At 49.2% G+C, this 70,312-nt stretch overlaps 3 protein-coding genes and 2 pseudogenes across 5 annotated transcripts in view; 1 reads left to right on the plus strand and 4 right to left on the minus strand.

Annotated features, from left to right (window-relative positions):
• Positions 1-9,204: 9,204 nt before the first annotated feature.
• Positions 9,205-10,194, minus strand: LOC128066982 (myeloid-associated differentiation marker-like). The gene has a single exon (XM_052660110.1). It carries the CDS (start codon positions 10,192-10,194, stop codon positions 9,205-9,207), a length of 990 nt encoding a protein of 329 aa, XP_052516070.1.
• An 11,041-nt stretch (positions 10,195-21,235) lies between these two features.
• Positions 21,236-22,490, minus strand: LOC128066983 (myeloid-associated differentiation marker-like; annotated as a pseudogene).
• Positions 22,491-26,628: 4,138 nt separating this feature from the next.
• Positions 26,629-27,517, plus strand: LOC128066984 (myeloid-associated differentiation marker-like). The gene is made up of 2 exons (XM_052660112.1): positions 26,629-27,187; positions 27,330-27,517. Exons 1-2 carry the CDS (start codon positions 26,629-26,631, stop codon positions 27,515-27,517), a joined length of 747 nt encoding a protein of 248 aa, XP_052516072.1.
• Positions 27,518-38,454: 10,937 nt separating this feature from the next.
• Positions 38,455-47,213, minus strand: LOC128066985 (myeloid-associated differentiation marker-like; annotated as a pseudogene).
• Positions 47,214-62,799: 15,586 nt separating this feature from the next.
• LOC128066375 (myeloid-associated differentiation marker-like) overlaps positions 62,800-70,312 on the minus strand; it is a 7,864-nt gene continuing 351 nt past the window's right edge. Inside the window, exons 2-4 of one of the 3 annotated variants that reach the window (XM_052659397.1) lie at positions 69,728-69,806; positions 68,798-69,205; positions 62,800-65,195 (exon numbers count right to left, since the gene is read on the minus strand). In XM_052659397.1, coding sequence (XP_052515357.1) covers positions 64,062-65,048 — 987 coding nt within the window. In that variant the 5' untranslated portion in view covers positions 65,049-65,195; positions 68,798-69,205; positions 69,728-69,806 and the 3' untranslated portion in view covers positions 62,800-64,061. Of the gene's footprint in view, positions 65,196-66,319; positions 66,368-68,784; positions 69,206-69,727; positions 69,807-70,312 lie in introns of those variants that run through there. The other 2 variants (XM_052659398.1, XR_008201217.1) reach the window with 2 other exon arrangements.

A 70,312-nucleotide genomic window follows, 5' to 3' on the forward strand; every position in this document is an offset into this window, starting at 1 on the left:
GCTGACGCGGAGCCTTTCAGGGCATCCCAGGGAGAGGTGGGGATGGATGGATGATCACCCCCTTTTAAGGGCAGGAGCTGAAAGAGGAGGCCCCTGCAGGATGCCTGGGAAGCGACAGGAGTAGCACCCTGAGAATGCACCAGGACTGGGGTGGGGGTGGGGCAGAGTGGAGATGACGGGCAGGGGGAGGGGGATCCCAGGGTCCCAGGGGCCCTGAGGCAGCCCAGTAGGGGTCTTCTGACCCAGAAGAGATGCAGGCATGGAGCCAACCTTCCCATGGAAGAGGGGCCTGGACTGGAACTGAGACAGGAGAACAGGTGCCTGAAGGGGTTCCAGGGCTGTGACAGGAACACCTTAGGCTGCGTCCATATCTTGGCTACTGTAAACAGTGCTGCAGTGAATATTCAGTTCAGTCATTCAGTCGTATCTGACTCTTTGCGACCCCATGGACTTCAGCACGCCAGGCTTCCCTGTCCGTCACCAACTCCCAGAGCTTGCTCCAACTCATGTCCATCGTGTTGGTGGTGCCATCCAAGCCTCTCATCCTCTGTCGTCCCCTCCTCCTGCCTTAAATCTTTCCCAGCATCAGGGTCTTTTCCAGTGAGTCAGTTTTGCATATATGCCGAGGAGTGGGATTGCAGGGTCATTGTTATTGTTCAGTTGCTAAGTCGTGTGAAACTCTTCACGATCCCATGGACTGCAGCATGTTAGGCTATCCTGTCCTTCACCAGGGAGTGTCAAAGGTCAGCAGCTGCAGCAGCACAGGATTCAGCCTCCCCAGAGGCAGATGGCAGATGCCTTTGAATTGTTGTTGTTCAGTCGCTCAGTTATAGCCAACTCTTCCCAACCCCATGAACTGCAGCACGCCAGGCCTCCGTGTCCTTCACCACCTCCCAGAGCTTGCTCTAACTCATGTCCATTGAGTCAGTGATGCCATCCAACCCTCTCAACCTCTGTCTCCTCCTCCTCCTCTTGCCGTCCATCTTTCAGAGTCTTTTCCAATGAGTGCGTTCTTCACATCAGGTGGCCAATGTATTGGAGCTTCAGCCTCAGCATCAGTCCTTGCAATGAATATTCAGGGTTGATTTTCCTTAGGATTTACTGGTCACACTCCTCTGTCCAAGGGACTCTCAAGGGTCTTCTCCAGTACCACAATTGGAAAGCATCGATTCTTCGGCACTCAACCTTCTTATGGGCCAACTCTCACAGCCATACATGACTACTGGAAAAACCATAGCTTTAACTATATGGACCTCAGTAGAAAGCCATTGTTGAGATGTACCCAGGGGACTAGCAGTCACTTAGAGAGAAGCCTCTGGAATTTCCCTTCAGGTAGGAAAGTGGGAGCTATCCAATGAGAAACATTTAAAAAAAATGAGAGAAGGACCTTGAACTCAAACCCACAGGCCTAACAGCAGCCCCCTTTTCCACTGCCCCACAGAAGGGGCAGGCATGTGCTGGGTGTCGGGAGCTCACTGGAGTGGAGGGGCCCCGGGAGGTGGGTTGGACACTGAGAGCCGCAGCCACACATGGGGCTTCTAGCTCAGCGGATGTTTATGAAGCACCTGCTCGGGGCCAGGCTGGACCAGAGGCTGAGGACCCAGGTGAGCAATGCCGGGCAAGTCCTTAAGAAACTCTTGGTTGAAGGGAGGTAGGGCCATGACCAGACCATCAGCACATCTGCGGGCTGTGTCCACAGAGGGAGGGCAGGTGTCTGGAGCAGAGATGGAGGATGGGGAGCAGGCAGGACACCAGGTCTGAGTGGAGGGTGAAGGGTGTGTCTTAGCGGAAAAGGACATGAGATGGGAGCCGGGGAGGGGAGACCTGGAGCCCCAGCCCAAGGAGTTGGGGGTAGCTTGTCTGGGGAGCAGGAATGTGGAGGATGTGGGGATGGGGCTGAGTTTGGGCCCCTCTGTAGGGCTTGGGGCACCAGGGACCCAGGACAGAATGTCAGCTCCTAGACTCACTGAAGCACCCTGTTCTCAACATGCTGAGCAAGCAGCACTCTAGAAAACATCTGTGTCCACGTTTCCTGGGCCCTGGGCTCCTGTGGGAACTGCTCCAGCCCCTCTGGGTCTGAGGCCAAGCCTGCAGTGCCCCGCCCCCACCCAGCAGATGGGAGGCCCTGGAGGGCACACGTGGCCTCAGGACCTGGATTCTGTTCCTGGTCCTGCCTGTGCACCGGGCTCATGGGTGAAGCCCGGCCTACTCCAGACACCTGCCAAGTCCAGGGTGTCAGGGGCCTGGGCGACTCACCCCTCACCCACTTCAGCCCTGGATGTCAGGGTGTGAGCAGGGAAGGCCCGGGTCACCTGGCGCCTGGATTCAGCCCCCAGCCCCTCTCTGGGCGTGTGTGCGGTATAGTGTCCTGGGACACAGCTCGGTGGAAGACGCCAGGGTAGCCATGGAGCTCTACCGCATCTCCAGGAGATTTCCATTGCAGCCTGAGAATTTTAGTTGCAGCGTGTGGGATCTCGTTTCCTGACCAGGCATAGAACCTGGGCCCCTGCGTTGGGTGTGTGGTGTCTTATAGTCCCTGGACCACCAGGAAAGTCCTTACTTCTTATCTTTACATTTCATAGGAAGGAGTCAGTAAAAAATATTCCAAATAAGAAAAGAAACTAGCACCAATAGAAGCCTGCTATATTGAAATATAGCGGTGACGACTATAAAAGAGAGCTAAGTGAGCTGAAACTGCCTGCATTTGGGTAGCAATTGTTAAGGACAGGGCGATTTGGCCGGGGGAACAATGGTTTTCTATTACAAGCTTTGGTAGATTATTTACTTTAAAAAAACTGTTTGGGTGTTATTTTAGAAGAACTTAAAGTGCAGTGGGGCAGATGAGTAAATTGGATTGGAAAGAGAGACACAGAGCTTCACCTTTGTAAGGTGACAGGTACGCAAGTGATTGTTATATTATTTATATGCTTCTGAATATCTAAAATATTTTATAATTATTATTAAACAGCAACAGCAAAGCAATGCTGTTCGGAGAAGGTAACTGAACTGAAGGTCCAGGGTTGCGGAGTGTAGGAGACGGGGAAGAGCATAAAAATGCAGAGTCAATCATGGACAGAAGGAGGGACAGTGATGACCACGCCAGAAGAGGAGTTAGAAAAAGCAGAGGTACAGAGATATTTTAGATTATAGTTGGGAGAAGTTGAGAAATTAGAAACCCTGCTGCAGGAATACAGCTGTAGTTCTGGGTTTCAGCAGAAGATAGAAGAGTCATGGGAATATATTATAGGAAGCCCCCTACAGATGAAGCTTTATGCTGTGAACTCAAAGATACGAATGCCCGTTTACAGAAGTTAGTTCATTGTCTGGCGCACAGCGTCACGTGCTTGCATCCTCTCCGAGGGCTTGAGCTCTGTGTGCTTCACCGTATAGTGCTGCATCGGGTGCAGTGGTGGTGTCGGTGGTGGTTTAGTCGCTGAGTCGTGTCAGACTCTTGCGGTCCCAGGGACCGTAGCCTGCCAGACTCCTCTGTCCATGGGATTTCCCAGGCAAGAATCCTGAAGTGGGTTGCCATTTCCTTCTCCAGGGATTTACCCGACCCAGGGATGGAATCTGGTCTCCAGCATTGCAGGTGGATTCTTTGTTGCTGAGGCACCAGGGAAGCCCAAGGTACGGTAGCGCATTACCTTTATTTCAAGTCCAGGACGTCCGGAAGCAAGCGTACAGGCAGCACAGATGCAGCTGGTACTTGACTGTTGTGTCGATGCCAGCCTCTCTCATGCCAGCCTTGTACTGACCTTTCCAAGTTTTACAGTGCTTGTCAAGATACTGTACTGTAAGGTTAAAAACATTTATTTTCATGTTTGCTTTTTATGTATGATTATGTGGCAAGTATTATAAATCTGTTACCGTACAGTACTATATAGCTGATTGTGTTAGTTGGGTACCTAGGCTAACTTTGCTGGACTCATGAAAAAACTGGACTTACAAATGTGCTCTCAGAACAAAATTCATTTATATGTAGGGACTTACTGTAGTCTCCTCGGGCTGCTGAAACAAGTTACCATAACCTTGATGGCTTAAAATAGCAGAAAGTTATACTTTCACCGTTCAGGAGGCCAGATATCTGGACTCAAGATGTCAGCAGGGTCCCACTCCTCTGGAAGACCTGAGCAAGAACCCATTCCTTGCCGTCCAGCTGCTGGTAGCTGCTGGTCTTCCACAGTGTTCCAGGGCTCCTGGCAACATCTCTCCTATCTCTGCCTCCATCTTCACACCACCGTCTCCTCCGTGTGTGCTGGGCTATGACCTCCTTCTTTACTGGCCACACCTTGAGGCAGGCGGGATCTTAGCTCACCAATCAGAGACTGAACCTGTGCCTTCTAAAGTGGACGTGCAGAGTCTTAACCACTGGACCACCAGGGACAGTCCTACATCTCTATGATAAGAACACTTATTATCACATTCAGGGCTCACCCAGAAATCCAGGATTAGCTTCTTATCCTAAGATTTTTATCTTAATCAGAACTGCAATGTTCTTTCCCCCATATAAAGTAACTTTCATAAGGTTCAGGAATTTGACATAGAAATCTCTCTGGAGAATATATATTTTTTTCAGCCTACAAGAGGGACTGATGGGATTTAAGGAAACAGTATATTTTCTCATTATTCAACAGTAGATGGGGACATTCAGTAAGAAATCAACCAGAGCAGGAAAGAAATTGCTGAATAAATTTGGAAGTGAAACTGACTTGAATCAATAAGCATGAATTTCTTAGTGGACTTGTTCAACAAAGTTGATACGTTCCATTTTGTGTGAATAAACCCCTCATTTTCTGTGATTCCGTTATCACTTCAATTGGCCAGAAACCTGGAACATTTGTGTAGATTATGAAAATTTCCGATGTGGCAGGGAATAAAGCAATGTAGAGACGATTCTTTGGGTAAATGTAAATCGACTAAAGCCTGGGTTACAGATTTAAATTTTGACAAATAGAATTTAAGGTCACATACATCATATGGGATAAGGAAATATTTTATGAATTGATAAAATGAACATAGGTGAAGAAGACATGACAAGCACACACATATATGCATCTGACAACATAACCTCGGGATATAAGCAGCAGGGCAGCCCAGGAGAGCTTTCTACAGTGACGGAAGAGTTCAACACCTGCCCTGTCCAACACAGGGCGTCTTCAGTAGCTCAGTCGTGTCTGACTCTTTGCGACCCTTTGGACTGTAGCCGTCCAGGCCTCTGTCCATGGAATTTTTCAGGCAAGAACACTGGAGTGGGTTGCCATTTCCTCCTCCAGTCCCATATAGAAACTGCTAACAACATGTGGGAATAGGTACTGAAATGTGGCTGGTAGGACTAAGGGGATGAATTTTTAATTATGCTTAGTTTTAATTAACTAAAAATGAAGTAGCCAAACGTATCTACCGGCTGCTATTAACATGTTGGACTATGTGGATAAAACAAAAACTGGAAGAACTGTGAGGCGACATACAATAGCAGTGACAGCATCTGGAAATAGTAACGTGCTCCGCTCAGAACCGGGTTTATGAAGGAAACAAGAAGGGTGACTCTGAGGTGGTGGCCACGGGTCTCACCACAGTAATAACTTTTACCATCTTCTTTCTCATTTCCTGTTTTGACTTGAAAAGAGTTGAATGCTCACACTATTCAACAACATATTCTTTATTTACTAGCAGATTTCATCCACTCTCCTTATGATTCATGTTTTATCATGTTTTGAGCTTTAAAAAATATTTTCCCCTTAGGACCTTGGATCAATATTTGGATGTTCCATTGGGTTGAAGTTAACCTGTAGTAAATGTCCTTCTGCAAACTTATCATGTAGGTTCCCTTGATCCTTGGCTCGTCTCCACTATGACCCTATCTCTCCTTCCCCTCACAGACACTAGCTGCCCCAGGAGAAACCTGTATTTACAGTCTTTCCTTCTCTTTCTCCATCTCAAATGCACTGGCTTCTGTCCTGAGGCTCTCAAAGATTTTCAAATTGTCACATCCAATGAACACTTTTCAGTGCTGATCCCACATGAACTCTGCTTACCTCTGCACCATGTGACCATGTTGGCCACATCCTCCTGACACTCTCTTCTCTATTATTATTATTTAAATGACAGGAGCCTCTTGATCTTTTCCTCTTGATCCTGCCTACTTCTTGGCAGATTCTTCCTCTGCCTGCTGCTTAAGTATCAGTGTTTTCTCAGTTCTCCCCTCTCAGCCATCTCTGCTTCTCACACTGCCTAGTCTTTCTGGGAAATTGTACTCATGTTGGTAACTTGAATTATTCCCTTAGGAGATGACTAACTGCATGCGTGCGTGCTAAGTCGGTTAAGTCGTGTCTGACTCTGTGCAACCCTACAGACAGTAGCCCACCAGGCTCCTCTGTCCATCCGATTCTCCAGGCAAGGATACTGCAGTGGGTTGCCATGCCCTCCTCCAGGGGATCTTTCCTACCCAGGGATTGAACCTGCGTCTCTTACGTCTACCTGCATTGGCAGGCAGGTTCTTCACCACGAGCGTCACCTGGGAAGCCTCATGATTCACTAGCCTCTTCTTAAACACCTAACCTGTCCTGCTGGACTATCCTCAGGAACCTCACAGTCAGCCTGTCACACGATTCTGATCTCAGTGAGGCAGTAGTGAGAAGCGGTGTGAAGTGAGATCTTAATTCCCTGCCCAAGAATTGAACCTGAGTAGCCTGGCTTCCCAGTGGTAAAGAATCCACCAGCCAATGCAGGAGATGAAAGCGACATGGGTTCGATCCCCTGGAAGTTCCCCTGAAGTAGAAAATGGCACCCCACTCCAATATTCTTTCCTGGACAATCTCATGGACAGAGGAGCCTGGTGGCTACAGTCCATGGGGTTGCAAAGAGTTGGACATGTCTAAGCAACTGAACGCACACACACACAACCTGGATGAAAGCCAGGAATCCTAGCCACCAGACCAGCAAGGGCCAGAGGCTAAAAGCTATTTTCCTCTAACTCTTGCCCGGACTGAAAAATGCATTTCTTATGGAAGCAAAAATCTTAAATGCAGGTACAAAGTTTATTATCGGAGACACAGCAGAGCAAAAAGTGGAAGAGGACGCTGAGAAACTGTTAGTTTAGCTAAGACAGAAGCAATGCAGAGATGAACACTCGGAGAAAAAGGGTGTCGGTGTGCCCCCTAGTGAGGAGGAGCTCAGGAAATAGGCGGTTAAATCAGTTCTGTAGGGCAGTTCTTTGTCTTCCCTCTGGCCAGACATCCTGTTTTGACCCCTGGCTTATTTGTCTCAGAACCTTGCCCCTAGGTGTGCACACACCTCTCAACCAAGAGGGATCTTGCTACAAGGCTTCTGGGAGAAGGAAGACTCTTTATGGCCTGGCATTGTCCCCTGACTTTTGGCCCCCAAGGAGCCTTTCTGCACATGTGTAGGGTCTCTCTTGCCCCAAAGAGGGGGAAAATCTCTTGATCCTTTACTCGAACAAGGTTTAGCCCCTCTCTGTTCCTGCCGTGACTATTTCCTTCAGGTGTCCACGGAGACAAGGCTGCTTGAACTCTTTCTGTTACTCCCATTTCGGAAAGCAAACAGGAGGCTGATGGTAAATGCCAGCCTGGAGCCCACCTAACGCCGTCTCAGGAAATGCAAACAGGAGGCCAGTTGTAAGCTTCCAGCCTGAAGTTCAGCTTGTTCTCATCCTTAAGAAGTAAAAACCAGAGACCAATCATAAATGCCTATCTCTCTCCTGCCTCAGCAGGACAATACAGGGGAGAAGAGTGAGATGATCAGACTTCCAGCCGCAACACACGTGTGGGCGAACCTTTCTCTCCCCGAGCAGCCTCCGGTCAGGCAGAGCCCGTGCAGCACCGTCTGCATGGTGTGTGGCGAGCCTCTCCCACTTCCTCCTGTCACCTGTCACGGTGAGCCATTGCTGGCCGAAGGGAGTGGGTCTCATGACTGACAGCTGCCTGATGTCCTCTCTCTTGGAAGAAAGGACAGAAATAGAGGACAGAGAGGGGAGAGGTCAGAGAGGGGAGAGGGCAGAGAGAAAAGTGGAGAGATCTCAAAAGAGGGAGAGGGAAAGGGGAGGGGGAGAGAGTTGCCTGAATGAGGGGACTGAGGGCCGCCAGGGCCAGGGACAGACATACTAAACGCGGTGACGTTGAAACAGGAGGGTCAGATGGTCACTTGTCACTCATAAGGAAGCTGCTTTTGGTGGTCTACGAGGTACCAAATCTTCTCCCTGGAAGGGGACAAATGCCCCACGTTGGGCGCCACAGAATATATACCAAAAAGGGTTCTTGGCCCCCTCAATCAATGGAGACTGACTAGAGGCCAGACAAGAAATTCAGGCAAGACTTTACTGGGGCCCCTGTAGAAACAGGGGGAAGTAAGGACAAGTAACAGATTCTCTTACTTGCTCCATGAGGCAGAGGAGGTGGGGAAAGCGTGCTGCTTATACACAGTGAGGGTAGGAGGTATGTCCAGGGGTCAGGATGGAGGGGTGGCGGAGGTGGTTTGCTCACCCCTTGGGTGGTGGTGTGTGCGGGGGGGCATGCTCAATACCCTGCTTTTCTCCCAAGTCCTTCTTTTTGCTCCAGGCTCTTTACAAGTGGCAGTTGGGTTTTTCTTTTTTATTTTTTGGTCTCTTTGTATCTTTGTCTGGAGTTGGCCCCAACTACACAAGCACAAAATTATTTTTGGGGCCCATGCAATTTCCTTGCATTTTGTTGCTGGAGGAGACATGTGTCCATGTGCAAGCGTTGCAGCAAAGGGTCTCAGGTCCCAGTCTGTTTCATAATCAGGAGGGTGTGACTAATAAACAGGACCCAGCAGCCAAAAGGAAACAAGCAGAGAAGGTGGACAGAGGGGAGGGAGCCGGCTGCCATTTCCACGTCTGAATATCTAAGACCAACAAGTCCAGGGGCACTGGCAGGGCTGGGAGGGGAAGGAAAGAGAAAAGAGAATGAGATGAATGGGGAAGGATGTGGGAGGAGAGAGGGAGCCAGGAAGAGGATGTTAGGGGATGTCAGAAATTGGTGGGGAAACTGCAGTGAAGAGAACTAAGTGTCCCCGGGCTAGCCTGCGTAAAAGGGAAGGTGTGAGTCGCTCAGTTGTACCTGACTGTTTGCGAGCCCATGGACTGGAGCCTGCTAGACTCCTTTGTCCATTGGATTTCCTAGGTGAAAAGCTGGAGTGGTTGCCATTTCCTTCTCACAGGGATCTTCATGCCTAAGGGAGCGAACTCGAGTCTGCCGCATTGCAGGCAGATTCTCTACCGTCTGAGACACCTACAAAAGCTTCTCGGACTAGATACACCATGTCAGCCGTGTAAACCAGCAGGTTGATGCCAGTCAGGATGGCCACAGCCAGTCGTTGGTCCCAGATGCAGACAAAGATGTTGAGTTGATCAGTGCAGGTCATATCGCTGGACCTCTGGGGCTGCCCCCCCAGCTTCTCGTGGAACTGGTAGAGGGGCCAGAGGATCGCTGCCGTGACATAGAGGAAGACAGGGAGCACAGTCTGCACCCACAGCAAATGGAAGCGGAGGGGAAGCTTTTTGTTGTTGTCACAGTCACACCCGTTCATAAGGAAGTTCATGACCCCCAGGACGAAGCAGCTGGAGTACACGGCCACACACCACACCAGGGCCGGCTGGTGCAGGTATAGGTCAGTGTCGCAGACGAAGGCAAAGATGATGTTGGCTGCATAGTTCTCCAGCCTCCTGAGCACACCTGGGAAGGTCGGCCAAAAGCAGGACACTCTACTGGGTCGGCGACAGACCCAGGCCACTTCGATGGCGTAAAGCAGAGCAGCCACGCAGGAGAAGGCAGTGCTGGTGATGGCGCGGTTTCGGGCGGGGCCTGGATCAAAGAACTGGATGCAGGTGGAGCCGAAGATGACGGCAGCTGAGAGGCAGATGACGGCGAAGTAAGAGCCAAAGGCGTAGAGAACGCCATCCCAAAACAAGCGGAAGTGGTACTGGAACATATCATACAAGCGGAGGAGGCACTGGATGTTAGGCAACCGCGGTTTGGAGAGACTGCCCAACTCCAGTATGAAGCCGAGAAGGGTCAGGCTGAAGCAGATGGGCCAGATGAACAGGCACCAGTTGATTACACCCACCTTCAGAGTGTCCCTACTGGTCAGCCAGATGGGCACGAGGGTGGAGAGCAGCTGCCCCACGCGGAGGAAGAGGCTCCAGCCTGAGGACAAGCTCATAGCGCTCCTGATGGTCAGGCAGGTCACGGGCTGCGGTGTTGTATGTAACCTTGCTTGCTTTCCACCCAAAGTCTTGTGAATAGGTAAATGCGGCTCCGGGGTTGGATGTTCTGTTTCCTCTTTCACTGGGCCAGTTCAGCTCTCCCTCTGTCCTTGATTTTTCAGAAGGATACAACCACTGATCTTTGGAACAGATGCACTGATCTTAACAAAGTAAGGACCACACGCATGTTCTCAGTCCCCAGCAAGGCGCCTGGTATTTACTGTCAAGTCTCCAATACCCTCAGCAAGTAGCCCACATCCGTTTCCTGCCCTCATCCTTGTATAAATGGGGGCTGAGCCTTGCAGTGCTGGGGGTTGGTTCTCTTGCACAGTGATGGCTGGCTTCCTTAACGTAAAGCGACTTTTCTTCTACCCAGTGCTTGTCTCTCTGTATTGGCTTCTTCAGCGAAGAGCAGCCTGAGCCTGAGCTGGGGGACAGTGTTGGGCATCCAGGCAGGAGTCAGGTCCCTGGGGCTCCAGCCCTTCCAGCTCCCTCTGTGACGAGGAGAGGAGTGCAGCTGGGAAGGCCAGGGAGGATCTACAGGGTTGAGCCAGCAGCTGCTGAATTTGTTAGTTTCCAGAATTTCCTCTGTCCCTCCCCACTGCTTGCTCACAGCCTGCTTTCCACTTTCTGTTGAGAGACTGCAAACTGGCCTCTGAAGGAGCAGCTGAGCTCCTGACTGAGTGAGTGGAGGGTGTGCGCCCTGGGAGCCCCCCATTCCCTCCTGTTTGGGCAAATCATTTGCCCTTTGGAACTTTGTGGTCAGTCTGCACACCACAGGACATGGCTTGTTTATGACTCTGTGTGTGCCTCTTCTTGGAGAAGAATTTGTTTATTTGAAATATGTTCTGGGGGAGCAAGCAAAGTGAAGCGAGGGGGCCATATCTATCCCTTCTAGAAGTCCACTGGGACGCATGTTGGCCAATTGGCAAAACTAGAGTATGACTCTGTAACCAAGAAGAAAAATGAGTTTAAAATTTTCATACATCCTAACCCATGTATGTTTTCTAGTCTAAAGAACAGTGTACCCCCTGAATGGGTCTCTAAATTCCTCAACTCTTTTGCAGTTAGAACTGATTTGTTAAATATTTGGTTCAATTCAGTTCAGTTCAGTCGCTCAGTCGTGTCCGACTCTTCGCGACCCCATGAAGCGCAGCACGCCAGGCCTCCCTGTTCACTCAGACTCACGTCCATCAAGTCCATCCAGCCATCTCATCCTCTGTCGTCCCCTTCTCCTCCTGCCCCTAATCCCTCCCAGCATCAGGGTGTTTTCCAATGAGTCAACTCTTCGCATGAGGTGGCCAAAGTACTGGAGCTTCAGCTTTAGCATCATTCCTTCCAAAGAAATCTCAGGGCTGATCTCCTTCAGAATGGACTGGTTGGATCTCCTTGCAGTCCAAGGGACTCTCAGGAGTCTTCCCCAACACCACAGTTCAAAGCATCAATTCTTCAGCACTCAGCTTTCTTCACAGTCCAACTCTCACATCCATACATGACTACTGGAAAAACCATAGCCTTGACTAGATGGACCTTAGTCGGCAAAGTAATGTCTCTGCTTTTGAATATACTATCTAGGTTGGTCATAACTTTTCTTCCAAAGAGTAAGCATCTTTTAATTTCATGGCTGCAATCACCATCTGCAGTGATTTTGGAGCCCCCCAAAATAAAGTCTGACACTGTTTCCACTGTTTCCCCATCTATTTCCCATGGAGTGATGGGACCGGATGCCATGATCTTCATTTTCTGAATGTTGAGCTTTAAGCCAACTTTTTCACTCTCCTCTTTCACTTTCATCAAGAGGCTTTTTAGTTCCTCTTCACTTTCTGCCATAAGGGTGGTGTCATCTGCATATCTGAGGTTATTGAGATTTCTACCGGCAATCTTGATTCCAGCTTGTATTTCTTCCAGTCCAGCGTTTCTCATGATGTACTCTGTGTATAAGTTAAATAAGCAGGGTGACAATATACAGCCTTGACGTACTCCTTTTCCTATTTGGAACCAGTCTGTTGTTCCATGTCCAGTTCTAACTGTTGCTTCCTGACCTGCATACAGATTTCTCAAGAGGCAGCTTAGGTGGTCTGGTATTCCCATCTCTTTCAGAATTTTCCAGTTTATTGTGATCCACACAGTCAAAGGCTTTGGCATAGTCAATAGCATTAAACATGATATCTGTTCTTCCTGAGTGAAGCAACCTTCTACCAGGATGGGGGCTGGTTTCACGTCCTTCCCCAAATCACACAAACACTGACCTCCAACCCTGATCTCCTCAAAACAGCTCTTGAAGCTTCTTGAGAGACTGTCTCCCCATTTAAACTTCTCAGGTTGGTTCCAATAAAATTTCCAATTTTTTCTTCGGTTGTCTGACTATTGGTTAATTTTTTATCCACAAAAGCAAGTATGCATTGGCCTCTTCAAGTCTCAGTGCAAGAACCTCATATTCTTATATTTTTCTAAATCAAATTGAACACAACCCTGGGACCTCACTTCCCAGGAGGATGGAAATGTCTCTGCCGCTGCTGCTGCTAAGTCGCTTCAGTCGTGTCCGACTCTGTGCGACTCCATAAACGGCAGCCTACCAAGCTCCCCCCTCCCTGGGATTCTCCAGGCAAGAACGCTGGAGTGGGTTGACATTTCCTTCTCCAAAGCATGAAAGTGAAAAGTGAAAGTGAAGTCACGCAGTCGTGTCCGACTCTTTGGGACCCCATGGACTGCAGCCTTCCAGGCTCCTCCATCCATGGGATTTTCCAGGCAAGAGTACTGGAGTGGGGTGCCATCGCCTTCTCTGGAAATGTCTCTGTGCTTCAATAAAAGAATTGCCCAGGATGGGCTCACATGAGGGGCTCGCTGACCAAGCCTCATGGTTCATGGGATGGCTGCTCAATTCCTCCTGTTGAGAAATTAGGAAAAGATTTCCAAATCAAGAAAGAAGTACATCAAGGTTGTATACTGTCACCGTGCTAATTTAACTTTAATGCAGAGTAGATCATGCAAACTGCCACGCTGGATGAAGCACAAGCTGGAATCAAGACTGGCAGGAGAAATATCAATAACCTCAGGTATGCAGATGACAATACCCTTATGGCCAAAAGAAGAAGATCCTAAGAGCCTCTTGATGAAAGTGAAAGAGGACAGTGAAAAAGTTGGCTTAAACTCCACATTCAGAAACCTGAGATCATGGCAACTGGTCCCATTCCCTCATGGCAAATAGATGGGGAAACAAAGGAAACAGGAAGAGACTTTATTTTCTGGGGCTCCAAAGTTACTGCAGATGGTGACTGCAGCCAAGAAATTAAAAGACATTTGCTCCTTGCAAGAAAAGCTATGACCAACCTAGACAGAATATTAAAAAGTAGAGAAATTCCTTGTCAACAAAGGTCCATCTAGTCAAAGATATGGTTTTTCCAGTAGTCGTGTACGAATGTGAGAGTTGGATTATAATGAAAGCTGAACACTGAAGAATTGATGCTTTTGAACTGTGGTGTTGGAGAAGACTCTGGAGAGTCCTTGGACAGCAAGGATCCAACCAGTCCATCCTAAAGGAGATCAGTCCTTAGTGTTCTTTGGAAGGACTGATGCTGAAGCTGAAGCTCCAATACCTGACTCATTGGAATAGACCCTGATGCTGGGAAAGATTGAAGGTGTGAGGAGAAGGGGATGACAGAGGATGAGATGGTTGGATGGCATCACCGACTCAATGGATGTGAGTTTGAGCAAGCTCCGCGAGTTGGTCGGAGAAGGCAATGGCACCCCACTCCAGTACTCTTGCCTGGAAAATCCCCTGGGTGGAGGAGCCTGGTAAGCTGCAGTCCATGGGGTCCCGAAGAGTCAGACATGACTCAGCGACTTCACTTTCACTTTCATGCATTGGAGAAGGAAATGGCAACCCACTCCAGTGTTCTTGCCTGGAGAATCCCAGGGACGGGGGAGCCTGGTTGGCTGCTGTCTATGGAGTTGCACAGAGTCGGACACAACTGAAGTGACTCAGTAGCAGCAGCTGCGAGTTGGTGATGGACAGGGAAGCCTGGTGTCCTGCAGTTCATGGGGTCACAGAGAGTCGGACTTGACTGAGTGACTGAACTGAGCTGAACTGAGAGGTTAAGGGCCATTTGTCACAATTCCAAGGCTGCTCCAGTCCCCTCACTGTGGCTCTCGAAAGAAAGTGTAATCATCCTGTATTTAGTTCAAGCTTCTCATCACAGGGGCTTCCCTGATGCTCAGATGGTAAAGAATCCTCCTGCAATGCAGGAGACCCAGGTTTGATCCCTGGGTTGGGAAGATTCCCTGGAGAAGGAAATGGCAATCCAACCCAGTAGTCTTGCCTGGGAAATCCCATGACAGATGAGCAGGGTGGGCTGCAGTCCATGTGGTCACAAAAAGTCAGACACAAATGAGTGAGACACCCTTAGTCTTCTTGTCATAGAGGAGGTACAGCTGGACCCCAGGGATGGGAGCACTTGTCCAGAGTCACCCTGTGTGGGGCAGAGTCAGAGTCAGGACCCAAGTGTCCTAGTCCCCAGGCTGTCTGTCCACAGCCTCACGCTGCTTGTGACAAGTGTGTCAGCAGCATCCTTCAGGCTGGGATTCTTTCGCGTCCACCCTCATTCTGCACAAACCTGCCCCATCCCGCTGAGGAGGGGGGACACTCAGCACTCACTGCTGCTGAGTCAGTTTCCTCATTTGCTAGATGGGGGAGGGGTGCCAGCGACCCCTGTCCCTCCCAGCCCCCCTCTTCTCTGGGCGCCTGGACTTGCCAGTCCTGGAGACTCAGACGTGGAGATGGCAGCCGGCTCCCTCCCCTCTGGCCACCCTCTCTGCTTGTTCCCTCTTGGCTGCTGGGCCCTGTTTATTGGCCACATCCTTCCTGATTACACAGACCCTCCTCCCCCACGACCTCTGCTTGGTGGGGAACACGTTTCTCTCTCACAACCTGAGTTTCCTCAGTCACTTCCCTGGGGTCCAACTCTCCAGTGATTCTTGTCAAAATGAGAAACTACATCCAGGTGCCCCCTCAGTCTGAGGTCTCCCAGACTCCCTTGTTCCTTCACGTTCTGGACTTTCCACTTCTTCAGAGTCCAACTCAGCAGCCCGAAAGCTCTTGCCCTGTTTAGGAAACTCGTGTTTCCTTTAGGAAAAGGAAATTCCTTTCTGCTGGGCATATAGAGCTGACCATAAGCAGGGGAAGATGAAACAGAGGCCCAGAGTGAAGGGAGGCAGATCTGGGGTCCGTGACTGGATTCAATCACATCTGCTCTGACGCCAAAGCAGACAGGCTGGGGGAGGAGCTGAGAGATGCCCACACAGGCCTGTCTCCAAAGGCAGAGAGAAGGGAGACGCCTTGGGTCCAGAGGTCTGGAGAGGGGGAGCTGGGGCCCCCAAACCCACCTACTTGGTGACCAGGGCCTCCCCCGCCCTTCAGCACACACAGTTGATGGAGAAGACCTCCATCAACAAGGCTTTTCCTGATGATTGACAGCAGGGCCTGATGGGAACAAAAAGATGTAGAAGAAAATTTTAATTATCTACTTATTTTACCTGATTCCAGAAAATCAGGAAGCTGTAGCAGAAAGCAACAGGTGCACAGAAACACACACACCTGTCACCTCACACTCAAGCAATGCAATTTCTTTCACAATGGAAGCAGCAACAACCACCCCACCCCCAACCCCCAAACCACCTACCCAAGAAATTCTGAAAAGAAATTTTCTCTTTCAGAAAAAGTCACCCAATAAGTTTTGGTCTCCTAACCAGAAGATAAAAAAAGAAAGAAAGAAAAAAAAATTCCAGGCTAACATCACCTTAAGGCTGCAGTGGCCACGCTCTTCTCCCTGCAGAGGCAGGACCTGCTGTTTTGATCACTGAGGCAGGAGGCCCACATCGCTGCCCCTCTCCAACACTGCAGTCAGGTGTTTGCAAGTCCCTGGGGTTCTTCACCAGCTCCTTTTCTGATTCTCCAGAGATTGGTTGGGGGTGGAAGTTATCCCAAATTTCTTTAAGATGCCCTCTAGGCAGCCAGTGTGAGGCTGAGCATCTGTGGGGTCCAGGGATCCAAAATCTCTGCTTCAGGACTCTTGCCCATTGGGAATCAGTGACCTCCAGATTTTTTTTTTTTTTTTACTTAAAGGGGAGGTACACTATACACTCCCTCCTACTGGGAGAAAGGAGGCCCGATGCCTAGCTACCCACCCTCACTCCTTCTCGTCCTCATCCAGTTCGATGGCTTTAAGATTCCACTCAGTTGACAAATACGCCTGTGCACCAAGTGTGTGCCCGGCAGTTTTTCTAGACACTGGACAGAGAGCAGAGAAGATAAACAGTAGGTCCCCTGTCATGGAGCTTATCATCTAGGACACAAGATGGAAAATCTGAGATCCAATGGGTAACGTCAGGTCCGTGGGTGATAAATACTATGATAAAGGGAAAAACAGGTGAAAAAGAGAGTTATTGGAATGTGGGGATGGCAAAGCTGCTGTTTTAGGTGGTTGGAGGTCAGGCCACTCTATGGATGTGACCCACCCCTCACCAAGAGATTCTGATTCACTGGAGCTGAGTGAAGTGAATTGGTTGTATGATGATAACTCGCCAATTCTGGCCTCCAGAGCTTATCTCTACAGAGACCCTGAGTCATATGCAACTGCCTCCTGATCACTCCCTCCGGATGTCTCAGGACACCTCACACTCACCATGCCTGGTCCCATCTCCTGAAGCCCCCTAGCTCCAGCACACGCAGACCCTTCCTTGTCTTTCCCATCTCAGTTGATGGCACCACCTTCACATATGCTCTTCACAAAATACTGTGAATCCACACCACACACACACACACACACTCTTCCCCCTCCCTAGAGTATCCACTTGATCTTGATCCAGATCCATCCGGCCCTCTCACCTGTGCTCCCCTCATAAGCTTCTCACTGCTTCCTCTATTTCCATTCTTCCCATCAAAGTCGGCTTGGGCTGAAGTCAAACTAAGTTACCTTTGCCGGTTTTTCTTTGCTACCTCAAGTCGCACAATGTCACCTCCAAAACCCTGTAGGTTCTCACCCCTTTCTACCTCTCCAGCTTCATCGCCTCCCTCCCTCCCTCCAGTCACTGAGAATGACTTCCAGTTCCACTGGTCATCTGAGGGCCTTCCCTGCTACATGTCTACACACACCCGAACCCTGAACGGAGACCAGAACTCAGCCTGGAACATAGTAGTCCTGTGTTCAGTCAATGTCACTCTGAGCCTCAGTTTCCTCATCCAGAAAATGGAGATAATAGCACCAGTTTTTAAAAATTTATTTATTTTTTATTAAAAGATAATTGCTTTACAGAAAGCACCGGTTTTTAAAGGTGAAGATTCCTGATTGCCTCCTGCAGAAAAACACCTCTAGCAACTTAGGCAGAGAATGACTCTACTAGAAGGCTGGTAGAGAATTATTAGGGCGAGACGGGCCTGAGAGCAGGCTTAGACCAGGAAGGAGGGGTGCTGGGCAGCTGGGGCACAGGCAAGGGCAGCTGGTCCAGGCACCATGGCCACTGGCAGCAGACTCTGGATGCTACTGCAGGCCCCAGCAGAAGGAATTCTGACCTGACCTGGTGTCTGCGTATCACCTGCTCCTTAGGTGTATGTCCAGACTTCACATGGGGGCAGGTCAAATATTTACCTGAACTTTGAGTTTCTTATTGAGAGTGAAGCCCAGTTTCTCATCGAGATTTTCACGATGGGGACATCCTCAAATATGAGGTGGGGGGAAGTTCAGGTTCTCAATTGTTCTTCTCCCTGGCGATGTTCATCATACAAGGCCATGGGAAAGTTGGGAGAATTGAGAAAACAAACGAATCACTGATTCTTAAACATTTCCCTAAAGGCAGAAGGGATGGAAGGTATCCTGGTCAGGAGGTTCAGGCAGGAAGGAGCTTGAGGTCGTAAGCTCGTGTTAACACTTATTCAATAAACTCCTGCAAGTTACCAGGCCTTCTTCTCAGCACTGGGGAAAAAAATTCAGTGAACAGAGGACAAGATACCTCTACTTTGTGGATCTATATTCTAGAGTTTATCTTTGAAGCCTCATGTTTTCCATGAAAGCAAACGTGGGATATTGCATTCCTTTCTATAATACCCCATAATAATGTACTCTTAACATATCAGACTTGTTTCAATACAAAAGTAACGACTTCCTACGAATGGGCTGGTGGCTGAGCCATGCTATTTGCTTGAAGATGCAGAAAACGGAGTCTTTATGTGCCTATAGTTAAGCACATTGTGGTTGACACATGAACAAAACTGGATCTGAGTTCGTGTGATGGGGAGTAAAAACCTGGGGAGCCAAGACCCTGTGGGAGAGGGTCAGAGGGTCAGAGAGATGATGGAGGGTTCTGGGGTCCTGCCAGCCTCTGACAAGGTCCGGGAACAGAGTGTTCAGGAAGCACTTCCTGCCTGGTGTAGCAGAAAGCACAGCAGGCTCTCTTTTAAGGGTTTTGCATAAGCAGTGGTCCCGCACTAGCAGTGGGAGTGTGCCTGGGGGCAGTGGTCGGGCTGATGGGCAGAGCACTGGAGGGATTTATGGAAACAGATGCTGGTTGGAGTTGGAGGGTGAGGAGATGGGCTTGAACTAAGCTCCCCCACCCCCACCACTTCTGCATCCCTGGTCAGAAGCAGACCCAGAAAAGACCAACTTGGCAAACACTCACCAGCCCAGCCTGGCCCCAGAAGAGACCTTGGATGACAGCTCACAGGTTCTGTCTGCTGAGAAAGGGGCCCTGAGGACTTGGGCTGCAGCGGGGCTGCTGTGGACACAACAGTTACAAGAGGTCGTATGTGTCATGCTCACTGCAGGTCGGGCTCTGCTGTGGATTCATTTGTTCCTTCCAGCAGCCCCTGAGCTATGCACTCAGTGTCCCCATTTTCACAGGCACAGAGAGGTCAACCGATCATGATTAGAGATGTTTAGGTGTCAGAGCTGAGATTTGAACCCAGTCATGTGGGTTTAGGACCTTAAAATCTGCTTGGATTTGATTTGTACCTTAGACCCAAAGGGAGAGAGTGGCCAATATGCTTTTCAGTGCCAACAGACTGACTCGGTGACAAAACCTCCATTTCATTCATCTTCAGGGCTATTATTAATGTCATCCCCACTGTACAGATGATGATTCTGAGGCTCAGAGAGTGTGTTATGTTTTTTGCTCAAGTTCACACAGTTGCTTCCTGTCAGAGCCCAGATTTGAATATAGGTCTGTCTCCCTGCAAAGCTCAGCAAGTCATACGCAGAAAAGGAAAAACGTGTTAATCGCTCCGTCATGTTTGACTCTTTGCGACCCCACAGACTGTAGCCCCGCCAGGCTCCTTCTGTCCATGGAATTGTCCAGGCAAGAATACTAGAGTGGGCAGCCATTTCCTTCTCCAGAAGATCTTCCCAACCCAGGGATAAAACATGAGTCTCCTGCATTGCAGGAAGATTCTTTACCATCTGAGCCGCCAAGGAAGCCCCAACAGGTAACAGAACCGCAGTAAGTGCTGAGCCCCTTCCCTCTTGTCTTGGGTCCAGGATTCATCTCCGGGCTCCCGTGTGTCCTGGTCTGGCTCTAGTGCTCCACCCAGAGGTCCTGTGGCCGAGTTCCCATCCCAGCCAGACCACTTCCTGTTGGCAAGTCAGCCAGAACACGACAGAGAGGGTCCAGACCCTCGGGAGGGACTGACTGGAGCCTGGCCTGAATCTCCTCGGCCCATCAGTCTTCCTAGAGACTTTTCCACAGAACAGCCACACACACAAGGGTCACAAGGATTGGCAGTCGATGCCTGGCTCCCGAGTAGGTGCCTGAGGCCACCCGAGAGCAGAGTCCCTTTTCTCTCCACTCAAAGGTGGACTATGGAAGGTTGATTCTGTGATTTTTCCAAGAAACTGGGCAGAGAATGGGAACATCTGTGCACAGGGCTATGTTCTGGATGCGGCTCAGGACACAGTCTGGAGGACGTCATCTGGAGTCACCCTGCCTGGGGGAGGCTCTGACAGGCCTTCGAGAAGGGAGATTCTGGCCGCTGCCCCAGGAGACAGGGAGCCCAGGGCAGGCAGGGAGCAAGAGAAGGGCTTGAGGCTTGGGCAACAGGAGGTCTTTTACATCACCTGTGTGTGCTGAAGGGCTTGGGGAGTCCCTAGCCACTCAGCAAGGGGGACTGGGGACCACAGCTCCCCTTCCCCAGACCCCTGGACCAAGGTGCCTCCCTTCTGCCTGCTTTGGAGACAGGCCTGTGCGGGCGTCTCTCAGCTCCTCCTGCAGCCTATCCATCAAGGCTGCAGGGAGCATGGAGACCGTCTGCCAACTATCCCTCCCCTGACCCTTCTTCTCCAGTTGGTATATTTTTCAAAAATAAATTTTATTTTTTTAAGAAGGGAATCTTTACATGGTTCCAAATAAAAATATTCTGAAAAAGCCATATTCTGAAAAACCTCACTTCTACCTGTGGCTCCATCCACTCTCTCCTCAGTTTCCCTCCCCAACCCGGACCAGGTAACTATTCCCGTGCACTCAGGGGAGTCCTTCCTGTGCTTCTTGATGCAAGTCAAGCACATACAGCTATATTTAATATTATTTCCCCTCATTTTTATTATATAAAATATAGTATGCTCCATGTTGACTTATGTCTTAGCTATCTCTATTTCATGTCTCCTGGAGATATTTCCCTGTCACTGTTGCAGAGTATCCCTCTTGCACTATATCATGTTTATTAATCCACATCCTAAAGATGAACACCTGGGTTATTTTCAATCTTTTCTATCTTACTTTTGAATTTGATCTTGAGTGGGAGCTTGATTTATGCCAGACTGCTCTGATCAGGAGAAGGTAAATGGGGAGAGGTGGTCAGGACACAGGAAATGAGAAAAGCAAGGATGACCGGGAAAGGGGCAAAAGGTAGAAAAATGTAGAAGAAATGAGAGAAGCAAGAGAAAGAAGGAAAACAGAATGTGGGCAACCACACAAGATAAGAAGGAGACAGAGCAGAAGGAGGGAAGGAAATAGAAACTAGAGTGAGGTGAGTGGAGAAGTATGCGAGGAGGGAGAGAGGAGAGCCAGGAAGAGGCCATCAGAGGATGTCAGAGCTCGGTGAGGATACCTCCTGTGAGCAGGGGGGTCAGGAACACTGGGCTGGACCTCAGTCCCTACAGAAACCTGGCGGGTCCAGTACACCAGGTCAGCCACGTAAATCAGCAGGTTGACGGCTGTTGGGATGGCCACAGCCAGTCGCTGGTCTCAGAAGCACATGTCGTAGTTGAGCCCACTGATGCAGCCCATATCACTGGACTGCTGGGGCTGTCTGCCAAGCTCCTCATTGAACTGGTAGAGCGGCCAGAGGACCAGAGCGCTGACATAGAGCAGGACGGAGAGCAGGCTGAGCACAAGCTGGAAGAGGGGGAAGGGCCCGGGCAGCCTGTATTCCCATTCGCCCAGGTTCAGCAGGATGGCCAGGCTGCTGGGATGAGGCAGATGGAGTACACGGCCACACTCCACTCCAGCGCTGGCTGGTGCAGGTACAGGGAGGTGTTGCTGATGAAGGCGAAGATGAAACCAGCCATAAAGGTCTCCAGCACCTTCAGCAGGCCTGGCATGGTGAGCGCATAGCAGGAGGTCTCTTTGAACCCGTAGGTGGTCCGCATGCAGGCTACTTACATGGCACACAGCACAGATGTGACAGAGGAGAACCTAGAGGCAGTGACGGCCTGGTCCCGGTAAGGACCATCAGGCAGGACCTGCACAAAGGCGACAGAGTAGGTGATGGGGGCCGAGAGACAGAGGAGGGTGGTGCAACAGGTGTAGGTGACAGAGAAGCGGCACCGGAAGAAAGGAAAGCAGGACGAGGGCCCACATAGTCGACTATGGCGATGATGAGGGTCACAACGAAGCAGACGCACCAGAAGGACATGGACCAGTTACCTGGGGCCCCTCTTCAAATGCCCATGTCAGCCACCAGAGAGAAGGCCACGCAGGTGGGGAAGAGCTGTGGCGGGTGGAGGCAGAGACAGCAGCACGTGACCTCCAAGAAGCCCCTGTCTCAGATGTCACCCCAGTGCACATGGTGTTGCGATGGTCTGGCTGGTGGTGGATCGAGTCAGCCACCTGGAACAGGCTCAGAGCCCTGTGACGGCTGAGGCTCAGGATCTGTGGAGCTGGAACCAATGGCTCAGATACTTGGGTAACAACACAGCTGCTCCAGAATGGTTCTCCCACCCATCACCCTCAGCCTTATCAGGAGACTGTCATCCCTAAATCTCACAGCCATGTTTGGTCTGGCCCCAAACCATGAACATCTGGGGCCTCTTGTGCTGATACCATTATCTTTTGGGGTTGTTAAAGTAGAATCATCCTTACGTACAATCTGAAATCTTCAAGTCTCTCAAAATTGAAAACGATTTCTTAAAATTTCATTTGGTAGCAGAATGTACATGAGACAATTCATGGTCTCACGGTTCTCTGTCTCCCCCTCAGAGAGGACCCAGAAGGCCCTGGCCCCCTAATGCAAGCTTGGTTTGCTCCAGATTAGGGGCACAAACCAGTTTGTACTGGAGGTAGCCCCGAGGATTTGTTTTGCTTTTCTTCATGACGTTTTCTGGAAGACAGGGTGTAGAATCAGTGTTGTTTCTTCCCGAAGGGTTTGGAAGCTGCAGTGGTTTAATTTCACAAGAAAACCCAGGTTTCCTGCTCCTTTGGAACCTCAGGAGACCTGGTATCACCAGGCTGTGTGCCCTTGGGGTGGGGGGAGTAGCTGGAGGTGAGCAGCAGCTACAGCCTCTTTCAGTTCAGTTCAGTCGCTCAGTCGTGTCCGACTCTTTGCGACCCCGTGAGTCGCAGCACGCAAGGCCTCCCTGTCCATCACCAACTCCTGGAATTCACTCAAACTCACGTCCATCGAGTCAGTGATGCCATCCAGCCATCTCATCCTCTGTCCTCTCCTTCTCCTCCTGCCCCTAATCCCTCCCAGCATCAGGGTGTTTTCCAATGAGTCAACCCTTCACATGAGTTGGCCAAAGTATTGGAGTTTCAGCTTTAGCATCATTTCTTCCAAAGAACACCCAGGGCTAATCTCCTTTAGAATGGACTGGTTGGATTTCCTTGCAGTCCAAGGGACTCTCAAGTGTCTTCTCCAACACCACAGTTCAAAAGCATCAATTCTTCAGCGCTCAGCTATCTTCAGAGTCCAACTCTCACATCCATACATGACCACTGGAAAAACCATAGCCTTGACTAGATGGACCTTTGTTGGCAAAGTAATGTCTCTGCTTTTCAATATGCTATCTAGGTTGGTCATAACCCTCCTTCCAAGGAGTAAGTGTCTTTTAATTTCATGGCTGCAGTCACCATCTGCAGTGATTTTGGAACCCCCCAAAATAAACTCTGACACTGTTTCCACTGTTTCCCTATCTATTTCCCATGAAGTGATGGGATCAGATGCCATGATCTTCGTTTTCTGAATGTTGAGCTTTAAGCCAACTTTTTCACTCTCCTCTTTCACTTTCATCAAGAGGCTTTTTAGTTCTTCACTTACTGCCATAAGGGTGGTGTCATCTGCATATCTGAGGTTATTGATATTTCTCCCAGCAATCTTGATTCCAGCTTGTGCTTCATCCAGCCCAGTGTTTCTCATGATGTACTCTGGCCTTTTTATACTTTTCCATTTATATCTTTGTGTAGTTTTTTATATTCCTCTTATTCTCCTGTATAATCTACATAAACAGGTCTATGATCATCTCACGTGTGCCCATTTCCCCCTCTTTGGTATGGCCAGGATTCCTGCCTATTCACAGGAGAAACCATCCCTTCATCCAGGGAGCATCTGTGTTATCAACGTCTCGTACAGCCTTCAACACATGTCACAAGCTTTGAAACTGTATTTAGACACGTGCTTGCATACATGCACACATGCCTGTAGGGAGTATCTGTATCTTCTTTTTTTCTGTTTTGTAAACAGAAGACCGTGTCATGCACAGGGTATCTTGTTTTCCACCACCCCTGGCAGGTGCAGCTGGTCCTCTCCAAGGGCCCTAGTCTTCTCCATCCCCTTTACATATTTCCTTCCCTCCTGGCTTCCTCCTGGCTTCCTCCCGGCTCCTGTGGGCATTTGGACTGACCCCCCTTCTCTAGATTAGTGGACCCTCCCCTGTGAGTCTCAGACACTGAGACAAGGGGTCCTGGGATCCATGTGACCACCATACTCTAGAGCAAGAGGTTGGCAAGCTTTTCTGGAAACTTAAAAAAAATATGACTAATAGTATATTTTTCATTTCTGGAAATTTGTTTTGTTCTGCTAGGGCTACTGCGGCAAATTATCATAAGCCCGATGGCTTAAAACCACAGAAACGTATTCTGTCACAGTTCTGGAGGCCAGCGTTGTGAAACAAGGTGTCAGCAGGGCTGCTCTGCCTCTGATGCCCCAGGCAGGGGCCCTCCTTGTCTCTTTTAGCCTCTGGAGGCACCTTGGCCTGTGGCTGTGTTACTGAGCTCAGGCTTGTCTACTCAATCCTCAAGAAGCCAAACACTGAGAGACGAGTGTCGGGCTTTGTCTGGGACGAGGTGCCGCTCCTCTGCTGTGAACACAATCATCACCCACGTCTGTGCATCAGCCCATGTTGGGCGGTGGGTTAAAAAAAATACCAATGAATGTTTCCACCATTTTTTGTGGATCAACTTGCAGGATGGTTTTTTCCAGTTTAGCAGGTCTACGTTGAGAAGGAGATCATATGTCCAATAACAGTCACAGACTTTTCTCCTGCACTGAAACCTCCTGCAGGGAATTGTCTTAGTGGAAATCCACCCCCACTGCCCGCCCCCGCCTCCCCACTCCACGCCATTAGGGATGCACTCTGGCCAAACTGAGTGACCTGTCAGGTCTTAAAGGGAGAGACTACTTCAGAACCCCTTTCTTCTTCAAGCAGTGGTGACACTAAGGCTGTGCCCCGCCAACACACTAGAACCCCTCCTCCTTCTGGAGACTGGAGTTGCGGGGGAGGGGGAGGGGGCGCAGAGCAGGGCAGCCCCTGCCTGGGGCATCATAGGAATCACAGAGGTCGGGGCTGGATTCAGTTCCCTAAGAAGCTGACCCCTCTTCTCCCTCCTTGCCTGCAGCCTCCTCTGTGAACGCGACAGGCTTCTCATAGTTTAGTTTCCTTTTTGCCTGTAATTTAGTGCCTTTGTTGGAAGAATCCTAATTATGGAGTAACAGGAAGACCTGCGCATGGAGTTCCCTCCCACTTCCAGATCTTGAAAAAAGAGCTCCACCTGCAAAATACTGGAATAATTTAGAGCTCCATGCAGGGACCTACACTCTTCACGACTGAAAACATACATGGGCCAGGTTGTATTGAAAGCAGAAAACCATTTTTTTCTTGATTACTGGGCCATACCTCCAGTTTTGCCCATCTGCCAAGATGCGTGCCAGTGGACTTGTAGAAGCGATGGCTGTAGATCCCCTCCCCCCACTTCACTGGCTCATCCAGAACAGATTTAAAGCAAACAAGCAATTCTTCCTTGGGAAGAGAGTGGTACAGAGTCACAAACACGCCATTTCCTACTTCTGCAGTGTCCAACTGGCCCCAGAGTTTCAAAGAGCAAAGAACACACCCAAACAGGTGAGAAGGGGGGCTCCTGGGACCCACACCCCTCTACTCACTCAGTCAAGAGCTTGGTGCTCCTTCAGAGGCCGGATTCCTTCTCTTAACAGAAAGTGAAAGCACACTGTGAGCAAGGTGTGGGGAGGGACAGGGCAAGTTCCTGAAACTAGCAGTTCGGCAGCTGCTGGAAAAGACCTATAGATCCTCACTGGGACTAGCTGGCACTCCACTCCTCGCTGGGACTAGCTGGCACTCTTCCCAGTGGCACTCTGCTCCTTGCTCCAGGAAGAAAGGGAGGGGCTGGAGACATGGGGACCTGACCCCTGCCTGGATGCTCATTGTCCCCAAGTCAGGCCCAGCTGCTTGTCGCTGAAGAAGCCAATACAGAGAGCTAAGTCTTGGGTTTAAGAAAAACAGCTTTATCTTACGGAAGCCGGAAGAGGGTGTTTCACTGCCCAGAAGAATCAACCCCCAGCACAGCAAGTCTCAGCTGGGATTTATACGAGGAGGGAAACCTAAGGGGCCGCAGGCTGTGTGCCAGGGGTGCGCTGTGCTTCTATTTTGGGAGACCCCTGGGCCACCTTGCTGGATTGAGAAGGTGAGTGTGGTCCTTACTTTGTTCAGATCAGCACATCATTTCTACTGGGTCAGTGGTCATATATTTTCTAGAGAAAAAGAACTGAGACAGAAACAGCGCTTAATTGGCAAAGCAAAACTGAAACCAGAACATCAAACTCTGTTTAAGTATTCATAAGCCTTTAGCTGAGAAACAGGCAAGGTTACAATCCGGTGCCGGTGACCTGCCTGACCACCATGCTCACCATGTGCCCGTCCTCAGGCCTGGACACCAAGCCCATCGTGGGCTTCCTCCTCCACTTGGGGCAGCTGCTCTCCACCTGTGTGCCCTTCTCGCTGGGGGCCAGTGAGGACACTCTGAAGGGGGACGTAATTAACTGGTGCATGTTCATCTGGTGCTTCTGCTTCATCGTGACCTTCACCATCTTCATAGGGGAGTTTTGTGGGCTCCGGTCCCGCCTCCCCTTCTCCTGGGATGGCTTTCTCTGTGCCCATGCCTTTTACTTCTTCATCTTCTGCGTCTCAATGTCCATCATCTTCGGCGCCACATACATCAAGTTCTTGCCTCCAAGCTCCACCCAAAACAGGGTCATCACTGCCACTGCATTCGCCTTCGTGGCAGCTGTACTCTATGCCACTGAAGCATTCTGCATCATATCCAGCCTGGAGGCATGGTCTGGTTCAAGCCAGCCTTCCCAGGCCTGCTCAGGAGGGCCAGAGAACTATGCTAACTGGTTCTTCATCACCGTCATCAACAGCCCCCACCAGTATCAGCATCAGCCAGCCCTAGTTCGTGGTGGTGGACTTCATATGCTTCCTCCTGGAACGAGCTATGAACTTCACAGTGAAGGGGTTTGATCGAGTCAAAGACAAAAAGCTCTGTTCCCTACCTGTGTCCTGTCTGAGCAGAGGGTGCTCACTGTGCTCCTCTGCCCTAGTGCTCTGTCAGCTCCACCAGTTCAACAGGAAGCTGGATGGGCAGCCCCAGCGGTCCAGTGACGTGAGCTGCAGCAACAGACGCACCTGCTTGGAGTGCGCCGGGGACCAGCGGCTGGCTGTGGCCGTCCTATCCAGCTGCTGCTTGATGTGGCTGACACTGAGTACCTGGCCTGTGAGGCTATTGTAGGCTATTGTAGGGACTAAAAATTCACTTTCTAAATGAGAGGTGTTCTTTACAGAGCTCTGACGTCCTCTGATGCCCTCTCCCTGGCTCCCCTCTCCCTCCTCACATCCTTCCCCATGCATCTCATTCTCTTTTCCATTCCTTCACTCCTTCTGCTGTCTTTGCCCTGTTTTGTGTGTTTGCTCACATTCTGTTTTGCCTTTCTCTTGCTGCCCTCATCTATTCTACACTTTCTGCTTTTTGCCCCTTTTCTGGTTATCCTTGGCTTTCCCATCTCCTGTGTCCTGACCACCTCTCCCCATTTTCCTTCTTCTGATCCATTAGGACCTGAGACCCTTTCCTTCTCTGCCCCACCTCCTAAGGTGCTGACTCCACCTCATACAGCCCTCTGTGCTGCTGTTCACACCCTGGGCCTCCGGAGGGGCCTCGTTGCCAAAGCAAGTCTGTCTGCCTGGGGGTGCCTTAGTTGGTGTGTGTGTGTTGGAAGGAGGTTGGGGTTGGGGGTGAGTACCAAGGGGTATGGCCCACTTTCTCCCAGGGGATGGGGTATACAGTCCACCACTCCTTTAAGTTAAACAGAAGTCTGTGCAGGTCAGTAACTTCCATTGGGTGGGGTTCTTGAAGCAGAGACCCTGGTCCCTAGGCCCCAGCTGGTGGTTGGCCCCGTCTGACATTGGCTCCAGAATTTTTCCAAGGTTACTGAAAACCCACTGCCAGCAGAGGCCATCTTAAAGGAAGCAAAGCCTGAATGTCTCCCCATCCCAACTACTCTCTGGGAATCAAAGTAGGACCTGGTGAATGAACCCCAGAGTCTTGAAGACACCTACCTGCAGAGTTGGTGAGGGACAGCGATGTGGCCCTTCCGCCTTAGGGATCAAAAACGCAGGTCCTGCCTCTGCAGGGAGAAGGGCATCGCCACTGCCAGCATTAAAGGTGATGTTAGCCCGGGTGTTATATTTTTCTTAACTTTTATTGTCTCAAGGGCAAAAATTACTGGTTGACTATATTTTTCCAAGTTTCTTTTCAAAACTTGTTGATGGGTGGTGTTGGATGGGCGGGCACTCCTGATGCCACAGTCGAGGAAACTGTGTTGCTTGAGTTTGTGTTGCACAGACATGTGTTTCTATGTGTCAGCTGTTTTCTGATGCTGCCTCCTGCTTCTCCAGGACTCACACGTAATATGATCTAAATAAATGTAAATCCACATGGATTTTTTAAATTGTCTGGAATTTCTGGATACCATCAACCTTGCTATCAATCATAGATGACGCCTTGCCCTTTGTCTTACAACTGTAATGCTCTTTTTTAACCTCAATACAAAGATAAAAGAAAAAACCCACAAACCTGACATACGCTAATTGCCCCCAAATTTTCTCTGAGCTGGGAAGGATGGAGCAGATTTTTATTCTCACCCAAATGCTCATCTCTGGGAGCCCTTCCCAACGTCTCCACACTCCCACATTTCCCCGGGCCCGGGGGGCATGGCCCAGTCCAAGACAAAAAGCAGTTGTGTCCCCAACACTAGACTTTCTGTCCCCTTAGCTCTTAAAGGACCCGAGCCCAGTTGACTGTATGTAACGGTGTGTCCCTGCGAGCACGCCCAGCACGTGTTTGTCTGTGTATGTGCCTGTGCGTCTGTGCTCACAGGTGCATTTGGACCAGCAGCCTTTATAATAACTGGCGGACAGGAAGCCACCAGTATTGTGTTTAGTCTCCTTTCTCAGCCACAAACCCCAGAGCCCAGCGTCCTGGAGTCACCGGGACTGGAGGAGTCAGGCATCAGAGCTGTGGCGGCTGGTGGTGGGGGAAGCAGGGGAAGGCCCCCTGCTGCTGCCCCTTGCTCCTGTACTGGGAGGAAGCATGAGCTCTTCACCCACAGGCTGGTGGGGTGGATGGGGAAGGCTCAGGACATGTTTCCCATGGCAGGCAAATCTTAAGAAGCAATGAAATAAAATTCATTTTTTAAGGTAAGACAAGAAAAATTTAAACATAGTTTGTCTCTCCCTCTTGTGACCTCCTCCCTGCCCTAAAGTGTGCAGTGTGCGTCTGCAGTGTCAACCAGACCTCCCGACGGGCACAAACACCTGACCCAATAGAGAGATCTGTTTCCGTTCTTCTAACCCCAGCCTTGTGATGTTATATGACACTGCCTCCTATGACCTTAGTAATGTCACTAGCCATATTACTCGCAGTCTACCACTTTACAAGAGTGTTGTTTCTTGCGTTAACAAATGTGTCATTGAGCCTCTGATAAACATGATGATGACCAGGTGACCTTACAGTTTTATAAGATCCATGACTTGAAATATGGGAAGAAGCAACAGGAGGGAACCATTTCTGAAGCCTGACAGACAAGTAAGACAATTGTTCCAGGGGATTTGGGTCCTGTTACCAGAACTAGAAGAAGAATTGCACATCGAGTGGCCAATCAGTGGGATCCTCACCTGACCTGGGAAAATTCCTCCCAAACCTTGACTGAGATTAAGATGGAAACAAATAGATTGTGGGATAAAGAATGTTGCCCACCACCCAGTTCTACAAGAATCAAGTCACTAGCTGCTGCAATTCACTGATCTACAATCCACCGTGAAAAGAAGTCATGAGAAAGGTCAAGATTGTACTTTGTACTCTGAGAAAACTGGCGAACCTGCCCTCACATCCCTAGATATTTTCAGGAGACTTTGCTTTGAACCCAGTTTCCTGCATCTGTCCATGCTTAGGAAGCACTAAAAGCATGAACCATGATATCTGTTCTTCCTGAGTGAAGTAACCTTCTACCAGGACGTGGGCTGGTTTCATGTCCTTCCTCAAATCATATAAACACTCACCTCCAACCCTGATCTCCTCAAAACAGCTCTTGGAGCTTCTTGAGAGACTGTCTCCCCAGTTAAACTTCTCAGGTTGGTTCCAATAAAGTTTCCAATTCTTTCTTCGGTTGTCTGACTTTTGGCTAATTTTTTACCCACAAAAGCAAGTATGCATTGACCTCTGCAAGTCTTAGTGCAGAAACCTCAGATTCTTATGTTTTGCTAAATCAAATTGAATACAACCCTGGGACCTAACTTCCTGAGAGGATGGCAATGACTCTGTGCTTCAGTAAAAGAATTGTCCAGGTTGGGCTCACCTGAGGGCCTTGCTGTCCAAGCCTCGTGGTTCATGGGGGCAGCTAGTTAATTCCTCCTGTTCAGAGGTTAAGGGCCATTTGTCACAATTCCAAGGCTGCTCCAGTCCCCTCGCTGTGGCCCTCAAAAGAAAGAGTAATGATCCTGTATTTAGTCCAACCTTCTAGTCTTAGGGTATTCCCTGGTGGCTCAGATGGTAAAGAATCTTCGTGCAACGCAGGTCGACCTGAGTTTGATCTCTGGCTTGGCAAGATCCCCTGGAGACGGGTTGTCAACCACTCCAGTATTTTGCCTGGGAAATCTGACGGACAGAGGAGCCTGGTTGGCTGCAGTCCATGGGGTCACAAAGAGTCAGACATGACTGAGATACACTTAGTTTTCTCGTCATAGAGGAGGAACAGCTGGACCCCAGGGATGGCAGCACCTGTCCAGAGTCACCCTGTGTGTGGCAGAGTCAGAGTCAGGACCCAGGTGCCCTGTCCCCAGGCTGGCAGTCTGTCCACAATCGCACACTGCTTGTGACAAGTGTGGCAGCAGCATCCTCCAGGCTGGGATTCTGCCCTGTCCACCCTTGTTCTGCACAAACCTGCGCTGTCCCCCCGAGGATGGGGGACACTCGGCACTCACTGCTGCTGAGTCAGTTTCCTCATCTGCTAGAGGGGGGAGGGGTGCCAGAGACCCCTGGTCCCTCCCAGCCCCCCTCTCCCGGGGCACCTGGACTTGCCAGTCCTGGAGACTCAGAGGTGGAGATGGCAGCCGGCTCCCTCCCCTCTGGCCACCCTCTCTGCTTGCTTCCTCTTGGCTGCTGGGTCCTGTTTATTGGTCACATCCTTCCTGATTACACAGACCCTCCTTCCCCATGACCTCTGCTTGGTGGGGAACATGTTTCTCTTTCATAACATGAGTTTCCTTACTCACTTTCCAGGGGTCCAACTCTCCAGTGATTCTTGTCAAAAACACAAACTGCTTCCAGGCGCCCCCACATCAGAGGTCTCCAAGACTCCTTTGTTTCTGCACATTCTTGACTTTCCACTTCTTCAGAGTCCAACTCAGCAGCCCGAATGCTCTTGCCCTATTTAGGGAGCTTCTGTTTCCCTTAGGAAATGGAAATTCCTTCCTGCTGGGCATATAGAGAGCTGACCATAGCAGGGGAAGATGAAACAGAAGCCCAGAGTGAAGGGAGGCAGGTCTGGGTCTGCGACTGGATTCACAGTCACATCTGCTCTGACTCCAAAGCAGACAGGCTGGGGGAGGAGCTGAGAGATGCCCACACAGGCCTGTCTCCAAAGGCAGAGAGAAAGGAGGTGCCTTGGGTCCAGAGGTCTGGGGAGGGGGAGCTGGGGACCTGAAACCCACCCACTTGGTGACCAGGGCCTCCCCCAGCCCTTCAACACACACAGTTGATGGAGAAGACCTCCCAGTACCCAAACCTCAGGCCCTTCCCTTGCTCTCTGCCTGTCCTGGGCTCCCTGTCTCCTGGGGCAGTGGCCAGAGGCTCCCTCCTCAGCTGCCCCGAGCCTCCTCTGCACATGGTGACTCTAGCTGACTCCCTAGACTGTGGCCTGATCCACATCCAGAACAGAGCCCAGGCACAGATGTTCCCATTCTGAGGTCCTGGACCAGCTTCTTGGAAAAATCACAGAATCAGCCTTCCTCAGTCCTCCTCTGAGTGGGGAGAATTGGGGCCACTCCCTCCTGTGGTCTCAGGCACCTGGTTATCTCCCCGGCTGCCAGTGCAGACGGCCGATCATGCGGCCCTTGTCTGTGTGGTTGGCTCCTGTCTAAAGATGCCTGTCGGGAGGCAAGTGAGCTGAGAAGAAACAAGGGGGCTTTAATCAACCCCTGTGAAGTGTCTCCGTGCTCTCTCTGGACTTTTCTGGCTGGCTTGCCAACAGAAAGTAGTCTGGCTGAGATAGGGGTGCTGCTGTAGGACCTCTGGATGAGGTACTGCAGCCAGAGTGGGACAGACAGGAGCCAGGAGGTTATACCCGGATCGGAGAGAAGAGGGAAGGGGCTCAGCACTTCCTGAGGTTCTTTTACTTGCTGAGCTTTGGGGGGACAGATCTGTATTCAACCCAGGCTCTCTCAGAGAGTAACTGTGTGACCTTTAGGAAAAAAACATAACGTGCTCTCTGAGCCTCACTTTCATCATCTGTTAATGGGGATGACAATAATAATATCCCTGAAAATGAAATGAAATAGAGATAATAAGTCAGACTGGTGGTGTGTTTTGTTGCTCAGTCATGTCCAACTCTGTGCGACCCTTTGGGCTGTATCCCTCCAGGCTCCTCTGTCCAGGGGGATTTTCCAGGCAAGAATACTGAAGTAGGTTATCATGCCCTCCTTCAGGGGATCTTTCCGACCAAGGAATCGAACCCAGGTCTCCCACATTGTATGTGGATTCTTTACCAGGTGAGCCACAAAGGAAGCGCTGGACTGTTGGTGCTAAAAGCATATTGGCTGTTTTATCTTTCTGGAATACAAGGTGCAGATTAACGACACTCAGAGTATAAGATCCTGCACCCACATGACTGGGTTCAAAGCCCAGCGCTGCCACTTCCTACTTGTGTGACCTTGGTCTAGTTACCCGCTGTGTGTCTGTGTCTGTGGGGACGCTGAGTGCATAGTTCATGGACTGCTGGGAGGAGCAAAAACTCCAGAACAGTGGTTAACGTGCGTGTGTGCTGTGTGTGACACCTCTTTTAACTTTTCTGTCAATACCTGCCCTGTTGGCCCACGGCAAATGTTTCTTAAATGAACACAAGTGCTTCCAGCTCAGACTGTAGCCTGGGCCTATCAACTGGGATGTATTCCATCCCTGCTGCCTTTTGGTGAATATTTGAGAATCACTGAGTCGTGTTTTGTCCCATTTAATCCTAACAACACTTGACCTTCTGTGATGGATGTCTCCATGGAGGGAAATCACTGAAGACCTGACCTCATCACCATATTTGAGGACAATCCCATCATGTGTGCAACCTGGGGAGAGACTGGGCCTGACCCTCAATAAGAAAGAACAGGTATACATGGAAACAAAGACAGCCCAGAATTCCTTCTGCAGGGCCTGCAGCAGCATCCAGTGTGTGCTTCCAGTGGCCACGGTGCCTGGACCAAGTGCCCTTGGCTGTGAGCTGGCTGTCCAGCACCCTCATTTCTGGTCTGAGCCTGTTCTCAGGCTGGTCCCTCCCTCTAGCAGTTCTCCAAGCTACTCAGCATCCTGCCAGTACATTTGTTCTCTGCTTATGTTGCCAGAGATGTTCTCTGGAGGGTGCAGTTAACAGCCTTTATGACTAAAAGCAGGAGCTATTATCTCCATTTTCTGGATGAGCAACTGAGGCTTAGAGTAGCATAGCCTGAGCCCAGGACTACTGTGAGCCCGGCTGAGCTCAGGTCTCAGTTCAGGGTTGAGGGTCGTGTGTAGACAGATAAGGTGAAAGGCTCTGAGATGACCAAGAGAACTGGAAACAGTTGTCAATGGCTGGAGGGAGGAGAGGAGTCTGGAGAGGTAGAAAGGGGTCTGAGCTTGCAGGGCTTTGCAGGTGGGTGGTGTTGTGGAGTCTGTGTTCCATCCTAAGGGAGCAAACAGAAAACTTCAGACTATCATACTTTAACTTCACTCCAAACCAGTTTTGAGGGAAAGGATGGAAATAGAGGAAGCATCTAGAAGCTTATGGCAGGAGTACAGGTGAGGGGATGGATGGATCTGGACCAGGTGGTCGAGAGATGAAGAAGAGTGGGTGGGTTCAGCAGCATATTGTGAAGAGCATCTGTGAAGGTGGTGCCATTGGCTGAGATGGGAAAGATGAGGAAGGATCAGCGTGTCTTGGGAGTGGGGGACTGAGGAGGTGGGACTGGACATATGGAGTGTGATGTGTCCCGAGACATCCGGAGGGAGAGATCAGGAGGCGGGTGTATATGACTCTGGATCCCAGTAGAGATCAGCTCTGGAGACAGGAACTGGGGAGTTGTCCTCACTCGGCCTACACTCTTCTCTCAGTTTCTTCTTAAACGTCACACCCACGGAGCAGCCTTGCCCCTCAGCTGCCACAGGCACCCCAATAACTCCTCTCACCTGTGTTCCCTTTATCGTGGCGTTTATCACCCATGACTTGGTGTTATGTGTTGGTGTGCACGTCTCCTGTACTAGAGTGCAAGCTCCATGAGGATGGAACTCTTGCTTCTGTTCCCTGCTCTCTATCCAGTGTCTAGAATAGGGCCTGGCGCACACACACTTGGTGAACAAGAATATTTATTGATGAGTGGAATCTTAAAGTCATCGGACCGAATGAGGACAAAAAAGACTCCCAGAAAAGAGGTGGTCTGGGCCCAAGTCCTGAGCAAATGGTTCCTTCCTGCTGCTTATTCCCATATCTGTAGCTGTTGTTGTGGTTTAGATGCTAAGTCGCCTCTGACTCTTTGAGACCAATGGACTATAGCCCGCCAGTCTCCTCGGTCCATGGGGTTTTCCAGGCAAGAATACTGGAGTGGGTTGCCATTTCCTTCTCCAGGGCATCTTCCAGACCTAGGGATCAAACCCGAGTCTCCTGCATTAGCAGGCAGGTTCGTTCCCGCTGAGCCATGTGGGAACAGTCACTGCATTACAATCCCGGATCTGATAAACTATATATATATTATAGGAATCATTTCAAGAGGCCTAGTCACCAGTATTTTTCATCACAGACTTAATCACACATCTGTTACTACAAGAAACAAGGCAGGAACCTTTAAAAAAGGCAGAGCACAGCTAATACAGCTTGAGACTTAATCAGGTCCTAAGGAAGGTAGCAGTGCTGTCTTCTAAGGAGTTACTTGGCTTCCTCTAGAACATGTCACCCTTGTGGTGAAATGGGTGTTTCTTCCCGTGAAGAGGTCTGGTTTAGGCACAATGCAGATGAAATATGCACACGAGACGAGAGGGAAGAATCTGAAACAGACAGACCAAAAATGTTTAATGTTCAATTTAAATTTTTCTTGTCTTGTCTTAAAATAGGAATTTTATTTCATTGTTTCTTCAGAGTTTCCTGCCACAGGGACCACCTCCTGGAAGTCCTTGCCTTCCATCCATCCAGCCCCTGGGTGAAGATCACATGCTTCCTCCCAGGACAGGAGTGAGGGGCAGCAGGGGGGGGCCTTCCCCTCCCCTCCCCCGCGGCTCTGCTTGTCTGGCCCCTCTGGCCCTGGTGACACTAGGATGCTGGGCTCTGAGGCTCTGTGGCTGCGACTGGGAGAAGCCTTGTGGTGTATTTCTCATCACCAGTTACTATATAGGGCTGTTGGTGTCATTGCAGGGTGGCACATAAACTTTTATGCAGAGTACATCATGAGAAACGCTGAGCTGGAGGAAACAAGCTGAAATCAAGATTGCCGGGAGAAATATCAATCACCTCAGATATGCAGATGACACTACCCTTATGGCAGAAAATGAAGAACTAAAGACCCTCTTGATGAAAATGAAAGAGGAGAGTGAAAAAGTTCGCTTAAAACTGAACATTCCGAAAACTAAGATCATGGCGTCTGGTCCCATCACTTCATGGCAAATAGATGGGGAGACAGTGGAAACAGTGTCAGACTTTATTTTGGGGGGCTCCAAAATCACTGCAGATGGTGATTGCAGCCATGATATTAAAAGATGCTTGCTCCTTGGAAGGAAAGTTATGACCAACCTAGACAGCATATTAAAAAGCACAGACGTTACTTTGTCAACAAAGGTCCGTCTAGTCAAGGCTATGGTTTTTCCAGTGGTCATGTATGGATGTGAGAGTTGGCCTATAAAGAAAGCTGAGTGCCAAAAAATTGATGCTTTTGAACTGTGGTGTTGGAAGAGACTCTTGAGAGTGCCTTGGACTGCAAGGAGATCCAACCAGTCCATCCTAAAGGAAATCAGTCCTGGGTGTTCATTGGAAGGACTGATGTTGAAGCTGAAACTCCAATATTTTGGCCACCTGATGCGAAGAACTGACGCATTTTAAAAGACCCTGATGTTGGGAAAGATTGAAGGCAGGAAGAGAAGGGGGCGACAGAGGATGAGATGGTTAGATGGCATCACCGACTCAATGGAAATGAGTTTGGTAAACTCTGGGAGTTGGTGATGGACAGGGAGGCCTGGCATGCTGTGGTTGATAGGTTCACAGAGTTGGACACGACTGAGCGACTGAACTGACATGAGCACGCACACGTACACACACAGGTGCACTGAACATCCATACTGGTACACATCTTTAAAGAGAGGCCTTGAGGTGCTGTCATGGCCCCTTTAAGAGGTAGCGGGCAGGATGTTGACACTGGGGTGGGGCCCAGCCTCTTGCCTCACAGGCTGGGCCACATCCCTAGGCTCTGGTCCAGGTGGAGGTGGAGAGTCAGTGGGAGTGAGTCTCAAGAACATAGATTTGGGTGAGGGTGAAAACTGACTAGGACTCTTTTGAGTTCTAGGTATATATGGGATATTAGAATATGTGGATTTTGCTTTGTGGTTTTTGTTTCTTTTTTTTCCCCCCTTTCATCTTTATATGCATGCTAAGTGGCTTCGGTCATGTCCAGCTGTTAGTGACCCCATGGACTGTGGCCCACCCGGCTCCTCTGTCCATGGGATTCTCCAGGCAAGTGTACTGGAGTGGGTGGCCATGCCCTTCTCCAGGGGATCTACCTTACCCAGGGATCAATCTGGCATCTCTTGCATTGTCTCCTGCATTGCCCATGGATTCTTTATTGCTGAGCCTTTGAGGATGCTCTTTATCTTTATACTGAGATTAAAAGAACATTATGTATGTGAGAAAAAGTACAAGCCTTTTCCAGATGATTCACAGCAGGGGCTGCTGGAAACAAAAAGATCCAGAAGAAATTTTTTAATTATATATTTATTTTACCTGATTCCAGAAACTCAGAAAGCAGCAGCAGAAAGCAACAGGTACAAAGAAACACACACACGTGTGACCTCACACTCAAGCAATGCAATTCCTTTGATAATGGAAGCAGCAACAACCACCCCCAACCCCACCCCCAAACCACCTGCCTAAGAAATTCTGAAAAGAAATTTTCTCTTTCAGAACAAGTCACCCAATAAGTTTTGGCCTCCTGACCAGAAGATACAAAAAGAAAGAAAAAAATAATCGCAGGCTAACATCACCTTAAGGCTGCATTGGCCATGCTCTTCTCCCTGCAGAGGCAGGACCTTTTGTTTTGATCACTGAGGCAGGAGGCCCACATCGCTGCCGCTCACCAACACTGCAGACAGGTGTCTGCAAGTCCCTGGGCTTCTTCACCAGCTCCTTTTTTGATTCTCCAGAGATTGGTTGGGCATGGAAGTCATCCCAAATTCCTTTAAGATGCCTGTAAGGCTCGGAGAACCGCACTCTGAAAAGGACACTCAGGGACAGCCTCTAGTGGACTGACAAAGTCTATTATCCAATTGTGTAGTTTTATGATTTTCAGGGAACAGAGCATAAGACAGACTTGCACGTAGGCATTTCAGATAAACATCAAAGCATTTAAGCATAAAACACAGTTCCCACCACCCAAGCCATAACATAGCTTTGGCGAAACTCTAAAGGGAGTCTTATCACAAAACAACAGTCCTTGCTCTCAGAAACAGGTGGTCAGAAGGAAGCCTTCGAACGCCTCAAGGCCGGGCATATAACCCTTCATTATCCGTTCCCAGCCTCAGGCACTCGGTGAACGCTCATAATGCTGTGTTATGCTCATTCCACTTTCCAACCTTCATTAAGAGTGGAGCAAATACATTCTCAGTATTTGCTCAAAGCCTTCCAACTCCTCCACATTTCCTCCCTTTTTCCTCAAGAGCAAGGACTGCTGCAGCCATGGTTACTGCTGCTTTTTGGGCGGCGGTGGCTCGAGCACATAACGTTCAGAATCCTATCAGAACAATAACAAACAAGAAACAGATCAGAGCATAAGCAGCCATCTACGGGGTACCCAAGTTTTTGGATTTAGAAAGGAAGTACTAGCGGATAGTGTGTTATAGAAGTCGGTTTATATAACACAGGGGCGTGCTGCTGAAGGTAGACGTGATCTGTATTTGTTGATCTATCTGAGCTTGCCGGGCCCAGAGATCACGAGAATCCTTTTTTCAAGCAGTAATGAAATCATGATTTTGAATAGAATTATACAATGCCATTCCAGAAACTGTACCAACAGTTACAACTGAAATAATACCCACTAGGATAGCTATAATCCAGCCAATAAAACGTTTGCTTCTTTTCAGGGATTCTCTCAGAACAAAAGACAACAACATGGAATCTGACCAAGGTTCAGAAATCTTAACTGGAACCCACAAATCAGTCCTTTGCCGGACTAAAAAAAACATTGTCTTTAGTAACATTAATTGGCACACGATGCTTTAAACAAGTATACAAACGACACTCAGTACAGGACAGACCTGAGCCATCACTCCTGAATTGTCCAATAGCAAAAAGATAGGGCGCATTTACCTAGGCACGAACACAACCAGTATAATTATACTCAATAGTATAATTCTGTGGAATGGAAACATGTGCATAAGCATATGAGATGCTAAACCGAGACAAGCAAGCAGGAATTTTTCAAAGATGCCAGTGTTCAGGCCCTAGGACAGGACTGATTATCCGGGGTCTGGGAGGTGAAAGACCTCTGTTGTACCAGTTCAAAAGTTCATCACGTTGATGCCAGAGTCCTGCTTGTGTTTGTTAAAATGTGGTGCTGAAACATTATACCATTGGCAGGTGTTATTATTTTCTTGTGATTCTGAGCAATTCACAAAGAGTGCATGAGGCCCCCAATTAACAAAAGTCACGTTGGCGTGAATGGAGACTTTTTTTAAACCTTCCTCTACAGGTGGACCAGTCCATCCCTGGCACAGATGACTTTTTCTTCCAAGATACGTTGTCATAAGGAGGCTCAGAAGGCATCTGTTGCAATTTCCGTTTTAGTGCTGTGACCGGTCGGGGGGTGTAGAGTAAGGTCTATCCGTCTTCTGACTCTTCTGAGTGGGACCCACTGCTCGGTTCCATCATCTAAAATGACAAGATAATATCCCTTGCCTAGGAACTTAAGTGTTCCTGGCCGCCATTGATTAAGACATTTAACCCTGTGTCTCCTGACTGTGTAGAGGCAAATTAAAATAATTGATTGTTAAAAGGGCTATAGGCAAGATGGCTTTAGGTCCATAGGGGTCCCTTAGCTTATTCCCCCTGTTTTGTTTATTAAGAACGAGCTTGAGTGTACGGTGGGCCCGTTGAATGATGGCTTGACCTTGAGGGTTGTATGGGATGTCAGTAAGATGGCAGATACCCCATTGATGTATGAAATCATGAAAAGCATTGGCTGTAAAAGCAGGACCATTGTCTGTTTTGATGGAGACAGGGATCTCCATCACTGAAAACACTGCAGAAGAGCTGTGAGGGCAGCTTTAGCAGTCTCGGCGGTGGCGGGAACTGCCCAGATGAAGCTGGAAAAGGTGTCCATGACTACAAGTGACAATTTAAAAGGGGGCAGTTTGTAATGTGTAAAATCAGCTTGCCATAATTCATTTGCTTGTAAGCCTCTAGGATTAGTCCCTTGGGGACCAGTGGTCAAATGAAAGGGGGTACATGTGGCACAGTCCCGAACAATATTTCTAGCCGTTTGTAACTGTATCTTATATTGAACGTGTAGTCTGTTAGCGTTAGTATGGAAGAGCTGATGTTCTTGTTCGGGGGAAAAAAATATAAGGGCAATGAGGCGATCAGCCAAATCATTGTCTAAATTGAGGGGTCCTGGTAAATGGGAATGAACACGAATGTGAGTAATGAAGAAGGGATAGAGTCTAGCTTTTATTTCTTGTTGAATCAATAAGAACAAATGTATAAGATCATTTTCATTGGATATAAAATGAGCTGTTACAAAGATGGGAAAAGATGTGCCACGTAGCGAGAATCAGTTAAAACATTCATTGGGGTTTTTATTAGAGTCAGTAAACAATATAATGTGAATAATTCTGTTTTTTGAATGGATTGATAAGGACTTCTAATTTTCTTTTGCATGTTGGGACCTATTATGGCTGCCCATCTTGCCTTATTTCCATCTATGAAATAGTTAGGTGCATTTATGAGAGGGTGTTTAGAAACAATATTGTTGATGATAAAGGAAGTATTTTGTAAGAAATTCCATACTTTTCCTTTAGGTGGGTTGGCCAACAATTCCTTGAATAATCAGCAAGGGCTATCTGAATGGTAGTGGACACCTGGAGAATATTATCAATTTTTGTTTGTGTCAAAGGTAGGTAAATCTGAGCAGGGTCATATCCAGCTATAGCGCACAAGCGAGAGCATGCAAGAAAAATGATTTTCCCTATTAAGTCTATATAGGAAACAATGCATTTATTTAGTCTGTTTGGAATGGAGATATACCCATTCAATAGGGTAATTATCCTGCACTATAATGGCAGTAGGAGATATCTTAGTACCAAAGACATATATCTGAAAAGGGGGATTGTAATTAATATGGTAAACAAATGTTTGTTGAATTTTCTGTTCTATCAGTTGTAATTTTTTCTTAGCATCAGGGGTAAGTTGTTGGGGACTATTTAAATCAGAGGAACCTTCTAATAATTTGAATAAGTTTCGTAAAGCATATGTGGGAATTTCTAAGGTAGGTCATAGCCAATTAATATCCCCAAAAAGTTTTTGGAAATCATTAAGTGTTTGTAAATTATCCCTTCTAATAGAAAGTTTCTGTGGATTTATAGTCGACCGGTCCATAAGATATCCAAGATATTTAAAAGGGGAATGGTGTTGTAATTTATCTTTTGCTATTAGCAGCCCATGATTAGTTAAATTAGTTATGATCTCATTACCTAATAAACTTAACTGAGATTTTGAGGGAGAAGCCAACAAAATGTCATCCATGTAATGAATGAGATATGCCTCAGGGAATTGCTGTCTGATGGGCTGCAAAATTTTATCAACAACAAATTGACAGACCGTAGGGGAGTTCATCATACCTTGGGGCAGGACCTTCCATTGATACCGTTGAGCAGGGGATTGATTATTAATGGAAGGTATTGAGAAGGCAAAGCGTTGCCTGTCATCCGGATATAAAAGTATAGTGAACAAGCAATCTTGTAAATCAATAATCATAATAGCCCAGTCCTTAGGGACCATAGCAGGGCTTGGGAGTCCTGGTTGTAATGCTCCCATAGGAATCATTATAGTGTTAATATTCCTTAAATCTGTTAGCATTTTCCATTTACCTGATTTCTTTTTAATGACAAAAACTAGTGAGTTCCATGGTGATTGAGTAGTTTCTATTGTATTTTGTTGTAGTAGTTCAGCCACCAAAGTATGCAAAGCAGACAGTTTCTCTTTTGATAGGGGCCACTGAGCTGTCCAGATAGGTTTATCAGACTTCCATTCTAACTTCAGTGGCTTTATCTCAGTGACCCCTAAGAAAAAGTTTCATTTAATTGTATAGTCACTTGAGCTTGTTGTAGAAAGTCTCTTCCCCACAAATTTAATGGTAATGGGGCAATGTACAGTTTAGTGTAAGCGACTAACTGATTAGGGCCCAGGGCTTGTAAGTAAGATGAACGAACATAAGTTTGAGCTGCATCTGCAGTTCTTATTCCCACCAACTGGTGTGAGGCTAAAACTGCAGGCCAATTCGAAGGCCATTCCTCTGTTCTTATGATGAAACATCTGCCCCAGTGTCTAACATTCTTTCAAAAGTTCTTTCTCTGATTTTTAATTTTAACATGGGCCTATTGATTTCTTTTATAACAGTAGAAAGGGCTGCAGTAACGTTGGTACTCCCAAAGCCACCTGTTCGGGTGTCTGCTTTTCTATTAAGTGGGGGCACATAAGGTAATAGCAATAGCTGAGCAAATCTGTCACCCTTTTGTAAATACAAGTTGTGAGTCACATGTAACATTACTGCAATTTTACCCATGAATCTTTATCAATGATCTCAGTATGTATAATTATCTCACGTATGCTGTTGTTGTTTTGTTCCAATAGGAGGCCTATAGTATTTTTTGGTATAGGGCCAAAATATCCAGTTAAGATTTTTATAGGATTATTTACCATTTATAATTTAATATCTTGGGGAGTAGGAATGTCTATACATGTGTTATGTCTGGTAGCCACTGTTAATTTAGTAATATTTGGTCGTCTTCCTTGTTTAATGGGGCTAGAGGAGAGCGCCTGTTCTAGTTTCCTGAAGGAGGTGTTTGAATGGGTGAAGCATTACTTTGTTTATCAAATCTAGAGCGGCATTCACGGGCTTAGTTTTTTTATTTTTTATTTTTAAAAATTTTTATTTTTACTTTATTTTACTTTACAATACTATATTGGTTTTGCCATACATTGACATGAATCCACCACGGGTGTACATCCGATCCCAAACATGAACCCCCCTCCCACCTCCCTCCCCACAACATCCCTCTGGGTCATCCCCGTGCACCAGCCCCAAGCATGCTATATCCTGCATTGGACATAGACTGGTGATTTGATTCTTACATGATAGTATACATGTTTCAATGCCATTCTCCCAATTCATCCCACCCTCTCCCTCTCCCTCTGAGTCCAGAAGTCCGCTATACACATCTGTGTCTTTTTTGCTGTCTTGATACAGGGTCATCATTGCCATCTTTCTAAATTCCATATATATGTGTTAGTATAGTGTACTGGTGTTTTTCTTTCTGGCTTACTTCACTCTGTATAATCGGCTCCAATTAAAAGCTTCTGCACAACAAAAGAAAATATAAGCAAGGTGAAAAGACAGCCTTCTGAATGGGAGAAAATAATAGCAAATGAAACAACTGACAAACAACTAATCTCAAAAATATACAAGCAACTTACGCAACTCAATTCCAGAAAAATAAACGACCCAATCAAAAAATGGGCCAAAGAACTAAATAGACATTTCTCCAAAGAAGACATACGGATGGCTAACTAACACATGAAAAGATGCTCAACATCACTCATTATTAGAGAAATGCAAATCAAAACCACAGTGAGGGGCTTAGTTTTAACAGCCCCTCCTTTGTCAGGAGAAAGACCTGTTTGTCGAGGCAAGCAACATTGTTTCTGCCTGTGTCCTGGCTTGCCGCAGTTAAAACATTTAAGTTTAGATTTTTGGGAAACGTTTAAGGTTTCTAAAGCGGCTATTTTAGTTTTATGTTGTCCCCACATTCCTGCAGGCTTTCAAGTATTCCATAACTCGTCCTTGCTCCCTAATAGGTCTGATAATAGCCTGACAATCTTCATTAGCATTATCAAAAGCCAGTTGTTTCAAAATGATTTCTCGCAAAGATGCATCTTTAAGACTGTGATCAATGGCCTCCTTCAGTTTACCAATAAATTGAGCATATTCTTCAGTTGGTCCCTGCAATATTTTTACAAAAGATCCATCAGAGGTGGAACTGTCGATTTTAGCCCATGCTCTGATAGCTACTTCCTTAATCTAGTATAACATGGGCGGCTGCCCAAATTGTAATTGTGCAGCAGTTTCAGCCATAGCTCCGGTGCCAGTGAGAATTTCAAAATTTAGTCCAGCAGGGTTTCCCTTGCTTTGCTGTTCTTGCAAGATTAATTTGGCTTCATCCGTGACCCACATTTGCCATTGTAGTAGCTGTTGTGGAGTCATAACCATTTTAGCAACTGTAAAAAAATCTGCATGAAGCCACTGATCCGCCCAGCCCCTAAGAAATTCCATACAGTAAGGTGAGGTAGGTCCATATACCATACATGCCTTTTTGAATTGAGTGAGCAAACCAAAATCAGGTGATTGCCATTGATTATGTCCAGGTTGAGGATTATTAAACTGGACCGGAAAAGCCCACGCACAAAGAGGCATGTCCCGAGGAGGAATGCTAGGAAATAGGGGAGCAGTAGCAGCAGCGGACAGCGTTGCAGCGGGCGGAAAGGCTGGTGTTGGAGGCTTGTTAATATGAGCTCGCAAAAAGCAAGATAAAGGCGGATCAGGGACCTCTGGCAAAGTTGATTGTTTAATTGCTTTCAGCACCTGTGACTCTTGTTTGTCTGTAATTTGCTCTAGCATGGCATTTCTCTGATTTAAAACCTCTGATATATCTTTCTCTTCTAATTCACATTCATGCAGGGATCGAACAGTTTCAACCTCTAAATTTCCTCCCGAGCCATCTAATTGTTCCATAAAGGCCCGTAAAAGAGACCAAGTTACCCACCACTGTGGGGGAATTTTTACCCCCCGTCTATACGCTTTTAGAACATTGTTTTTCACTCTGGTCTAAGTTTGTAAATCTAAGGTTCCTTCCTCCGGGAACCATGGATTATATTCAACCACTGTCTGGTAACAGCTAGTTAACTGCTTTTCAGGCAGATTAACCCCGTATTGTTTCAAGAAATGATGCATGAGATGAACAAAAGGAATTTTACTTGTCTGATGTCCCATCCTGCATATCTCGCTTCTGCAGGAGTGCGGCCCTTTTGCAAAATCAGTCTGCTGCTTCGAGCCCCATGTTGGGCGCCAGTTGTAAGGCTCGGAGAACCGCACTCTGAAAAGGACACTCAGGGACAGCCTCTAGTGGACTGACAAAGTCTATTATTCAGTTGTGTAGTTTTATAATTTTCAGGGAATAGAGCATAAGACAGACTTGCACATAGCCATTTCAGATAAACATCAAAGCATTTAAGCATAAAACACAGTTCCCACCACCCAAGCCATAACATAGCTTTGGCGAAACTCTAAAGGGAGTCTTATCACAAAACAACAGTCCTTGCTCTCAGAAACAGGTGGTCAGAAGGAAGCCTTCGAACGCCTCAAGGCCGGGCATATAACCCTTCATTATCCATTCCCAGCCTCAGACACTCGGTGAACGCTCATAATGCTGTGTTATGCTCGTTCCACTTTCCAACCTTCATTAAGAGTGGAGCAAATACATTTTCAGTATTTGCTCAAAGACTTCCAGCTCCTCCATAGTGCCCTCTGGGCAGCCAGTGTTTAGTAAGCTAGGAAGAATTTTGGAGCCAATCTCAGGTGAGGCTGAGCATCAGGCGGGGGCCAGGGATCCAAAATCTCTGCTTCAGGACTCTCACCCTTTGGGAATCAGTGACGTCCAGGATTTTTTTTTTTTTTGTTTTTTACTTAAAGGGGAGGTACACTATACACTCCCTTCTATTGGGAGAAAGGAGGCCCGATGCCTAACTATCCACCCTCACTCCCACCCCCAGAAACACGCAGCAACTAAGGCACCTGGGGGACAAACACCCTTTGGCAATGAGGCCCCTCCTGAGGCCCAGGGTGTGAACAGCTGCACAGACGGCTGTGTGCTATGGAGTCAGCACCTTAGGAGGCGGGAGGGGGCGGTGAAGAGAGAAGGAAGGAGTCTCAGGTCCTGATGGATCAGAAGAAGGAAGATGGGGAGAGGTGGTCAGGACACAGGAGACGAGAAAACCAAGGATGACCAGAAAAGGGGCAAAAAGCAGAAAACACAGAAAAGATGAGAGAAGCAAGAGAAAGAAGCAAAATAGGACATGGGCAGCCAAGGAAGATAGGAAGGAGACAGAGCAGAAGGATGGAAGGAAACAAAAAGAGAGCAAGATGAATGGGAAGGGCATGAGGAGGGAGAGGGAGCCAGGAAGAGGGCATCAGGGGACACAGAGCTCTGTAAAGACCCCCCTGTGAGTGGAGGGACTAAGGGGTACTGGGCTGGTCCTCAGTCCCTACAGAAACCTGGCGAGCCCAGTACACCAGGTCAGCCGCGTAAATCAGCAGGTTGATGGCTGTCAGGACGGCCACAGCCAGTCGCTGGTCCCAGACGCAGACGTAGTCGGTGAGCTCATCAAAGCAGCTTATATCGCTGTACCAGTGGGGTTGTCCACCTAACTTCTCGTCAAACTGGTAGAGTGGCCAGAGGACCAGAGCGCTGACATAGAGGACTGAGAGCAGGGTCTGCCCCAGATGGAAAATGGGGAGCCGGAGGGGCAGTCTGTTCTCCCAGCCACTCAGCCTCAGCAGCATGGCCACGGCTACCTGGACGAAGCAGATGGAGTACACGGCCAACACCACTTCAGGGCCGGCTGGTGCAGGTACAGGGAGGTGTTGCTGAGGAAGACAAAGATGGCACAGGCCACAGCGCTCTCCAGAATCTTTAGCAGGCCTGGGAAGGTGTGCACATGGCAGGGGATGTTCCTCAGCTCGTAGTGTTTCCATGTGCAGGCCACATCTGTGGCACAGAGCACGCACGCGATGCAGGGGAACACAGAAGCAGCGATGGCCCAGTCTCGGGAAGGACCATCAGGCAGGTACTGGACGTAGAAGGCAGGGTAGATGATGGAGGTCGAGAGGCAGAGGAGGGCCGCATAGCAGGCATAGGTGATGGGTAATTTGAACCAGAAGAAAGGAAAGTGGCAGTCGTCGTAGCAGAACTCGAACATAGAGATGAAGACGGTCATGGTGAAACAGAGGCACCAGATGGCTAGGCACCAGTTACTTATAGCCCCCCTCTCGTTGCCCATGCTGGCCACCAGGGAGAAGGCCACACGCGCGGAGATCGCCTGCGGGAGGCGGAGGAAGCAGCACAGGGTGTCCACATCTTCTTGGTCAGGGATTATCTCCCTGGTAGACATGGTGTTGTGAAGGTCTGGCAGGTTAGAGTCACCAGTAGGCAGTGGTCTTCACTTAGGACTCCTCAGAGAAAGATCCAGATCTGAAGGTGGATTAAGTGAGATGATCAGAAAAGGGTCAGGGCCCTGTGAGGGCTGAGGCTCGGGATCTGTGGAGTTTGAACCAGTGGCTCAGACACTCAGGTAAGAGCACAGCCGCTGCAGAATGACTCTCCCCAACCATCACCTTTGGCCTTGTCAGGAGACTTGTCTCTTCTCACAGCTGGGTTGGATCTGGCCTCAAACCACCACCAGTTTTATGTCTTTTTGCTGCGCATCAATACCTACACAAATACAGTATACTGTGGTCTTTTTCTACAGTCACAAACCTTCAAGTTAGGAAAATAATTTTTTAAAAATTGTTTAGTACCAATCTGAGCTGAACAGGCAGGAGAACATTTATGGTTTTGTTGGACTTTCCTGATAGCTCAGATGGTAAAGCGTCTGCCTACAATATGGGAGACCCGGGTTTGATCCCTGGGTCGGGAAGATCCTCTGGAGAAGGAAATGGCAACCCACTCCAGTACTCTTGCCTGGAAAATCCCATGGATGGAGGAGCCTTGTAGGCTACTGTCCATGGGGTCACTAGGGTAGGACATGACTGAGAGACTAAACTTCCTTCCTTCTTTCTTATTCCACTTAGTGTAAATGTTCAAAAGTCCATTTGCTGAAACAGTAACATGTTTGATCACAAAGTGCTTTCAAGACCCCAGTAGGGTGTCATGTCCTATAGAGTATATGTATCATGTCACCTGTCAAACCTGAAAAATTCTGAATTCTGGAGAATATCTGACCCCAAGGATTTTCAGAAAGGAACTGTTTATTGTTGTGCTAACCCTGTTCTACAGATGGGAAAACCAGGAGTCAAGTGCCTTCCCTAAGGTTGAAAGCGTAGCAGTGGAAATCCAGGATAAAAATTTAAAAGCTATGGGTTTGAGCACTTTGTTCTACAGCCCAGCAGGTCAACCAGGCCTGTGGGTGGGATCCCAGGACCCAAACTTGGGGCTCTGGGACAAAGGAGACATCCTCAGGGCCACGGCCTCCTTTTACAGCAACCTGAAGGCACACGTGTCCTGGCCTCACCTCCCCGCAGCATCACTAGGAGGAGCTGCTGTCTGAGGGGACACAGCCCGACCCGGAGGAGGGAAGCTTCAGGGGTGACCAGGGAGGAGCCACAGGGTGAGAGCAAGGCCGTGGGGACAGGATGACATGGGAGTAGGGACTGTTATGAATCCCCTCCACCCATTTTTGCCTTCACATGTGATGCTTCCTCATTGAGGAAGGGAGACCGCAACCCAGCATGACTCCAAGATGGGGCGACATTGAGGAACCACAGACTAAATTAACATAATGTTGGGCTCCAGGGCTGCCATCCAGGTGGGACTGTGGAAAGATCTAGAAGTCCTACCTGAGCAGGAATCTCCTGGCCTGGGAGACTGGTTAGCAGCTTCCAAACTGCAAAGAAAGGATTGGAAATGAACAAGGATGCTGTGTCTGAGGCTGACATGGAGCCTTTTAGGGCATCCCAGGGATGGGGTAAGGATGGACGGATGATCAGCCACCTTTTAAGGGCAGGAGCTGAAAGAGAAGGCTCCTGCAGGACCCCTGGGAGGGGACAACCCTGAGGATGCACCTGAGACTGGGGTGGGGGGGGCAGAGTGGAGATGACTGGGGGCTCCCAGGGTCCCAGGGGCCCTGAGGCAGCCCAGTAGGGGTCTTCTGACCCAGAAGAGATGCAGGCATGGAGCCAACCTTCCCATGGAGGAGGGGTCTGGACTGGAACTGAGACAGGAGAACAGGGGCCTGAAGGGGTTTCAGGGCTGTGACAGGGACACGTAGCCAGAGTGGCCGGGACCCTGGAGACCACGGAATTGCCCAGGTCACCTGCCCAAGACAGTCCCGCCACCCAGGGCTGCAGTCCTGCTCACACAGGGGCTCCTCCAGGGTCCAGTGTGGGGGGAGTGAGGGCCCTCCCAGCCCGCCCCCTCCTCAGGGAAAGCTGCCCTGTTTCCAAGGGACTATTTGCTGAGAGGCTCCCAGGGTGGAAGGGCCAGCACCCTGAGCCCCAGTCAGCCTCTTGCCATCAGGGGATTATCATATCACCTTTGCTGATAATAAACCCTGGGACAAGCTGAGGCGGAAAGAGAAACACAGAGCAAACCTGAGAACCTCCCTGGACTCACAAAGCTCCTTGAGCCCTGATTGCCAGTGGAGCCCTGGGGCCTGCGGGCCTCCCAGTGGGCACTGCCAGGGTGGGGCGGGGCCCTGGGGTGAGGGAGGCTGGGGTGTCATGCTCTCTGTACCCCAGCTTGATCCCAGTTTAATGACTTGAACTCACCCTGAGATTCCACCTAAGAGCAAGAGACAACTTGAATGCACTGAATGCCCTGACTGCATCAGAGAGAGCATATGGAGAAGAGGGGGGCTGGGGGCTCCAACCACGTGACCTGGGTCAGGCCTGTGCCCTCTCCGGGCCTCAGTTCCCCCACCTGGAAAGCAGGAAGTGGAAGTTTGCCTGAGTCTCCCAGAAGCCCCTCCTCCACTCTAATCTGTGAGCCTGGACGTGGTGCCCCCATCACAGCACAGCTTGGATGTGTCTGAGCCCTGCCTGCCCAGCAGCCAGGCATGTGGACTGGAAAACAGTGAGCTGGGAAAGTCATGTCCAGAACAGAGGAAGGAAGGAGGATGTGCCAGAAGGGCAGAGAAGGAAGAGGGAAGATGGACAACAGAGTGATAAGGAGTAGAGCCTCCATAGCTGGGTGATCATGGCAAGCTACTCAATAGAACCTCAGTTTCCCCTTCTGTTCAATGTCACTATACCTACTCTGGGTCAATTAAATGAATAAAAGCATGTGACGGGTTCATCAGAGGGCCTGTCACATGGAACCCTCAATCTGTGCCAGCTACCTCCCCGCCCCCCTCACAGAGGACCCAGAAGGCCATGGCCCACTCTGGACATCAGCACGTGCAGCTTGATTTGCTGCAGATCAGGGCCTGCAGGCCAGTGTGCACTGCAGGGGGACTCTCGATGTGCTCAGTTTTCCATCACAGTGTTTTCATGAAAAAATGATGTGGAATCACTAGCATTACTGTTTCTTTCCTGAGTGTTTGGTGGCTGCACATGGTTTTAATTTCACATGAAAATTCGGATTACAGCTCCTTTTCAAGCCTCAGGAGACATAGTGTCACCTGGTTTGGTTCCCTTGGCAGTGGGGTTGCTGGAGATAAGCAGCTGCTAGCCTCTTTTCTCTATATTGCTTTCCATCCTGATCTCTGTTCAGTATTCTCTATATTTCTCTCATTCTCATGGATAATTGACATAAAGCAGGACTATGATCATCTCTCCTGTGACTGGTTTCCCGTCTTCGGCATGGCCAGGCATCCTGCCTGCTCACAGGAGCGCCCACCCCTCCATCCAGGGAGCATCCATGTCCTCAACCTCATCCCCAGGCATCAGTACATTTCAAATGGTCTGAAATCATATGTAAACATGTGTGCACATACATGCATGCATGTTTGTAGGGAGTATCTGTATCTCTTTTCCTGTTTTGTAAACATGAGACCATGGCTTCCCAGAGTATCTTGCTTTTCCACTACCCCAGACAGGTGCAACTGGTCCTCTCCAGGGGCCCTAGTCCTCTTCTTCCCCTTTACTTACTTCCTTCCCTCCTGGCTCCTGTGGGCGTTTGGACTGACCCCCCTTCTCTAGATCAGTGGAGCCTCCCCTGTGAGTCTCAGACACTGGGGGACACAGAATATGACAAGGGGTCCTGGGATCCATGTGACCATCATGCTCTGGAGCAGGAGGTCTGGAATCTTTTCTGGAGACTTAAAAAATATGACAAAAAGTATATTTTCCATTTCTAGAAATTCATCGTGGTCTACTAGGGCTACTGCAGCAGATTAGCACAAGCCCGATGGCTTAAAACCACAGAAACGTACCTCTCACAGTTCTGGAGGTCAGCGTTGTGAAACAAGGTGTCAGCTGGGTGCTCTGTCTCTGATGCCCCAGGGGAGGGCCCCTCTTTGCCTCTTTTAGCTTCTGGAGGCCCCTTGGCCTGTGGCCGTGTTACCTGACTCAGGCTTGTCTGCTCATCATTCAAGAAGCCAAATACCGAGTGACGAGTGTTGGGCTTTGTCTAGAACAAGGTGCCACTCATCCGCTGTGAACACAGTCATGACCCATGTCTGTGCATCAGCCCATGTTGGGCGGTGGGTTAAAAAAAATACTAATGAACCTTTCCACCATTTTTTGTGGATCATCTGTGTATAGCGGATTGGCAATTATCTGGTTTTGTAGGTCTGAGGTGGAAAACGGAGTATAAGTCCAGTAATAGTCAGCTGTTTGTCCTCTTAACACTCAGACCTACTGCAGAGAACTGTCTCAGTGGAAATCTACCCCTCCCTGCCCCTCCACCCAATCGGGGTCTTAAAGGGAGAGACTACTTCAGACTCCCTTTTTTCCTCCTGCTGGAGGGGCACTCAGGCTGTGCCTGCCCCCACACTAGATCTCCTCCTCCTTCCACAGCTTGGGGGGGACGTGGTTGGTGCAGACCCTATGGTAGCCCCTGCCTGGGGCATCAGGACTGGAACCACAGAGGTCAGGGTGGATTCAGTTCCCTAAGAAGCTGACCCCTTCTTCTCCCTCCCTTGCCTGCAGACTCGTCTGTCAAGGACACAGGCTTTTCACAGTTTAGTTTCTTTTTACCATTTTTTTAGTGTCCTTATTGGAAGAACCCTTATTATGGAGTAATAGGAAGACCCCCACATAGAATATCCTCCCACTTACCAGATCGTCAGCAAATCAATTCTAACTGCAAAATGGTGGAGTAATATAGAGAACCATTCAGGGGCCACGATTCTTCAGAATCGAAAACATACATAGACCAGATTGTATTATAATGAAAAAACCCCTTTTTTCTTGGTTATGAGGTCGTGCCTCTAGGTTTGCTAATCTGCCAAGAGTCGTCCCAGTGGACTTCTGGAAGGGATGGATGTAGACCTCCCACTTCACTTCACTCACTCACCCAGAGCAGATTTCAAACAAACAAACCAGTTCTCAGTCAGGGAGAGACTGGTACAGAGTCATAAACAAGCCATGTCCCACTCATGTGGGTCCAAAATGACCCCAAAGTTCCAAAGGGCAAAAAGTATGTCCAAACGGGTGGGGAGGGGCTCCTGGGGCGCACACCCTCTGCTCACTCAGTCAACAGCTCGGCTGCTCCTTCAGAGGCCAGTTTCCTTCTCTCAACAGAAAGCAAAAGCAGGCTGTGAGCAAGTGGGGAGGGACAAGGCAAGTTCCGGCATCTAGCAAGTTCTGTAGCTGTTGCAATTCTAATGTTGTAGTTCTAGCAACATACCTATAGATTCTCCCCAACCTTCCCAGCCTCAGCCCTGTCCTCGCCCCAGGAGGAGATGGAGGCGCCTGAGCCCCGGGGACCTGACTGCTGCTTGGATACCCAGCATTGTACCCCAGCTCAGGCTCGACTGTTGGTTTCTGAAGAAATCCATATTGAAAGATAAGCATTGGAGAGAAAAAAAGGAGCCTTATGTGAAGGCAGCAGGCCAAAAGGGGAGAAGGTGGATCACTGTGCAAGAGAGCCAGCTCCCACCTCCGCAAGATTCAGTCAGGATTTATACAAGGAGGGGAGCAGGAAAGGGCTGTAGGCTGCTCACTGGGGGACGTTTACATTAACCATCAGGCACCTTGCTGGCTTTTAAACTTGGGTGTGGCCCTTACATTTTCCAGATCAGCAGGGGTCAGTGGTCATATATTTCTAGAGAATGAAGAACTAAGACAGAAACTGAGAAAAACAGACACACCAAACCAGCCATCAAACCCCAGAGCTGTTTAACTATTCAGCAAAGGTTAAAAAGCACAAGAATTACAAAGAGCCTCCCCTCAGGCCCCAGCTTCACGCTGGTCTTGGGCTTCTCCATCCTCCTGAGGCAGCTGCTCTCCACCTGTGCGCCCTTCCTCTGGTGACCAGCATGGACGCTCTGACGGGGAAGGGGTGTAACGAGTGTCTGTCTGGTGCTGCTGCTTCGCTGTGACCCTCACCATCTTCACAGCGGAGTTGTGTGGGTTCCAGTCCTGCCTCCCCTTCTCCTGGGGTGGCTTTCTCTCCCCCGTCGCCTTTTACTTCCATTCCTTCTAGAAGTCTACGTGGACACATCTGGGTCGATTGGCAAAACTAGAGTATACTCTGTAACCAAGAAGAAAAAGGAATTTTAAGTTTTCATACACCCTAACCCGTGTATGTTTTCTATTCTAAAGAACAGTGTACCCCTGAATGGGTCTCTACATTCGTCCACTGTTTTGCAGTTAGAACTGATTTGTTAAAGATCTGGTAAGTGGAAGGAGATGCCATAGGCAGCTTTCCTGTTGCTCTATGATAAAGATTCTTCCAACAAAGGCACTAAACTAATGGTATTGATCTCGGGTGGCCGTGGCCTGCAGCAGCTTAGAGCGGTGGTTGGGTTCCCAGCCAGAGACTGAGGCCAGGTCCCGGTGGTGCAAGCACAGGTCCTAGCCAGTAGACCAGTGGTCAGTGGCCAGGGCCCTGGCCCTTCAGCTTTGCAGAAAAGAGTTTCCACAAAGACAGATGTGAAACAGGTCAAGTATTTATTATGAGGAAAAAGAGTACAGTACATGCGGATAGAAACACGGGCAAAGTCAGGGAGAGTCGCTGAGTCACACCCTCGTGGCAGTTTGAATTACTTCTATGGGCCATTTCTTCTGGCTTTCCTTTGGCCAATCATTTTGATTTGCCTGGTTCCGAGTCCATGTTTGATATATCTCAGGATCCTCCCACGTGTGCGTGAATCTCTTAGGATGGATTCTCCGAAGAGGCCTATGGGTAGCCTGGCATTGGTTAGCATCACTCCCTTTTGACTTCCAAGGAGCTTTCTGCTCCTGTGTGGTCAGGGAGGTCTCCTGACTTTGAGAATGAGAAATATGCAGGGCCCAGCCTCCTACCTTAATAGTCTTGCTACTCTAGTCTTGGTGTTCTGGTCCATAGGGAATGTATCTCCAATCACTTTACCCTGATGGGGTCCATCTACCTCCTGTCTCAGTATGAAAAGGAAACTAAATTGTGAAAAGCCTGCCCTCTTTACAGAGGAGTCTTCACAGGCAACGGAGGAAGAAACGGGGGTCAGCTTCTTAGGGAACTGAATCCATCCCGACCTCTGTGGCTCCAATCCTGATGCCCCAGGCAGGGGCTGCCCCGGGTCTGTGCCCATTCCCGCCAGTCTCTGGAAGGAGGAAGGGTTCTCGTGTGAGGGCTAAGCAGAGCCTCAGCACCCCTACAACATGAGGAAGAAAGAAGGTCTGTGTAATCTTTCCCTTTAAGACCCAACAGGGCACTCAGTTTGGCCAGGGTGTGTCCAGAACAGGTGTGTGTGTGTGTGTTAGTGCTCAGTCGTGTCTGACTCTTTGTGACCCCATGGACTGTAGCCCGCCAGGCTCCTCTGTCCATGGGATCTCCAGGCAAGAAGACTGGAGTGGGCTGCCATGCCCCGCTTCAGGGGACCTTCCTACTCAGGGATCAAACCCGCATCCCTCATGTCTCCTGGATTGGCAGGTGGGTTCTTTACCACTGAGCCACCTGGGAAGCCCTGAGCTCAGAAGAGTCCTGGCCAATTTCCACTCTCACCTAAACTAGGTCTCTGGGAGCCCCACCCACTGACCCCCCACCCACACATGAACCTCAGGATGGGGGTGCGGCCCAGCCTGCAATACAAGCAGTTGGGCCCCAGCACAATGCCAGCATCCCGCCTTCCTAACTCTTAAAGGGGCCGTGACACATCGGCTGCCTCTTTATAAAGGTGTGCGGTTGTGTGCATTTCAGTGCACATGTGTGTACATGTGTGTGTGCCCACTGCCCCCCTGCATGGAGACCAGCAGCCCTGTACAGTCACTGGTGGCTGTGAAGGCACCACCCATCTCCTCCCCTCAGACACAGAGCCCCAGAGCCTAGCACCCTAGTGTCACCAGGGCCAGGGGCCAGGCACGCAGGGCTGTGGGGGAGGGCGGGGGAAGGACCCCCTCTGCTGCCACTCACTCCTGTACTGGGATGAAGCGTGTGATCTTCACCCAGTGGTAGGAGGGGTGAATGGGGAGGGCTGCCATGAGGTGATCCACATCATGGGAAAAATCTTAAGAAGAACTGAAATAAAGCAAACCCTCACCCTCCCAGCCTGGCTCCAGAAGAGACCTCAGATTATAGCTCACAGGTTCTGTTGCCTGAGAAAGGGGCCCTGAGGATTAGGGGTGCAGCTGGGCTGCGTGGACACAAGAGTTACAAGAGGTCACACGTGTCGTGCTCACTGCAGGTCGAGCTCTGCTGTGGATTCATTTGCTCCTCCCAGCAACCCCTGAACTGTGCACTCAGTGTCCCCATTTTCACAGGCACAGAGAGGTCACTGGCCAAGATCACATAGATAGGAATTGGCAGAGCTGGGATTTGAACCTAGATACTTGGTTCAAGATCTTAAACTCTCCCTGGATTTGGCATTGTACCTTAGACCCAAGAGGAATGGAATAGCCATTTCTTCAGCAACAACAGTCTGACTAGGTGACTTATCTCTATTTCATCTTTAGAAATATAGTTATTGTCATCCCCATTTTATTGATGTTGAACTGAGGCCCCAAAACTACATTATATCTTTTGCTCAAGGTTACACAGTTTCTCCTTGTCAGAGCCTGGAATTCAAGTCTGGCTTCCTGCAAAACTCAGCAGGTACTAGAACCTCAGGAAAGGCTGAGTCCCTTCCCTCTTCTCTTGGGCCCTTGAATAATCTCTGGGTTCCTGTATGTCCTGGTCTAACTGCAGTGCCCCAGGTAGAGGTCCTGCAGCAGTGTCCTCATCTCAGCCAGACCACTTCCTGTTGACAAGCCAGCCAGAAAATGCCAGAGAGAGTGTGGAGACTATAGACACTGCCTTCTCCTCAGCTCAACTGCCTCCCTACAGCCACCTTGAGACAGGAGACAAACACACAGAGAGGGGCCAGAATTGGCATGCTGCACTGGTTTCCAGGGCAGATAACCAGGTGCCTGATGCCCCAGGAGAGAAGAAATCCTTTTCTCTCCACTCAAAGTTAAACTCAGTTCAGTTCAGTTCAGTTCAGTCCCTCAGTCATGTTCAACTATTTGCGACCCTATGAATCGCAGCACACCAGGCCTCCCTGTCCATCACCAACTCCTGGAATTCACTCAGACTCACGTCCATCAAGTCAGTGATGCCATCCAGCCATCTCATCCTCTGTCGTCCCCTTCTCCTCCTGCCCCCAATCCCTCCCAGCATCAAAGTCTTTTCCAATGAGTCACCTCTTCACATGAGGTGGCCAAAGTACTGGAGTTTCAGCTTTAGCATCATTCCTTCCAAAGAGATCCCAGGGCTGATCTCCTTCAGAATGGACTGGTTGGATCTCCTTGCAGTCCAAGGGACTCACAAGAGTCTTCTCCAACACCACAGTTCAAAAGCATCAATTCTTCGGCGCTCAGCCTTCTTCACAGTCCAACTCTCACATCCATACATGACCACAGGAAAAACCATAGGTAATGTCTCTGTTTTTGAATATGCTATCTAGATTGCTCATAACTTTTCTTCCAAGGAGTAAGCGTCTTTTAATTTCATGGCTGCAGTCACCATCTACAGTGATTTTGGAGCCCAAAAAAATAAAGTCTGACACTGTTTCCACTGTTTCCCCATCTATTTCCCATGAAGTGATGGGACCGGCTGCCATGATCTTCATTTTCTGAATGTTGAGCTTTAAGCCAACTTTTTCGCTTTCCTCTTTCACTTTCATCAAGAGGCTTTTTAGTTCCTCTTCACTTTCTGCCATAAGGGTGGTGTCATCTGCATATCTGAGGTTATTGAGATTTCTCCTGGCAATCTTGATTCCAGCTTGTATTTCTTCCAGTCCAGCGTTTCTCATGATGTACTCTGCGTAGAAGTTAAATAAGCAGGGTGACAATATACAGCCTTGACGCACTCCTTTTCCTATTTGGAACCAGTCTGTTGATCCATGTCCAGTTCTAACTGTTGCTTCCTGGCCTGCATACAGATTTCTCAAGAGGCAAGTCGGGTAGTCTGGTATTCACATCTCTTTCAGAATTTTCCACAGTTTCTTGCGATCCACACAGTCAAAGGCTTTGGCATAGTCAATAAAGCAGAAAGAGATGTTTTTCTGGAACTCTCTTGCTTTTTCGATGATCCAGCAGATGTTGGCAATTTGATCTCTGGTTCCTCTGCCTTTTCTAAAACCAGCTTGAACATCAGGACGTTCACGGTTCGCATATTGTTGAAGCCTGCCTTGGAGAATTTTGAGCATTACTTTACCAGCATGTGAGATGAGTGCAATTGTGTGGTAGTTTGAGCATTCTTTGGCATTGCCTTTCTTTGGGATTGGAATGAAAACTGGAAACCTTTTCCAGTCCTGTGGCCACTGCTGAGTTTTCCAAATTTGCTGGCATATTGAGTGTAGCACTTTCACAGCATCATCTTTCAGGATTTGAAATAGCTCCACTGGAATTCCATCACGTCCACTAGCTTTGTTTGTAGTGATGCTTTCTAAGGCCCACTTGACTTCACATTCCAGGATGTCTGGCTCTAGACAAATGATCACACCATCGTGATTATCTGGGTTGTGAAGATCTTTTTTGTACAGTTCTTCTGTGTATTCTTGCCACCTCTTCTTTCTTCTGCTTCTCATAGGCCTTGTCTAACTCAATGAAACTAAGTCATGCCCGTGGGGCAACCCAAGACAGACACGTCATGGTGGAGAGGTCTGACTGAATGTGGTCCACTGGAGAAGGGAATGGGAAACCACTTCAGTATTCTTGCCTTGAGAGCCCCATGAACAGTATGAAAAGACAAAATGATAGGATACTGAAAGAGGTACACCCCAGGTCAGTGGAGAATTAATCCAGAAAGAATGAAGGGATGGAGCCAAAGCAAAAACAATACCTAGCTGTGGATGTGACTGGTGATAGAAGCAAGGTCCGATGCTGTAAAGAGCAACATTGCATAGGAACCTGGAATGTCAGGTCCATGAATCAAGGCAAATTGGAAGTGGTCAAACAGGAGATGCCAAGAATGAACGTCGACATTCTAGGAATCAGCAAACTAAAATGGACTGGAATGGGTGAATTAAACTCAGATGACCATTATATCTACTACTGCGGGCAGGAATCCCTCAGAAGAAATGGAGTAGCCATCATGGTCAACAAAAGAGTCCGAAATGCAGTACTTGGATGCAATCTCAAAAACGACAGAATGATCTCTGTTCGTTTCCAAGGCAAAGGTAAATTAGGGAAGGCTATCTCCATGATTATTCCAAGAAGCTACTCCAGAGCCAGAGAATGGGAACATCTGTGCCCAGACTCTATTCTGGATGCGGCTCAGGCCACAGTCTTGGGGAGTGGGGGCATCAGCTGGAGTCACGCTGCCTGGAGGAGGCTCTGGCCGGCCAGCTGGGGAGGGAGCCTCTGGCCACTGCCTTGGGAGACAGAGAGCCCAAGCCAGGCAGGGAGCAAGGAGGGCCTGAGGCTTGGGCACTTTGGGGCTTCTCCATCAACTAAAGGGTTTCTTATGAGATGGTGGGGTTGGATTTGGGAAGAACAAATGAATCCACAGTGCCCAAGGACTAAAGGGCTGAGGGAATCCTGGTTATAGCAGGTGGGATGGGGGGCCACAGCTCCCCCTCCCCAGCCCCTGGACCCAAGGCACCTCCCTTCCCTCTGCCTTTGGAGACAGGCTTGTGGGGGCGTCTCTCAGCTCCTCCCCCAGCCTGTCCATCAGAGTTGCAGGGAACATGGAAACCATCTGCCAATCACCCCTCCCTGACCCTGCTTCTCCAGTTGGTATATTTTTAAACTTAAATTTTATTTTCTTGGAAAGGTAATATATTTACATGGCTCAAAATAAAAAATATTCTTTTAAAAGCCATATATTGAGAAACCTCACTTCTATCTGTGGCTCCATCTACTCTCTCTTCAGTTCCTCTTCCTGATTAAGACCAGGCATCTGCTCCACTGAACTCAGGGGGGTCCTTTCTGTGTTTCTTGAAGCAAACCAATCATCTATAGATACTTTTATTTTTATCGTATTTCTCTCCCTATTATACATTTTAAAATAGCATACTATATATTTTACTGTTTTTACTCTGTATACACTGAAGCTATTTCCTTATCATTATTTGAGAGCATCCTCATTTTTTCCCAGCTGTTTAGTATTCCTTCTTCTGTCTACACCATAGTTTATTAACCACCACCCTAAAGATGAGCATATGAATCACCTCCAATCTTTCCAATCTTATTTTCAAATGAGATCTTGAGTGGAAGTTTGATTCAAGCCAGATTGCATTGGTTAGAGAAAATGCGGGGTGAGCCAACACCCTACTTGCAACCCCACCATCTCACTAGAAACCAAGGTCTCCAGAGGACATAGCTTAAAAACAATTTTAGCCTAATTTTCCTATTTTATAAACGGGAAACTGGAGCTCAGATCAGTGACAAGATTCACCCATGCTCATGAGTTATCCTATGGCAGAACTGAAACCGTAAACCAGATCTCTTGGGCTCTGCTCTCCATGCAACTCATGGTTCATCTCCAGGGAGACCAGACCGGGGCTCTGGGGCCACTTGCCTGGAGGCAGGACCACATATTACCGTGGACCCAGCTGTGGACCCCAATCTACCTCTTTCTCACCCTGGGTTTCCATTTCCTCTCCTACCATTTGGGATCAGTCCCGTTGTACTCCCAGCAGGAAAGATCAGGGAAAGGCGGCGCTGGGAAGGACCAGGGTCTCTGGCACCCCTCCCTCCTCTAGCAGATGAGGAAACTGACTCAGCAGCAGTGAGTGCCCTCCTCTGGGGACGGGGCAAGTTTGTGCAGAACGAGGGTGGACGGGGCAGAATCCCAGCCTGGAGGATGCTGCCGCCACAACTTGTCACAGGCAGCGTGAGGCTGTGGACAGAGAGTCGGCCTGGGGACAGGACACCTGGGTCCTGACTCTGACTCTGCCACACACAGGGTGACTCTGGACAAGTGCTGCCCTCCCTGGGGTCCAGCTGCTCCTCCTCTATGACGAGAGGGTTGGACTAAGCAGGGGACCTTTACACTCTCTTTTGAGCTCCACAGTGAGGGGACTGGACTGGAATTGTGACAAATGACACTTAACCCCCCAGCAGGGGGGGATGGAGCAGCTGCCTTCATGAACCATGAGGCTTGGACCCTCAGGTGGGCCCACCCTGGGCAATTCTTTTATTAAAGCACAGAGGAATTTCCATCGTCCTGGGAAGTGAGGTCCCAGGGCTGTGTTCCATTTGATTCAGGAAATATAAGAATATGATACTCCTGCACAAAAACTTGGGTGTATCAATGTGTTTGTCAATGAAAAATTAATCAATAGTCAACTTAAGAATGAAATAGAAGTTTCATTGGAGCCAATCTGAGAAGTATAACTGGGGAGACAGACAGTCTCTCAGGAAGCTCTGAGACCTGTCCTGGAGAAGTAAGAAGGAGGGAAGGATGTGTGTGATTTGGAGACACACAGCTTGGTATAGGTTACTGCTCTTCATGAGGACCAGATACCTTGGGTAATGGTTTTACTGCTTTTCTGAATATGGGAAGATGCAAAAAGCTGGGCTCATAAAAAAAATTCTCCTGAAAATATCTAACTATCTGAGGTCTGGTTCTCACACTTGTCCCAGAGCACAAAGTACTTTATCCTGATTTTCACCCTGAATTCCTTCAGGGTGGATTGTAGATCAGCGACTGCGGTGGCTAATGACTTGTTTCTCTTTTTCAAAAGCATATGTTTTTATTTATGTATGTGGCTAGGTTGGGTCCTAGTTGCAGGATGTGGGATCTAGTTGCCCAACCAGGGATAAAACCCGGGGCCCCTCCATTGGGAGTGAAGAGTCTTAGGCACTGGACCACCAAGGAAGTCCTGGCTTAATTCTTGTAGAACAGGGTGGTCGGCAACATTCTTTATCACACAACTCCCTCTATTTCTGTCTTAATTTCAGCCAAGGTTTAGGAGACATTTTTTACCAATTTGTCCCAGGGTGCTAGGAATGCTCATTCCCAGGTCAGCTGGGGATTTCACTGATAGTCCACTCACAGGCTATTACTCACCCTGTCCTGGCAACAGTAGCTAAAAGATGGCTGGACCACCTGTCTTACAAGTCTCTCAGTTCCAGGAGATGGTTTCCACTTGTTGCTTCTTCTCATATCTAGAATCACACTACTACAATCATGGATCTTGGAGAACTATATATTTCATTTCAAGTAGTCTGTGCTCATGTATGCTTAGTCACTCACTTGTGTCCAACTCTTTGAGACCTCATGGACTGCAGCCCTCCAGTCTCCTCTGTCCATGGGGATTCTCCAGGCAAGAATCCTGGAGTGGGTTGCCATGCCCTCCTCCAGGGGATCTTCCCAACCCAGAGATGGAACCCAGGTCTCCCGCATTGCAGGCGGACTCTCTACCAACCGAGCCTCCAGGGGAGCCCGAGAGCACTGGAGGGGGAGACTCTCCCTTCTCCAGGGGGTCTTCCCGCCACAGGAATCGAACCAGGGTCTCCTGCATTACAGGCCAGTAAAAGTAGCCTAGTTATCTTATTTTTTTCATCATTGACTCAAGAAGCAAGAATCTTGTAAGATGGGCAGAACACAAGTAATACATCTAGTGACCCCAGTAAGGTAAGTAAGGTAAAGTAAGTAAGGTAAGTAAGTAAGCAGTGTTATCTTCTAAGAAGTTCCATGGCTTCAGCTAGAAAAATTGATCTCTATGGTGGAGCAGATATTTCTGCTCTTTAGGAGGTCAGATTAATGCACAATGCACACTAGCAAGGAAGGAAGAGGCCCCAATGGGCAGAGAAACATTTTATTTGCAAACTTTTCTTCTCTTGCCTTAAAATATGAATTTTATTTCATTCCCTCTTAAGATTTGCCTGCCATAGGATGACCTTCTGGGAGCCCTCCCCCTCCACCCCCTACCAATGGGTGAAGGTCGCAAGCTTCATCCCAGGACAGGAGTGATTGGCAGCAGAGGGGCTCCTTCCCCTCCCCTCCCCCGAAGCTCTGCTTGCCAGCCCCTCTGGTCCTGGTGACGCTAGGATGCTGGGCTCTGAAGCTTTGTAATTGACGACAGGAGACTTGTGGGACCTTCACAGCCACCAGTTACTGTGAAGGCCTGCTGATCTCAATACAAGGGAGCACAAGGGCACACACACGTACACACATGTGCACTGAGCATGCACACAAGCACACACCTTTATAGCGAGGCATCCAGATGCTGTCATGGCCCCTTGAAGAGCTAGGGGACCGGATACTGGGCACTGGGGTGGGGCCCAACATCTAGGGTCACTGGCTGGGCCACACCTCCAGGCTCTAGTCCAGGCCTGGGTGGGGGAGTCAATGGGAGGGGCGCCCAGAGACCTCTGTTTGGGTGAGGGTGGAAATTGACTTGGACTCCTCTGAGCTCTAGGCAAATTTGCAGCAAGTAGAGTATGAAGATTTTCTTTTGTTTTGCTTGCTTTCTTTTCTTTCATGTTTATATTGAGGTTGAAAAGGTTATTATGAATGTGGGAGAACAGAAAAAGCCATTCTCTATGATTGTCGTCAGTGCTGACAGGAATAAGAAGCTTCAGAAAATCTTTTTAAATTGTGCACGTTTATATAGTTCAAATGATGCCTGAGTCCCAGAGAAGCAGGAAGCAACATCAAAAAGCAACTGACATAGAAAAACACACGTATGTGTCCCCTCACGTTCAAACAATACAGTTCCTTTGAAAATGGAAGCAGCAGCCCCATCCCTTACAAACCAGCTGCCCAAGAAAATTTGAGACTTTCTCTTGAAGAACAGAGTCACTCAGTAATTTGTGGCTTCCAGAACAGAAGGAAAAAAAGGAGAAACAAAACAAAACACCCAGACAGGTTGGCAGCATCCGTGCTCTTCTCCCTGCAGAGGCAGGACCTGTTGTTTTGATCACTGAGTCAGGGGGACCACATCGCTGCCCCTCACAAACACTGCAGACAGGTGTCTTCAAACCCTGGGGTTCCTCACCAGTTCCTTTTTTTTTTTTGATTCCCCAGAAAGTAGTTGGGATGGAAGGCATTTACCCCTGGCTTCCTCTAAGATGCCTTCTAAGCAATGGATGTTTTGTGAGCTTGCAAAAATTCTGCAGCCAATCTCTTGGAGGACTGAGCACCAAGTGGGGGAAAGGACCCAGAGTATCTCATGCAAGAATCTTGCCCACTAGAGATTATTGACCTTCAGAGGTTTTTTTTAACTTAAAGGGGAGGTGCGCTATACAGTTGCTCCACTGGGAGAAAAAAAGCCCAATCCCTTCCTACCCGCCCACACCCCGTAAACTCCCCCAGCCACACCAGTAAGGCACTGCCAGGGGACAGACATGCTTTGTCAATGAGGCCCCTCCGGAGTCTCAGGGTGTGAACAGCTGCACAGAGGGCTGTGCGCTGTGGAGTCAGCACCTTAGGAGGTGGGAGGGGGTGGTGGGCAGAGAAGGAAGGAGTCTCAGGTCCTGATGGATCAGAAGAAGGAAGATGGGGGAAGGTGGTCAGGACACAGGAGATGAGAAAGCCAAGGATGAATGGAAAAGGGGCAAAAAACAAAAAATATAAAAAAGATGAGAGAAGCAAGAGAAAGAGGCAAAACAGGATGTGGGCAACAAAAGAAGAAGGAGACACAGCAGAAGGAGGGAAGGAAACTTTTAAAGAGAGTGGGATGAATGGGGAAGGATGTGAGGAGGGAGAGAGGGGAGGCAGGAAGAGGATGTCATAGGATGTCTTCACTCTGTGAAGACACCGGATGGGACTGGCCAGAATCAGGAGCACTGGAGACACCCTCAGTCCCTACAGAAACCTGGCGGGCCCAGTACCCCAGGTCGGCCACGTAAACCAGCAGGTTGATGGCTGTCAGGACGGCCACAGCCAGGCGCTGGTCCCAGGTACACATGTCGTAGGAGAGCTCATCAATGCAGCTCATGTCCATGAACCACTGGGGCAGTCCACCGAGCTCCTCGCTGAACTGGTAGAGCAGCCAGAGGACCAGAGCGCTGACATAGAGGAGGACGGAGAGCAGGCTGAGCACTAGCTGGAAAATGGAGAAGGGCCTGGGCGGCATGTATTTCCATTCAGCCAGGTCCAGCAGGAGGACCACAGCTGCCGGGATGAAGCAGATGGAGTACACGGCCACACACCACTCCAGGGCCGGCTGGTGCAGGTACAGGGAGGTGCTGCTGAGGAAGGTGAAGATGACACCAGCCACGAAGGTCTCCAGCACCTTCAGCAAGGCTCGCGTGGTGTGCTCATAGAAGAAGATCTCCTCAAGATCATACCAGTCCCATATCTTGGCCACTTCTATGACATACAGCACAGATGCAATGCAGGAGAAAGCAGTGGCGGTGATGGCCCTGTCCCGGTAAGGACCGTAAGGCAGGAACTGGACGTGGGTGATGGAGTAGATGATGGAAGCCAAGAGGCAGATGAGGGCCGCATAACAGGCGTAGGTGACAGAGATGTTGTGCCAGAAGAAAGGAAAGCTGGACCAGCGCCTGTATAACTCGACTATGGAGATGATAAGGGTCATGGTGAAACAGATGCACCAGAAGGACATGGACCAGTTACCTACGACCCCTCTCCAAATGCCCATGTTGGCCACAAGCGAGAAGGCCATGCAGGTGGAGAAGAGCTGCGGCAGGCGGAGGAGGCCGCACACCCAGCAGATGACATCGTCGTCTGGGTATGTCCTCTGGGTGGACATGGTGTTCTGACGCTCAGGAAGGTCACAGTCACCAGTACAGCAGTGGTCTTCACTTAGGACCCGCCAGAGAAAGATCCAGTTTCGGAGGCAGATTAAGTCAGACGCCTGGAAAAGGCTCAGGGCCCTGTGAGGGCTGAGGCTCAGGACCTGTGGAGTTGGAACCAATGGCTCAGACACTCGGGTAACAGCACAGTCATCCCAGAACGGTTCTCCCACTCATCACCCTTGGCCTTGTCAGGAGACTTGTCTCATCCCAAACCTCACAGCTGGGGTGAGTCAGGCCTCAGCCATGGGCATTTTTTATATCTCTTTGTGTTGTGTGCCCTCGTCTAGAGAGACACAAGTTAGGATGGTCCTTATCTGAAACCCCAAACCTTCAAGCCTCTGAAAACTGAAGAATATTTTGAAATTCATTTGGTAGCAAATTTAACCTGAACAGACCTGGGATAATTTATGATCTTCATTTATTTTATGTATTATGAGTGCTCAAAAGTGCAGCTGTAGAAACCCTAATGTATTTGATTACAAGGAACTTCCAGACCCCAGTGGGATGTTATGTCATATACAATAGATGTACCATGTCACTTGTCTGACACTGAAAAATTCTGAATTCTGGAGCATATCTGACCCAAGGGTTTCAGAAAAGAGACTGTGGATTATACTGTTAACCCCATTTAATAGATGAGAAAACTAAGGCTCAAGGAATCAAATGCTTTCATTTGATCCATGCATGACTAGGAAGAGGGAACTCAGAAAACACAGCTAAAGCCATGGGTTTGAGCACTTTGCTCTACAGCCCACATGTCAGCAGGGTCCATGGGTTGGGGGCCAGGACCAAGGCTTGGGGCTCTGGACCCAGGATCCACCTTCACAGCCCTCGGCCTCCTTCCATAGCAAGCTGAAGACACACATGTCCCGGCCTGTCCTCCGTGCAGCATCACTAGCAGGAGCTGCCGTCTGAGGGACACAGCCCCCACCGGAGGAGAGAGGCTCCAGGGGTGAACAGGGAGGAGCCATGGGGTAAAAGCAAGGCCGTGGGGACCAGATGACGTGGGAAGTAGGAAGTGTTCTGAATTACCCACCACCCCCCCGCCCATTTTGCCTTTACATGTGACTCTTCCCCATTGGGGAAAGGAAACCCTCACCCACCATGACTCTGGGATGGTATCATGAGGAACCACAGAATAAGCTGATGATATCATGTTTGATTTTTTTAGCTTCAAAGCTGCCATCCAGGTAAGAGGCCAGAAAAATCTAGAAAGTAGTCCTACCTGAGTGAGGATTTTCCTGGCCTGGGAGACTGGTTAGAGGCTTCCAACCTGGGAACCAAGGGATTGGAAATGAACAAGGATGCTGTGTCTGATGCTGATGGGGGCCTTTCAGGGTATCCCAGGGAGGGGGTGAGGATGGACGGGTGATCAGCTCCCTTTTAAGGGCAGGAGCTGAAAGAGGAGGCCCCTACAGGACCCCTGGGAGGAGACAGTCCTGAGAATGCTCCGGGGACTGGGTGGGGTGGGCAGAGTGGAGATGACAGTGGGGAATGGGGGGCAGGGATTCCAGAGTCCCAGTGGCCCTGAGGCAGCCCAGTAGGGGGTCTTCTGACCCAGAAAAGATGCAGGCATGGAGCCAAGCTTTCCATGGAGGAGGGGCCTGGACTGGAACTGAGACAGGAGAATAGGGGCCTGAAGGGGTTTCAGGGCTGTGACAGGGACACGTGGCCAGAGTGGCAGGGCCCCTGGAGACCATGGAATTGCCCAGGTCACCTGCCCAAACAGTCCCGCCAGGCAGGGTTGCAGTCCTGCTCACACAGGGGCTCCTCCAGAGTCCAGTGAGAGGGGAGTGAGGCCCCTCCCAGCCTGTCCCCTCCTCAGGAACAGCTGCCCTGTTTCCAAGCGACTATTTGCTAAGAGGCCCCCAGGGCGGAAGGGCCAGCACCCTGAGCCCCAGCCAGCTTCCTGCCATCAGGGGATTATTATATCACCTTTGCTGATAATAAACCCTGGGACAAGCTGAGGCAGAAAGAGAAACAGAGTAAACCTGAGAACCTCCCTGGACTCGCAAAGCTCCTTGAGCCCCAATTGCCAGTGGAGCCCTGGAGCCTATGGGCCTCCCAGTGGGCACTGCCAGGGTGGCGAGGGGCACTGCTATGAGGGAGGGAGGGAGTGTCACGCTCTCTGTACCCCGATTTGATCCCAGTTTAATGACTTGAACTCACCCTGAAATTCCACCTAAGACTAAGAGACAACTTGAATGCTTTGAATCCATTGAATGCATCAGAGAGAGGATATGGAGAAGAGGAGGCATGGGGGTTCCAACCACGTGACCCTGGGTCAGGCCTGTGCCCTCTCTGGGCCTCAGTTCCCCCACCTGGAAAGCAGCAAGTGGAAGTTTGTCTGAGTCTCCCAGAAGCCCCTCCTCCTCTCTGTGAGCCTGGACGTGGTACCCCATCACAGCACAGCCTGGATGTGGCTGAGCCCTGCCTGCCTGGTAGCCAGGCATGTGGACTGGAAGATGGTGAGCCAGGAAGGTCATGGCCGGGCCAGAGGAAGGAAGGAGGAGGTGTCAGAAGGGCAGAGAAGGGTGAGATGAGATAGACACTCAGAGTGACAAGGAGTAGAGCCTTCATACCTGGGTGATCATGGCAAGCTACTCAGTAGAACCTCAGCTTCCCCTTCTGTTCAATGTCTCTATACCTACTCTGGGTCAATTAAATGAATAAAAGCATGTGATGGGTTCATCAGAGGGCCGGTCACATGGAACCCTCTATCCCTGCCAGCTACCTCCCCGCCCCCCTCACAGAGGACCCAGAAGGCCCTGCCCAACTCTGTGCATCAGCACATGCAGCTTGATTTGCTGCAGATCAGGGGCTGCAGGCCAGTGTGCACTGCAGGGGGACTCTCGATGTGCTCAGTTTTCCGTCACAGTGTTTTCATGAAAAAATGATGTGGAATCACTAGTATTACTATTTCTTTCCTGAGTGTTTAGTGGCTGCACATGGTTTTAATTTCACATGAAAATTCGGATTACAGCTCCTTTTCAAGCCTCAGGAGACATAGTGTCACCTGGTTTGGTTCCCTTGGCAGTGGGGTTGCTGGAGATAAGCAGCTGCTAGCCTCTTTTCTTTATATTGTTTTCCATCCTCATCTCTGTTTAGTATTCTCTATATTTCTCTCATTCTCATGGATAATTGACATAAAGCAGGACTATGATCATCTCTCCTGTGACTGGTTTCCCATCTGCATCATGGCCAGGCGTCCTGCCTGCTCACAGGAGCACCCACCCCTCCATCCAGCGAGCATCCATGTCCTCAACCTCAGCCTTCGATACATTTCAAATGCTGTAAAATCACATGTAGACATGTGTGTACACACAGGCATACATGTTTGTACATACATGCACACATGTTGTAGGGAGTATCTCTACGTACCCTTTTTCCTGTTTTGCAAACATGAGACCATATCTTCCCAGAGTATCTTGCTTTCCACCACCCCAGACAGGTGCAGCTGGTCCTCTCCAGGGATCCCAGTGCTCTCCATCCCCTTATTTACTTCCCTCCTGGCTCCTTGGGCATCAGTGGACCCTCCCTCGTGAGTCTCAGACATTGGGGGACACAGGACGTGACAATGGATCCTGGGGTTCATGTGACCACCATGCTCTAGGGCAGGAGATCAGCAAGTTTTTCTGAGAGTTTTTTAAAAAAAATATGACAAAGAATACATTTTTCATTTCTGGAAATTAAATCTGGTTACCTAGATCTGCAACAAATTCTCACAAGCCTGGTGGCTTAAAACAGCAGAAATGTGTTCTCACAGTTCTGGAGGTCAGCGTTTTGAAACAAGGTGTCAGCAGGGCAGTGCTGTCTCTGATGCCGCAGGGGAGGGTCCCGCTTTGCCTCTTTAGCCTCTGGAGGCCCTTTAGCTTGTCCCATGTTACTGAACTCTGGCTTGTCCGGTCATCCCTCAAGAAGCCAAATACCGAGAGAGGAGTGCCGGGCTTTGTCTGGGACGAGGTGCCGCTCCTCCACTGTGGACACAATCATCACTCACGTCTGTGCATCAGCCCATGTTGGACGGTGGTTTGAAAATAATACTAATGAACATTTCCACCTTTTTTTGTGGATCAACTTGGAGGATTGGGTTTTTTCCAGTTTAGTAGGTCTGAGGTGAGAAAAAGATTATAGGAAGAGTCAGCCAGTGACTATTCTCCTGCACTGAAACCTCTTGCAGGGAATCGTCTCAGTGGAAATGCACCCCTGGCACGCCCCCACCCCACCCAGCTCCCAGGGGACACACTCTCGCCAAATCGAGTGATCTGTCTCGTCTTAAAAGGAGAGACTGCTTCAGACCTCCCTTCTTCCTCACACACTGGTGACGCTAAGGCTGTGTCCTGCCAAGATGCTAGAACCCCTCCTCCTCCCGGGGACTGGAGTGGGGGGAGGGGCGCAGATGCCGTGGCAGCGCCTGCCTCGGGCATCAGGACTGGAGCCCCAGAGCTGGGGAGGATTCAGTTCCCTAGAAAGCTGACCCCCTCTACTCCCTCCCTTGCCTGCAGACTCCTCTGGAATGTGGCAGGCTTTTCACAGTTTCGTTTCCTTTTTGCCTTTAATTTAGTGCCCTTGTTGGAAGAATCCTTATTATGGAGTAACAGGAAGACCTGCGCATGGAGTCCCTCCCACTTACCAGATCTTGACAAAAGAGCTCCAACTGCAAAATACTGGAATCATTTAGAGATCCATGCAGGAACCAATGTTCTTCACAACTGAAAACATATGTGGGCGATGTTGTTTACAAGTAGAAAACAATTTTTTTCTTGATTGCAGGGTCATACTGTTAGGGGAAGCACACTGACACCACCACCCACCCTGGCCAGGAACCCTAGTAACCACTTGTATGAGCTGTCTCACGACAAGAGGTTCCGGTAAGAAACACGGAACTAATAAGCCACCACCAACCGGAAGATTTTGGGAAAGGTCAAAAGGAGACACCATGTGTCCGACCACCTTTGGCAATCCTTCTCTCTGGCATCCATCCTGGCTGAACAAGGCGTGCACCACCAGGAAGGACTCTGAGTCAGAATGTGGCTACGGACAACCGGGAAACTAATCCCTTCACCATAAAACCCAAGACTGTGAGCCATGCGGTAGAGCTGTTCTCCTGGGTTCCCTTACCCTCCTGCTCTCCCCACCAGCACCCTTTCCCAACAAAAATCTCTTGCTTTGTCCACACATGTGTCTCCTCAGACAATTCATTTCTGAGTGTTAGACA

This window comes from Budorcas taxicolor, chromosome 21 (genome assembly GCF_023091745.1).
Source record: "Budorcas taxicolor isolate Tak-1 chromosome 21, Takin1.1, whole genome shotgun sequence".
Lineage (NCBI taxonomy): Eukaryota > Metazoa > Chordata > Mammalia > Artiodactyla > Bovidae > Budorcas > Budorcas taxicolor.

Bases quoted from the DNA above. Each gene is read 5' to 3' on its own strand.
- LOC128066982 (XM_052660110.1), bottom strand. From the start codon at position 10,194: ATGAGCTTGTCCTCAGGCTGGAGCCTCTTCCTCCGCGTGGGGCAGCTG.
- LOC128066984 (XM_052660112.1), top strand. From the start codon at position 26,629: ATGCTCACCATGTGCCCGTCCTCAGGCCTGGACACCAAGCCCATCGTG. The intron at 27,188-27,329 runs GTGGTGGACTTC...CCTCTGCCCTAG, and splicing joins TCAGCCAGCCCTAGTTCGTG to TGCTCTGTCAGCTCCACCAG.